At 37.2% G+C, this 62,500-nt stretch overlaps 1 protein-coding gene and 1 long non-coding RNA gene across 7 annotated transcripts in view; one reads left to right on the top strand and one right to left on the bottom strand.

The window, feature by feature from the left end:
* The window catches only part of LOC128249301 (uncharacterized), a 58,589-nt gene extending 49,102 nt beyond the window's left edge, over nucleotides 1–9,487 (bottom strand). For 4 of the 6 annotated variants that reach the window (XR_016244049.1, XR_016244052.1, XR_008265400.2 and 1 more), the window contains exons 1-2: nucleotides 9,405–9,487; nucleotides 7,481–7,742 (exon numbers count right to left, since the gene is read on the bottom strand). This is a non-coding gene — a long non-coding RNA (uncharacterized LOC128249301). Of the gene's footprint in view, nucleotides 1–7,480; nucleotides 8,360–9,404 lie in introns of those variants that run through there. The other 2 variants (XR_016244050.1, XR_016244048.1) reach the window with 2 other exon arrangements.
* Nucleotides 9,488–21,989: 12,502 nt separating this feature from the next.
* On the top strand, nucleotides 21,990–58,189 carry LOC106867547 (kinase D-interacting substrate of 220 kDa). The gene is given in 25 exon segments (XM_052972487.2): nucleotides 21,990–22,306; nucleotides 31,227–32,283; nucleotides 34,598–34,811; nucleotides 35,729–35,827; nucleotides 36,929–37,027; nucleotides 37,623–37,721; nucleotides 38,417–38,515; nucleotides 39,076–39,174; nucleotides 40,267–40,365; nucleotides 41,744–41,842; nucleotides 42,449–42,547; nucleotides 43,297–43,395; nucleotides 44,805–44,903; nucleotides 45,646–45,823; nucleotides 46,843–47,004; nucleotides 47,805–47,984; nucleotides 48,363–48,516; nucleotides 49,620–49,768; nucleotides 50,711–51,402; nucleotides 52,084–52,264; nucleotides 54,031–54,071; nucleotides 54,073–54,194; nucleotides 55,018–55,205; nucleotides 55,374–55,693; nucleotides 56,878–58,189. Coding segments are annotated over 23 exon segments (4,575 nt in total). The 5' UTR covers nucleotides 21,990–22,306; nucleotides 31,227–32,283; nucleotides 34,598–34,694; the 3' UTR covers nucleotides 57,979–58,189.
* The last annotated feature ends 4,311 nt before the right edge of the window (nucleotides 58,190–62,500 follow it).

Below are 62,500 nucleotides of genomic sequence, written 5' to 3'. Positions count from 1 at the left end.
TCACACACACTCTCTCTCTCACACATACACACACAGTTCCTCACACACACACACACACAGTCCTTCACACACACACACACACTCTCCTGTCTCCTCTCTCTCTCTCTTACACACACAGACACACTGAAAGAAATCAGCATCCCTACAATTCCATCAAGAGTTGCTGCCTCATCACCATCACAATTATTTATGTGCGTGTGCAAAGCTTATGTCAATGGACAGTATTTAGAAACCTGTTAAGTAGACTCTACAGGTGATTCAAATGTGTAGCCTTGTCACACTGATTCTGCTTGAGTATCCCGTTAAAGATGCGTGTGTCTGTGGAACCCTCGGCCAGTTTATTCGCTAATTCAATGAACAGCATGCTAAAGCGTCCCTTTTTCTCTCTCGACGGGTGAATCCATTCACGGGAAGCCTGGCCTCAAGTGATTCAGTTTTGCAGTTTCGGCATGCACTATAGAGCGTGATGTGGTACGTATTTTGGGGGTAGTCCCAAATTTTTGTATAAGTTTCACGCTATTCACTTTTGCCTCTATGTTAAACTAACTTACTTGTTTCATTGCTCGCAAGTTGGTCGTTCCGCCTGGCATCACTTCGACGTCGTTGTCGTCGTCATAGTAGTAGTAGTAGTAGATGTTGATGTTGTTGTTATTGTTAGATTTTACTCTTTCATTTCCCAATTTTCAGCAATGTTATCTTTGAAATTATTTATTTATTGGCTTTTGCTTAAAAAAAAATTACAGGGGACGTAAATCTTTAAAAACTATTATGCCGCTGTCGTTATGAGTTACTTCCCTTCCTTTCCCGTGCCTTCTGCTATACAATTAATTTTTAATGATATCTGTATCAAAAAAGGTCATTTTTCTTCACAAATCTTACGGACCCAGGGTTTAACCCTAGTTTACATCGAGTTAAAAGCTAAATATCACCCACAATAGGATGCTAAAAAGGGTCAGAAAACAATCATAAATTGTCAGTTGTGAACCTTTACGATGCAGTTCCGGTGACAGGAGACAAATCTTGATTGTTCCAGTTGTCCAGTGCTTGTTCCTATCATGTGAGAATTTACAATTTATTCCCTGAGGAAGTGTACACATGTGTTTTAATAGTAAAATATAAATTTTTAACGTTGGTACATATCTGTTGGGTTTCTTTTTCTTTCTTTTTTTTATTATTATTATTAAACGGAGAAGTATTTGGAATTAACGAGGCCCTAGCAAGATTTGAACTCAGGACGTAAAGTGACCTAACTATACGCCGAAAGACGTCTATTAGAGTATTCTATCTGCGTTGTCATTCCACTATCGTAATATATTTTATAGTATAAATTTTATAACAAAGTTCGCAATAATAACTTAGTAATAATGACTTCAATGGAATTTATTTTACCGAACCCTCGACAATGTTTTTAATGCGAGATCGATCACTGTGTGTTTTGAACTCAAAATGTAAGGAAATGAAGTTTAATACCACAAAATGTAGATAGTGGCTCTATTGTAATTTATTTCATTGTCTCATACTCTAATACGAAATAGTCAACAAGCTCATTGAAGCAATACAATATATATTGTTGCTCGATATTATTAACTTGTTAACTAAATATTTGTGATTTATAACTAAGAAAATTATGGGAAGGAAATCGAATCTGTTCGTGAAATCTTTAACGTCAGTTACGGAACAACGAGGAATAACCGTTAGAATGTGTTGCTTCGGAAAATCTTGTTGTTTGTGAAACCACGTGACACGTGGCTTAGCACCATGTTCAACGTGAAGCTGCGTTTGTCGCAGAATTAGTTTTTGTTTTGTTTTGTTTTATTATGTTCTTTGACGGTTATATTTTGTACAAGTATCATCGATAGTCGACAAGACGGGGTAGAAACAATAAAATAATGTCTCACTTGCACTTCAAATCTGGACCAACACGGTCAGATATGAGTGAAATGTACAAAATGCTTCGGAATACAAGCCAACAAATCGATAAAGGTCTCAAAGTCATGATGGCACAACTGAGAGAGGAGCTTTTCTCCAATGCAATGTTTACAGAAATTGCCGAGTTGGACGGAGATAAGATGCAGAATCTACTGATGGAAATGAAGACAATTATTGATGCAGATCAGCTGACTGAAGTAAGAGATATAATGGAGCCGAAAGCGATTCACGCCTCGAATAAAGATTTGAATATGAATAACGAGAACTATTCTGAAGAGCCGAACCAATATAATGATTACAACATCGAAGAACTGTCATTACCGGTTTTACCAGAGTTTGAAAAAGAAACGCAAGAAGATGCAGAAGACACATTGAACGAAGCTAATCAGACAAGAGAAACTACTAAAAACGATGTGGAATATATTAATAATGAAAACGAAAGCCACCAAAGTATGATATTTACTGTTTCGCCGTCGACTGGTTCACAAATATCTAGTGATGAAATGGCTGAAGAGACTGACGAAGCAGAAATGACATTTTTATTGCATCCCTCTCCTATATCTTCAGCAAATGAGGATGACATCCATTATCATGTGCAGTCTCTGAGTGATATGCTTCAAACTGAACATTTGGCAAACCTGACGAAAAGGAAATATTCATTCTGGCACGCAGTAAAAAATTTTCACTTAGCTGAACTAAATATGAATTGGAGCAATGTGAATCCACCTCTAGTGTATATGATCTCTACAACTGAAACGTCTCAAGGGAGTAAATCAGCCATTGAAGAATTAGCAGAATGTTTGACGACACTCTGTTTCAAAATGGAAACAGTGATTCTGCTGCAAAAAGTTCAAAAAAACATTTCCAAGTATAAACAAATTGACGAAATCATGCAGAATCTTTTCAAATTTTACAGTAGCGGGGAAGTTTGTAGACGCCTCATTGAGTTATGGCGTGTTGGGACAGACGCTGAGGAAATTACATCGTTTTTGACGTGGAATTCAAAAGAAGAATGGTATAGTAATAACGTCTGGTCCTGCTTCAAGAATGATCCAAGAGATTCCAGAAAGAATGTCAATTGGCAACTGAAAATAAATAGTGATCAATCAAAACGCTCCAGACTTCCTGAGCAAATTACAAATCGAACCAAACGTAGGTCTTTTCGCCAAACTGTTTATCCAAGAGAGACGAAATATCAAGGAAGGAATTATAAATTTAGGAGTGACTCAGTTATTGTCACCAAAAGAAAATCTAAAGAATCTAATGCAAAATGCAATTATATACACGTGAATTCGCTGGAGTCGAAGACTCCAAAAACTGAAAGGAACTACAGGCGAACCACACGCCACATCAGAACCGTACACTGCCAGAGGAAAAAGAATTTCTCGAATGATAATTATCCAAACCATTCCTATAGTGCCATGCGAGAGATACACTGTGCTGATATGCGTCGTGGAGCTAGGAGATTCTTAAAGTGATTCCACAACGAATTTAACCAAAATCAAAATATTACAAATTCGGTTCCCACAAGACTTGGTGAATTATTCCGAGCAAAGTGGTGAAATCAAATCGTCTGCCCAGACATTCCCGATGGACGATACATCTGATACCTGACTGACCCAGCTTTCTTCTCTTCTTACTTCAGGATTAATCTCGCCTTCTGGTTTCGGTACGAAGAATGTGTTTTTAAAAAAGAAAAGTCATTAACAAAAAAAAAAAAATTTAAAAAGAGAAAAGTAAAAATCAAAAAAGAATACATAAATATTTATTTTAAAAAAACAGGTTGAATGGAAAATAGTGGTTTTATTAGACTTTCCACAGTGGAATGTTTCTGATATTTGTGAACCACACCCTTAATCACAAGCATGTGCGTGCGGTCAATCTCCTCTATCTCTTCTATCCCCCCCTTGCAAACACACACACACGTACACATACACATATATTTTTACACAGGGCAAAAGCATACATACAAATTTGTACCAAACAAACAGAATATTTTCAGGAATTACCCCCCAGTGGTGCCCTTCTTTCCAAGAATCTCTGCGAATCAACCATATTTGGAGAGAGGTTACCCATACTCACCCATACTAGGTAGTGCATAAAACTGCAAAAGCTGTTATATATGAATATACCTTAGATAGAATGTATATACATGTATGACGACACATTACGTATGCACGTGTATATACACATTACGTAACATTTAAGCACTATATACTTTATAGTGCGTAACCTAAACATGCATATATATACACATACTAGTACATAGCATGTGATATACACATATACCTGTATATACATTAACATAGACACGTTACGAAACATAGATACATATGCATATAACAGAAATATACACATATGAACATATATGTATGTGTGTATATATATATATATATATATATGTAATCTATACATATATAATGCATGCAAATATATGCATATATATGTATTCATAAATATATGTATGTATAAATGTGTATATATATATATATATATGTGTGTGTGTGTGTTGTATATATATATATGTATGTACGTATATATATATATGTATGTGTGTGTGTAGTATATATATATATATATATATATATATATATATATATATATATATATATATATATATATATATATATATATATATATATATATATATATATATATATATATATATATATATATATATATATATATATATATATATATATATATATATATATATATATATATATATATATATATATATATATATATATATATATATATATATATATATATGTACATACATCTTATAAGATGGAGGTGGAAATGACACAAGTAAATCTAAGACATTTCAATTTAAGAAGGAATCAAATAAAAGCTATTTTTAAAAATTATATAAAGAAAATATTACCAGTTTCGATGATGAATCTCATCTTATCAAATATCAGTAAAAATTTATAAAAATTTAAAGTAAAAACAATTTAACTTCTGTCTCGGGGTCACAAACACGTTTTTACTTAAATTTTTTATAAATTTTTACTGATATTTGATAAGATGAAATTCATTATCGAAACCGGTAAAATTTTTTTTATATATATAATTTTAAAAATCCTTTTTATTAAATTCCTTCTTAAATTGAAATGTTTTAGATTTACTTCTGTGCTATTTCCACCTCCATCTTTCATTTATAAAAAAAATTATTTGTATAGACCTCTAATCTTTTCCCAACTATATATATATATAATATATATGCATATATGTACATATACAATGCGTGTGCATGTGTGTGTGAGACTATATAAATTCACTCCATGCTATTTGTATCCCTATAATTTACATTTACTGAGGATCTCTGTTAAACCCATGGTATACGATACATAGATTTATTGATATTATTACTGACACACACACGTACGCGCACGGACATAGATACACACACAGACACACACACGCATGCATATATACATTCGTACGTACATGCATACATACATACATACACACACACACACACACGTACATATCTAATCCAACATACATATACACACACACACACAGCGTTCCCAAAGAAACGGACAAATCTGACGGAAGTTTCTCTAAAACAGAGAAAATATTTGCAATTTAAATCCCTTTTATGTTTTTTTAAACAAGAATAAAAGAAAAACTTTCATCTCGCGATGAAGTTAACCTATGACGGTGCCTTAATACAAGTACCAGTGATATTCTGTGGTAGAGCCATACATAGACGATAGCCCTTCCTATGTGCCTGGTTAAAAAATAGCAATTAATTATAGTCTAGATGTATATTTACACTTTACTGGAGTCTGCCTGCTATTACAGATGGTTTCAATAAAGAGGAACTTTCTTCACTCAACACTTTTATATTTTTATTGTTGCGGCTGCTACTGTTGTTGCTTTTTGTCTTCATTTTTAAAGAAAGTATTTAAAACATTTATTATGTGTTGTCTTTATATGCATTTATGATTGTTTCTTAATTTGTATGTAAATTTCTGATGCCGTTGTATAACGTCCCGTTCATCGCCACGACATTTGTTTTTATTGGAAATATTTTTAAAAAAAACTAACGATTCATATTGCGTTTGCATGAATAAAGCTGAATATAATTTACCTATAAATATCATCAGAGGTTAAAAAGAATGAAAAATTACTATAAAAGAGGCGATTGATAGTAAAAAAATCAAAAGAGTAGGGTTAAAATACTTTATGGTCATGGTCGGGAAATTTGTAGCGAGGTTGGGGGAGGGGCAATGTAAACGCTTTGAACTTCCTCCTAAAAATCTGGGTTTGCACCCTCCAAGCAAATTTCGTTCCCGCAGTTATGTGTATGGTATATTATAAAAATCTGGAGTGTGGTTACGTTCTTAGTTCAAATCCCGACAGGGAAAAGTTTTGATATTTCGCTTTGGGCCAATAAAATTAGTTCTAGGCAAGCTTTATGATAGATTCAGTCGACTTTATACCCTTCTAAAATGTTATTGTCTGTGGGTTGACATATTCCTGTTCGTGAATCACGACATATTACTGTCCGTGCTCTGCATCCTTATTTCTGGATGAGACACCTTCCACGTATCAATCATAGCACCATGTCCTCCCATAGTATTGTATTTTCGGTTACACTCCGGTTTCACACCAAAACAAAAAAAAGTTTTACACATATTACGCTATTTAAAAAAAAATTTTGTCCGGATCTGAAACTGGAGTTGACCCTATTTTTTTTCTCTCAACAACATTCGCAGACCTTTGTTGATACCATTCTCTGTGCCTCTTTCTAACATTGCAATAGTCAAATCTAAGCCCTATCTCTCTCCCTCGGCATCCTTGCGCATTTCTTCCCCCTTCAGTTTTAAATCAGACTCCAAAATGGTTGTAATTGTTTCTGTTGTTTGGCGCCAAGTCAGACACGACCGAGTAGACATACTTACGATCGAAACGTTTCAGCCACTACTCTACCGTGATTTCTCTACAGTTTCTCTAGAACTAGATTATCAAATGTATCATTCCATCCTCTGAGAGGGTACGATATGATCTGGCTGCTATTTCTGGCTAGTTAAACGAGAAACCATATAAATGCACCCTCGATAGTCCGTTTGGTGCGAGTATTTCATTGTTTGGAGTTCAACGAAGACAAATGTTAAACATACTTAAATACGTTCAACCAAAGAGCCTCTACGTGGTCGCTTGACATGCTAGAAATAGAAAACTAATCTTCCCTAAATCATCTATTGTCTTACAACGAGTTTAACATAGCAGATATCATGTCCTATATACACTGCCTATATTCTTTTCTACTCTAGGTACAAGGCCCGAAATTTGGGGGGGGGGGAGCGGGCCAGTCGATTAGATCAACCTCAGTAAGCGACTGGTACTTAATTTATCGATGCCGAAAGGATAAAAAGGCAAAGTCGACCTCGGCGGAATTTGAACTCAGAACGTAAAGATAGACGAAATACCGCTAAGCATTTCGCCCGGCGTGCTAACGTTTCTGCCAGCTCACTGCCTCTATTAAAGATGAAATTGTCATGGCCGGAAGTATATATTCTGTTCAGAAGGAGCTCACCTTGTGTTCAAGTTCCGTTGGATCCACGCATTTTTCTTTGCACTCCTTTACAGTTTCTGACGTTTGTGAATACTTGTTATACAAGCAATTTCCTATTTTCTACCTGGCGGAGAAATAACCACAATCTTATGTGCCATATAGAAGCGCACAAGCGACAGTTAAGTCCGCATTTGGAAGTGTTTGGGTAACAGAAGAGAAAACAGTTACAAATGGTGTCCGGAACCGAGTCGAGAATATTTCCTGCAAAGAAACAATCCACAGCCTGAAAACGAGAGAGATCGCCTGGTCTTAACATAAATTATATTGCGTTAGTACAGTGATGAGTGGTGTGTGTGTGTGTTGATGTAAGGGTAACAGTAGTGTGGTGTGCTGGTATAATAGTCACGGTGGTAGTGTCTTACTACAACGATGGTGCTAATGTCTTGGCGTGTAGGTGATGGTGGTGAGAGTTGCTGCTATGGCAGTAGTGGTGGTACAATGCTGGTAAATTGTGTATTGGCGTAGTGAGTTGGTTTCGTCATGGTGGCCTAATGAAAGTCTTATGCGGTGCAGTGAAGGTAGGGTGTGTGTTCGTAAAGCATCAGGAGTAGTATGTCAGTTTGGTTATGTGATGGTGCATTTATTGGTATATTGACTGTGTGTGCAGGCGTTTGGCTTAATGGTTAGGATATTCGGCTCTCGATCGTAGTCGAATGTTCGATTCCCGGTAGCGCGATGTGTTCTTGAGCAAGACAATTTATTTCACGTTGCTCCAGTCCACTAAACCGGCAAAAATGTGTTATACTTGTAATTCAAAGGAGACAGCCTTGTCACATTCTGTGTCACGCTGAATCTCCCTGAGAACTAGGTTTAGTGTACGCGTGTCTGTGGAATTCTCAGCCAGTTGCACGATAATTTCACGAGCTGGCTGTTCCGTTGAGCGAATCAACTGGAACTCACACCGTTATAACCGGTGGAATGTCGTGTGCATCCGAGTTGCTGGGTTACAATCTGTGTGACCCATAGGTTCATGTTGTGGCCACTGTAGAGATGGGTAAGAAGGACTCAGTAAAAGGTAGAGTAATAGTCATCTTCTAGAGTCATGTCGACTCATAAGGACCGGCTTCCCTGACGTATAAATCCCCGCCGTCGCAAGATTACTCATTTTTGCCAGCTCAGTGGACTGGAGTAACATGAAATGAAGTGTTTTGCTTTAAAAAAAAAAGCACAACGCGTCGCCCGGTCCCGGAATCGAAAGCACAACTCCCTAACCACTAAGCCAAGCGCCTCTAGTGGAAGTCCTCGTTCTAAACAAAACGTGTTATTCTTCTGCCCTTATCGTAAGAAGTTTACCCCTCAGTACACGTCAGTTTTCGTATGTGTTCCTTAGGCTTGTTTAGGGTGAGTGGGCAAGCAGATGTTGTTGCGATTGTGCTCTGGGGATTTGCTTGTGTTTCTGGGTGTTTGGAAGTGATTATCCATGCAGTGACATGGAATGTAAGAAGTTGAAGCTTGCAAATTAATTTTTTTTTTTAAACAATGTTTTTCACGTGTCCATGTAGATCTTTTTCCCCACTTAGTATTTTCGTTTGCATATGTACCTCCACTGCACTGCATACGAATTTCATTAGACCATCGTATGGCCACCATTACTATACCAACTCACTACGCCAATACACAATCTACCAGCATTATACCACCACCGCCACTGCTGCCGTCCCCAATATAGCAACTCCACTACCATCACCTACACGCACACGCACACACACAAACACACACACACACACACGCACACACACACACGCACGCACACATACACACACACATATAAGGACATTAAAACATGAAACATCATGAAGAGGTGACTGTTTTCCTAGGAGAGGATAAACGACGAGGAATAAAAAGAAGGCTGAAAAAGGAAGAATAAATATCCGCTAGAACTCACAGACTGTGTTGCTGTCGTCTGCTGAGATGTTGGTATTGCATGATGAAGTGAGAGAGGAGGAGGAGTTAGTTATTAGTTTGCTTATGACGTCATACAGAAAGGAAGTGATGTAGGGAAAGGATTGAACTGCGTGTGATTTTTATCCAACGTTTATATCCCTTACATTGCGACTACTCGACAAAGATGGAGATTCCTGAGATGGAAAACCATGACAGCATGATTTTTACTGTCTCGCCATCAACGAGCTCCTCAAATTTCACCGACAGTGAAGAGAGCTGCGATATTTTCTCGGCAGCAATGAGCATGAACCACGATCGAAACTTGACAGCTGCAGTGGAGAGGTGTACTCCACTGCAGCTTCACCTCTGTCGGGACAGCAACGGTGAAGCAAATATCTTACAACAACAAGAAATGCGTTCACACGCAAGTGATGACAATGATTGTCCCTCAATGGTCGGCATAGTTCTACCTCACACCAGTTCACCAACATTCAATGACACTAATTCCATCATGAACCAGTCGCCAGTAACGTCCTCGAATTTGTCGCAGTTACCTTGTGAATCTTCAAACACCAATGAATCGTTGGAGGACAAAAATCTCAGGGTGGATGCCCGTAAGGTGTACGATATGCTGCAGGAGGAACGTATTGCTAACCTCACGAAACGAAAACACTCATTCTGGCGCGCTTTAAAAAACTTTCAACTGGCCAAAATAAATATGAACTGGAGCAACCAAGCAGCTACTGTTTTGAATATTCTTTCAGCCAGTAATGCTCCTTGTGGCGATATATCAGCACTAGCAGAACTAGGGGAGTATCTTATACCCCTCTGCTTCAAAGCAGAGACTTTGATGCTTCTTCATAAGGTGCAAAAAAGTGCAACGAAATACAAGAAAATTGATGAAAGTATGGAAAAGACGTTCCAGAAGCATGGAAATGGAGAGTTGTATCGGCGGCTCCTAGAATTATGGCGTGTTGAGACAGTTGCTGAAGAAATCACCTCCTTTATGACATGGAATTCGAAGAAAGAATGGTATACCAATGCCTGTGCTTATTTCAATGCCAATCTAAAAGAAAGAGGCAAACATAAAGATGGCTTTTCGTCCAAGCAGAACCACTCCATAGCAATGACTCAAAAGAATCGTAAAGGACGCATTCTAACTGAAAACTATGAATTAGAAAGCTCTTCAGAATCAGTACGATCAGGTAGAAATCCTCTCTGCAATTCCAGTGATTGTCAGGCAAAAGAATTTACCGATAGAGGATCTAACGATTCTCCTATAAAGTGCTACTCAAATATTTCCCTCTTATCCTTTTGATCTCCAGATAACATTTCAAACTGGTTTTTTTCTGCAACGCACGTTGTGAATACAGAATTTAACTAATTAAAGTATTCTTAACAGAAAAAAAAAAATTATAATAATAATACTAATCTAAGATTGTTGGAGTTTTTGACTCGAGTATTTTTTCTATAATGAAAATGGTTAAGCAGTGATAAGAAAGCTACTACCTTGGGGTAACGGGTTCAAGTTATGACTACAAAACTGTACCGATGAGAAAGAGTAAAAAACTTCGAGAAGAATGTTGGAGGATCCAGGTTTATTCGCGTTCCTAACCTCTAGCATAATCTTAATACAAAGGTAAAGAACAGGTGATTTTCAGAGTGCAAGCTATATTTTGGAACACTGGTTGCAGATTACTGTGTATTCGTTTGCAAATTCTAAATTTGCTTTTCACATTTATAATTATATTAGCTTACTGATTAAAGACAATAATCAATAAATAAGGAAAATATCAATATATATACATACATATATTATATACGACAAAAATACTATATTACTGAGATTTGTTTGAAATTATTGAATGTGTAACTATGGATATATCATTATGATGTAAATATGGAATTGACATTAAGGTTTTTTAGCTTCACATGGTTAAAAATAACACTGTTTCTGTAATCAGAACCAGATTTAACTGTACAAGCTGTATCGAGGAACTGAAACCTCTTATAATACCACAAATGACCACTCAAACAACAATCATTATTGATACTAAAGTATTAATATTATATCGAGATTTTCCACAAAACTTCGATACAATGGTGAGAGAACTGTTGCTGTTATTGTGATACTATCGCGATTGTTGAATGGGTTTTGTACTTTTAGAAAGTTAATTATGCTCAGCACTGCACGACTTATCAGTTAAGATATTTCTGTCACTAATAACAATGAATTGTATCACATCTCTCTGTCTTATGTTTTATATTATCAGCTATATCAATTATATTAACAAAAGACATCAGGCGACAGAAGGGAGAAGGAAGTTGCTGAAAGCAAATAAATTCAATGAATTTTACCCGATATAGTTATGTTACTCTTTTACTGATTTCGCTCATATCGCGACTCCACGGTGGAGTACTGCCTATAGGGAAGGAAGGGTCTTTGGTCGATCATATCGGTTATAAGGGCATTCTTTAGTTTCAAGTATGACAAGTGTTAAACGGATTTTTTTTATTTTTTTTAATATATATATATTTCTGTGTTCGGCAATGTCTTTCATATGCTGGAAATCGCCGAACACATACGCGCGCGCACAACTATTTCTCATTGCTATATAAATTTAGAGTAAAAATAACCCCCTTTTACCCGCACCCACTTATTGCACTTGGTATAACACTAGTGTAACAATAATTGGGTACCCTCCCAGCAGTATATTGGATAGATACTATCCCTTAGTGGATTGAATCCTCAACCCCTAACTCTCTCGCATTATATATAAATATATTAATTATATTAAGGGCTATTACTACACGTATACGCGTAAAAATGCCTCACACTTTTATAAATATACACGACACCGAAAGAGGCGGGAATGCAACTTGGAAGCTACCTTTTAAAAACAGGTTTAGTCGCAAATCATTAATGATTTCGTGGTTCGCCCGCTTTCGGTGCCGTCTATATTTATTGAAGTAGTTTGACTTCAGAGTCCCATTACAGCGTGAGGCATTTACGTGTGGTAATAGCCCCTAATATAATGAATGTATTTGTATTTAAAGGGAAAAATTATATATTTTGCATTAATTTTTTCCTGAACTGGCTTTTCACGCTGGCTACTTGATAAATTCTTATACAGATTTTATCCTTATATATATATCCGAAAAGTAAATCCTTATATATATATTTCATTCTTTTGTTGTCTTACTATTACTATTAATAAGTTACCTTCCGTACACCGCTATTTTTCCGTAAAAGCTAATACAGTTTATTTTGGAAAATCGCTATAAATTGGTTGAGGACTCTACCCCGCAGGAGAATTCAATATCGATTATTCTATGAAAAGCATACCTATACCATCCAGGGAACTATACTCTAAGAAACTTTTGGAGAAAATTACAGATCTTATTAAGCATATGAGATGGAAAGCTTTCTTTTACAACATGGAAGAGGACACTACAGAGAACATATTCTATGGAATTAAATCAAAGAAATTCCCTCCAAATATCAAAGGCTTGGAAGACTTCGAAGCGGACCTACTGAAGCTCAGGAACAAAATAAAATTTCGTAAGTCCTTTAACACTTTTCAACAACAACTGAAAAAAAGATATCAAATACATAAAGAGTTAAAAAAAAAATTTCTTCTGATAAAACGAAGAAATTATACCTTGTAGAAAACAGCACATATTCACGACTCCTACACAACAGCATCATCAAGAATTACACCAAAGCTAGGCCACAAATTTATAACGAAATTAATAAAGAAGCTAGCATTATCGCCGCCAGACTAAAATTAGATTTTAAAAATAGAGGTCCTTCCAAAAAAAGAGGCCTTTATAACTATCAAGGACTGTAAAAAGAACTTCCTATCTAATCCTAAATTTAGGCTTATTAACCTTAGTCAGAAATTGGTATTATTAGTAAAGAAATTTTAAGAAAAATCAATGCGCAAGTCAGGAATGCTACTAGGTTAGTACAATGGTCCAATAGTATAGAAGTCGTTGACTGGTTTAAAACTATTAAGAATAAGAATAAAGCGAGATTTACGCAATTCGATATTGTCGATTTTCAAGCCTCTATCTCTAAGGAACTGCTAGATAAAGCCCTCACCTTCACAAGCAAATTTATAGAAATTAGTGCGCAAGATAAGGACATAATCTTCCATGCTAGAAAGACATTACTCTCCAGTGAGAACGTAGAGTGGGTCAAGACTATTGACACAGAGGGTGCTTTCGATGTGAGCATGGGGGTCATATGATGGAGCAGGCATATGCGATCACATTGGACTATTCCTACTCGATACGTTGGGCAAGACTTTTCCTGACGTATATTTTGCCATTTACAAAGATGATGCCCTAGCTTTAACCGCAAATACCAATGGACCAGCACAAGATCGGTTTATGAAGGACATTATCCAAATGATGAAAACTTTCGGTCTTAGCATAACCACAGACACCAACGAAAGAGCGTGTGTTAGAGAAAGGGAGAGTGTGGGGAGAGAGAGAAAGGTAGGGAGAGTATATGTGTCTGTGTTTTGTTCCCCCCCCACCCCCGCCACCGCTTGGCGACCGTGTTGGTTCGTTTACGTTGCCGTAACGCAGTAGTTCGGCAAAACAGACCGATAGAATAAGTACCAAACTTTTCAAAAGAAAAACAAAGCACTGGGATTGATCTGATCAGCTAAAATTAAAATTTTCTAAAAGAATCTTCGAGCGGTGCCCCAGCCTGGCCGTAGCCCAATAACTGAAACAAGTAAACGATAACAGATATCAAAGAAAAGTCACGACGCATGGGTTTATCTCCTTGAAACTTAAGAACCATTCCAACATCAACAAGAAGTGACGTTTCTGTAGGATTCGTTATATTTTAAAGACAACACGTTTGCAGTTCAAGACACTGAAATCTATAAACTTTCAAGACGAGACCAAATTAAGCCCTGACCACCTGGACCATATTTTACCATATATCTGGCACTCCACCGGGGCACCTTTTGGTTATCGCACCCACATTAAAATATCGGGTTATCTCCCCACGTTTGCTGAGACATATTGGTACTTTTGGTTATCTCCCTCAACTAAAAAAAAAAAATTGTTAAACCCTTAATAAAACAAAACAAAAAAAGTGACACGATGAAACCTTGTATTGAATCTGATAATATTTTTATAACAAATCATACAAAACTGAAAAGATTAATAAACACGAAAACTGAAATAATTAAACATCTTGTCTCTTTATTGCCCACAAGGGGCTAAACATAAAGAGGACAAACAAAGGTAGACAACGGAATTAAGTCGATTACATCGACTCCAGTGCGTAACTGGTACTTATTTCATTCCACCTCGATAGGATGAAAAGCAAAGTCGACCTCGGCGGAATTTGAACTCAGAACGTAACGGCAGACGAAATGCCGATTTCTTTATTACCCATAAAGGGCTATACAAAGAATTTTTAAGACATCACAAAACATAAAGACAGTAGAAAACGCAAACATAAAATCGGGGTAATTAAAATAAAATGACTATATGCAAGAATGTAAAAAAAATGAGGCGCAATATCCACTCGATCCCCGAAGTCGGGTGGTTACATTTATCCAGTTTTTCACTTTTACGTTCAACGTCATGTAAACATTTTAACGGTTTTGTAACTCAAAAAATCCAAACACTCGCGTTACCTTTCTTCCATTAATCATTGTTACGTCCGTCCTTAACAACTGCAAATAATCAGTTCTAGGGGGTGGTGTCTCCACCAACCATATCCGTTTCGTTATTATATTTTCACCAAGTTCTTTTATGCACCCGAAGCATCTTTCCTCACGTATCAAAATGCATTTTTCAGCACATTTCTCTGGCATTTTCACTCTTATTATTTCTTTTAACCTCTCGACTTTTCTCTCCATCTGCTCGCAATTCTCGTACTTTATCAAAAGCCCCTTGTATTTCACATCTTTCTCCGTTCTCTCCTCCTCTTCTTGTACATTATTAGTTTCTGGCTCTTCCATCTCTCCTTTGACTTATTTTTCCTTCGCTTTTTAGGGTTAGTAGCTCCATTTTCGTTCTTTGTTTTCTGTTTCACACTTCTGTCTCTCTTTAATTTCCTCAGTGTGGTCTACAATTCTTTCCTCCTCTGTTTGTGCTTTCTCTTGCTGTGGCTGTGTGAACTCATATAGAGGGCATTTGGTCTTCATATGACCTCTCTCCCCGCATATATAACAATTTGGTTTTCTTCCCTCAACTACAACATTTAACGTTTTCTCGTCCTCCACTTCTATCTGGTAGGGAATTCTTTCTATGTTCTCGAATGTGGCAAAAAGTCCAAATCCCCACCATTTGCGCACTTTTGATTTCGCTACTGGTCCCAATTCCGGATCCTCCTTGGTTGCAGCCAGCACTGTTGCAACCAACCACTCTGGTTTAATTTCTGGTGTAACTCTGGGAATTCGTATTTTCACACTTCTTCTTCCTCTATAACTTGGTAGCAATGCTATTTTCTCACTTCTTAAAATGTTGGTCGCAGGCTTGGTTGCCTCTTCTACAGTGGCGAACCTCACCTCAACCGTACAGAACTTTCTTCCTCTATTGATGTACGTGGCTTCATTGACAATTTCACCCAGGCACTCCTCGATTTCCTCTTCCGTCACCATTTCAATTTTACCAGTTTCGACAGCCTGTGTACGATACACTACTGTCCTCAGAATTTTATTTTCTTTAGTCTCTTTTGGGGGACACAATTTGTACGAGTCTCCCTCAACTTCTATCAAATTCCTGCTTCTGGTCACCTCCTCCATATCCAACTTGATTAACTTGGTTTCTAGCAGCGCTGGCTTCCTCACCGCAGTGGCTTTGGCGTAGCTCTCCATACTGGAGACACTACCACTTGCCATAGCTGGGAAAAATGCAGCAGCTCGCGTGAAATGCAACCGTAATAATTCCACAAAAATCACAATTATTCACCGACAGTTTTCACAAAGTAACACAATAGTATTCACAATAATTCACAGAGCCGTTATACCGCGAAGCAGTTCGACTGGTGTGCTAACGTTTCTGCTAGTCCGCCGCCTTAATTAAACATCTTACTGGATCTGATAAGATCTTTATAACAAACCATACCATGCCTATTGAGGAGACCAAACGTCAACAATGTCTTGAAGTATAGAATCAAACGGATCTAACTCTTTAATCCAAATTCTTGTTGCCACACAAACTCAATTTTTTAGTGGAAGTTAATCCAGTTTTTTAATGGCAAATTTTTAATGGGGGTGAGATAGCCAAAAAGTACTCTTCATCGGTGCTACCGTATAGAGCGATGCTACGGTATAGAGAAAAATAAGCCATTCACGGATAAACCATTGTTACGGTCTCAAAGGGTTAATATCCATTAATTCATATATCTGTGGACGATAGTATGTGAAGGCGCGTGGCTTAGTGGCTAGGGTATTTGGCTCCCGATCGTAAGGTCGCGTGTTCGGTTCCCAGCGGTATGTCGTGTTCCTTGAACAAGATATTTTATTTCATGTTGCTCCAGTTCGTTCACCTCACAAAAAGGAGTTTTACCTGTATTTCAAAGAGGACAGCCTTGTCAAATTCTGTGCTACACTGAATCTCCTGGCCCTCAGTGGAGTGTTCAGCCACTTGCACGATAGCTTCACGAGCTGGCTGTTCCATTGATCGGATCGACTGGAACCTTTGTCGTTGTAACCGATCGAGTGCCACTTTTTTTTTTTATGGACGATGTAGAGTGTAATGAAATAGTCTCCCCCAAGACGTCATTAAGATATTGCCTTCCTGGGTGATATGACGTTATTGCTAAAACAATGTACAAGACCATGTACTTGTCCCAGAGCAAGAAGAACTGATCCAGGACAAAAGAATATTGGTGGAATATTCCCATCAATTTATTTTTCTTTGGTGCCTTATAATTTAACACACTCACTGGTAAAATTTCCACTTATTTCTTTTTTATTTTTTGTAAAATTTTCGTTGTGTGTGGAAATTTTATCGGTGAGTATGTTAAATTATAAGGCACCAAAAGAGAATGGCTTTCCCTAGACACAACAGAATATGCTTCAACACACGAACTCCCATCAATATTCCACTAAATGCTTATACTCAGGTTTCAAGTAGTTAAGAGAGAAAAAAGCCTCCCAACTGTTGTTAAGATCAGCTGCACAGCCGATGAACATTTGAAAAACAAATCAGTGAGAACCCCAGGGACATGCTCTGCGTGAAAATTCAATTGTAAAGTCATACATGGTATAGTGAGCCCAAAAAAATCATAATTGCAACTGATGGGAGAAACAGCGGAATGATCGACCAAGGGAGACAACCCTGGAATTTTAATTAAATACGGGCGTTTTAGTGGGGAATAAGTCCGTTCTTTCCTCTCCTCGGATTATTCATTCGTACTTGTGATTATCGGTGGACTTGCGTATATTACTAAATATTCAATAATCTTTTAAAGGTTGGGTTTCCTTGAAAAGAAAAGACCACCAAATATTGATCCTACAAAATAAGTGAAATAGGAAAGCTTTCACTAATGTTCAACATGTTGATATCTAAATTCTGATAGCTTTTACTCTCATCGTTAGACAACAGCCTTTTCTTTGGTGGAAAAATTCAAAGAATTTATTTCTAAAAAAAAAAAAAAGAAGACTGTCATACATACGTCTATAATTACGTATAGGTCAAGTCATGCGCATCGTGTCTGGTCTATTTTGTGTAGAACAATATTATGAGCAGGAACAGTAGCTTTTGGTGTGGATCATGTTATCGCGAAATCCAATACAGACTTAAAAGTACATATTACAAAAGCAACAGATATACTGTATCTCACAAACAACAGTCTCCTTTTGTCACACAGTCCAGCTCATAGTTTCATGACGTTCTCCTCGTGACGTTTTCCTCATAGCTATTTCTGGTGTTATCCCTCGCTAAAGACGTGGGGTTTAAGGTTTAGATTAAGATTAGGGTTGAAGTTAAGTGTAAAAGTTACATTGAGCATTAGGGTCGTAGATAAGGGTTGATACGGATAGATGACTGGATAAAGATGGAAGGGTGGATGGAGGGAATGAAACGTTACTGATGTCATCCTACAACTGAAAGCCGTATTGATTGGATCACTATCTATCTCTTTGTCTGACTGTTGTCTGCTACTTACATACTTACTGTAGTGGACCAATAAGTTTCGATTTAAATAATTCAAATCGCACCGTAGTGGGGAATGTTGTGGGTGCTTAAGTCGCAGTTTTGAACGACAAAAATTTCGACACCATATTACAATCAATTTTAAGTGGAGTTAGCTGTCTTTCTGTGTTTCTGAATGGTTAACTTGTGTCTTCCACGCTGCAATTGTTTTAAATTATCATTAGCTCAAAGATCAGTTATGGTCAAGAAAGGCAAACAAGACAATCCCTGAATTTTAATTAATTAATTAATCAATTAATGGGTTTCAAATTTTGGCACAAGGCTAGTAATATCTGGGGCGGGATAAGTCGATTATATTGACCCCAATGCACCTACTAGTATTCTTTTTTATCGCCCCCGAACGGATGGAAGACGGGGTCGACATCGGCAAAATTTGAACTCAGAACGTAAAGACGGACGAAATGCCGCTAGGCATTTTGCCCGGTTTTCTATCGATTCTGCCAGCTCGCCCCCTTAATCAATTAATTAAAAATAGAATATGGTCAATGCAGAGGGAAGCGAATCTGATATTGGCTATACGGTGACAACTCTGAATATGGTTTTAGTCTAATTAGATCTTCTCTGCTAAGAATAATTTCTCCATCATTTGTGCAGGCTAACAGAGATAACTTGAGAGATATAGAGAGTTGTGGGAAGGAGAATAAACACATGTAATAACTTAAAAAAGAATTAATGGAAACTACACAAAAACGGGCTCTGCATTTAAAACAATATATTAAGGTCACTGTTGATATATGAAGCGATTAGATCCTGGATTCTCGATCGGGAATTGAAGCCTCAGTCTGAATGCTTCTTTTCGTTGTTCTCTAGAAAATCAGCTGTCAACTTCCTCACCACCTTGAGTCAAGTTCAGATCAACTTAGATAACCCAAGAAATATCCGTTGTTAGTGCTGCTGTAACTTAGTTTTCGAGACCGTGATAGTTTTGTAACAGACAAAAACCACTACATATCAAATTTCTATATTTGATAGCGATAGTTCACATCGGGTGATCTCTGCCTGCATTTAGCCAATTGCTATCCTGGTGTATTTTTGTAGTGGGGTTAAGAGTAATGGGAAATCCTACAATAGAGTATCGAGCGAAATGATGGTTATAAATCGATATGCGTGGAAAATATAAAACAGAGTAGAATTAGCATTGGTTGAAGACGGTGGCAGTAGAGGGGGAGACAAATGAATGCAGAAACTTTGCAGAGAATTTTTGGTCAGCCATGGCACTCGACAGCGAGTTAAAAGACCACCTCACCTGATAATGAAGATTTACATTTTCTCCTCTCTTCCTACATAAACACTCCCCTGACATTCAGCTGAAGAGCTTTCAGCAAGTAACCTCTGTAACATCATTTTAGAAATAAATATGATTCATTGAAAACTGAATATTATAACTTGATTTTATAAAGGAAACAATATTGCAGCCTGAACAGGTATACAGCTCCCAGCTATCAAGGTCCACAGCACCATTAATGTCCAATTATATTGAGATCCGTTGCTTGTGGGAGCTAATCAAAATGGTCAACTACACTTTTGTGCTCTTCGTACTAATTTTAAATAATATTAGCCGCGTGAATTGATACATTATTATCCTGGATGATCATACTACCATCAGTGAATAACATTTATTCTGTGGGGATTCGAACCCCGACAAGCGAGCCACCACAGTTTCACGTAATTGATCTATAAATCGACCAATCAGCGCAAAGCTATGGTATAATATGGCTCCTCAGATTATTTAAAATTCATCCCCTTTTCACTTTACAAAAACCGTTTAGTTCTTAACTCAGCCAGACGGCCTTGGGTATTCGCGTAGACCATATCGGACAGATCATGCCGAGCAAGAGATAGCTTTGGACACTCACACACGATGTACGACAGCTAGCTTTTAACAAGACACATCACGGTTCTCTCTTCCTGGTTGGTAGACATATTATCAGCATCTTTCTTTTGTAAACAGCCAACGCAGTAAATTATTTCCAGCAATAAATATGTTAAAAGTTCGTCAGTTGCTTCATTTGTTATATACACAAGACAGTGGTCAACAACAACACACACACACCAACAAGCAACTATCACCACAATGGTGAATAAAGCGTCCTCACGATAATACCGTAGGATGGACATGATAATCCTTGGTGTTAATTCTGCCATGCAGAACAACTAAACAGCCAAGAGAATTCCGTAATTTGGCTGCCCAAATGATTACACAGCTACCGCCACGGTTCATGGTAGGAGCCAAACAGAATAGAAGGCTTCTTTGAACTGCCTCCAGATATAAACTCATTCTGAAGTGTGAGGAAAAGAGTAAGTTCTACTTATCAGTGTTGATGAGTGACAGGAGAGATTTAATAATTACAGCACTCTTATAGCATCCAACTTTATGGGACTCAAGACGAATGGCTTTAATAGAAATATGGTTGGTCGGCAAGATGGTCGTTTAACTCTGGAGTCACTATTGCTGCCGTAATTCAAAAGGTTTTAGACACAATACGTTTCACCATTCCGCGGTCCTTCCAAGCTTTGCCTTTCGTTCACAATTATGCTTGCCAGAGCTGATTTTATTTTGGTTTTTGGAATTTGAGTACCAATTCGAACATCATTTTAGAGATTACCTCCCAAAATCTTACACAATTTCACAATTTTTATAACTGAAGCTGTAGCCATCTTCACTCCAACAATTTGTCCTCTTCATAAATCAGATAGGTCGCACGCATTTTAACTCACTTAAATATCTGGGGAGTGAAAAGGGAGGGAAACGGGTGACAATATCAAGACATACATAATGCATATAAACATATATATATATATATATATATATATATATATATATATATATATATATATATATATACAGACAGACTGCAACAGTTTTGAATATGTCGTACTGCCAATAGAAAGCAAATAGTTAAATACAAAGTGGTGTTTTCTTTTGTTTTGTCCAACATACACACAGATACATACATACATACATACATACACAGACAGACAGACAGATAGATAGATAGATGCGTATGCGAGTTATGTCACCAATGATTAAATTTGCTGAGCAACGTTAAAAGTAGTCTACGAGACTGCAGAATATACTATTATATATATCACCTCGGCTTGCAAGGTTATTAACATCAAATTACAACTTCCCATTTGTTGTTACATAAACAAAGTTACATTAAGTATTAGTTCTGGAGACAAGCACCTGGCACATATAATCTAATACACATATTAAGTATTTATATATTTCTAACCCTCTTTTCATATAAACTACACCGATTTTTGTATAGGCTATCGTTCCCAGGAATTCATCTGACGAGAATAGAAGAAATATAAAATGAAGGTGACATATCTATTCATATGACCGGTGGACGATAAGACTAATGAAGACATACTTATTTATGACACCGGAAGAACAATATTGCGTTTTGCATGCGAAAGTTATCTAATTTTTACCAACATGTAAACAACACACAAACACACTTCTGTGTGTTTTAACTTTATATTTATAGTAAATCATCTCATTATGACATTCTCTGTCTCTGTTTCCACCTCTACGTGAGATATATACCCTACGGTTTCTATGATTTTCATTTATAACGGACACGAATAGTAATTATATGAAATCTTTTGTCAACACTCCAATGGTGGCAGTTTTAATGTCTTGCTTAATTACTCCTCTCTATAATCAAAGTGAAGACTAGATCGGACCACCTAAGTCACATGGTGAGTACTTATTTTTGCTAACACTCTTTCGGTGTATTCATATAGGAAACAGAAATAGTACTTCGATTTAATTGGTGTGCACTATTATTCCTTGGTTCATCGGAGTGTCATTGAATCGACCTCTTTTATCTAATTATTATTTTTCCAGCGCCAAAGAAAACAACTCATTTTTCGCACGCGTACGCACACACATATACACAATGCGTACACTCACGCATACACACATGCATGCACGCACGCACGCACCACCACCACTTCTACACAAAACCCGGTCTCGGACCTGGTGCACAAATTTTATGTATTTCATTTTTGAATTAAATCTTATATTCTCTCTCTTTCTCTCTCTCTCTCTCTACATTTAAATATCGTTTACATCTTAACTGGAGCACTTTCTGTCAGGTTTTGCGATAAAATATTTCTGTTTGTGTTCTATCAGTTATTGTGGAATTGATTGTAAATAAGTCAAAATATTCAAATACTCGTAACTTCTGGAGACGTGAACTCCAACGTTTCTTCGAAGAAAAAATATTTCTTGTTTTATTCCTAAATTTGTTATTAACCTGCCATCTCTCTAAACAACAGAAATCAGTTTTAATATTCAAGGAATGATTATACAAACTAATTTCCAATGTGTGTGTTTGTGTGTATCCTACTCAACTTGACTCATATTTTTAAATCGAAACTCGTGATTGGAGTAACGTGCTACTATATATTAAGGTTGTTTTATTCTGTCAGAATAATAATATAATTTCTTAAATATGAAATTACACAGTTAATTATGAACAAAAGTTTGGTAGCTAAGGATTGAAACCTAGATGCAATTTCCTATTCCCTCTTGTGTTGACTAACATCATTAATAATGATAAATTAGTGAAGGCACTGACCATTCTTTCACAATTTATTCCTGGTTCTTAGTCAATTGGTTCGACACATTTCATGACTGGAATAAGCTCTGGGTGGCTGAAAGAGGAATTCAGCTTGGTGTGGACTAAAATTCACAACATCCATTATCGAAGTATATTGTTTATAGCAACATCAGAACTCTTTAAAATGAGTGAAAGGCCCGGGAAGAGTCGAAACTACGTCCTCTTGCATTAATTGTACTACCTTTTCCAATAATGCTTACCGAAGAAGAGAAAAGACAAATGTAATGATAGTTTGTCCAGGTACATTAAAGACGTCATTACTACCACTATGATCTCTCTCTCTCTCGTTCTATTGTTCATCCTTTTGCAACTAAAATGGACCTTCTGTTGAGCTTGGAATGTCCCCTTTCAGGGTGGGGATAGGTGCACCATGTTGCCTGATTTAGCACCATCTTCTGGTCCTTGAGTGGCATTGGCAAAGTTTGTTTCCATTGCAAGCATTCAGACCAGACTTCTAGCACAAGGATCTACTTGACTATTCCCTACTACAGTTCCTTCAATGCCAAAAATAATAGATCCAGATCCCACAACCAATTCTACCCCTTCCCTCTTCTCAAACATCCAAGGTCTTCTCTCCAATCTAGATCCCATACATTTCTCTTTGATGCACAAATTTCTTGACCCTGATCTTCAACCCATTTCTACTGTCCAGGATACACACTCTACCCAGATTTCACTTCAAAAGGTGGAGTCTTACTATATATGGAGTCCACTCTTTCTGCCTTTCACCTCTCTCACCTGGATTTCTGCAATGATACTGGTGCCCCGTAAAATGCACTAGTGATGGTGTCATATAAAAAGCACTGATGATGGTGCTACATAAAAAGCACTGGTGATGGTGCCATGTTAAAAGCACCCAGTATACTCTGTAAAGTGGTTGGCATTAGGAAGGACATCTAACTATAGAAACTAAGCCAAAACAGACCATGGAACCTGGTGCAATTCCTAGTCTTACCAGCTCCTGTCAAACCATTCAACCCATGCCATGGAAAACGAACATTAAATGATGATGATACCTTCCCATTAACTTGGCTCAAAGTCTCCCATCCTCATTCCCCCGAATACATCTGCTCCCCTTGTTGCTCTCCAAACTTTTCAGACCACGGCTACTCCTTTGACCACATCTCTTGCATTGAGAACGTTTATCTCACCTCTTTCCTCTCCTCTCTGTAGTCATTGTCCTCAACAACTTCACTATTCACAACTCATGGCTCTTGCAATCATCTCATACTGATGCAGTGCGAGATGATACCCTTCTATCTAATTGTACCATCTGATCATCTGTTGACAAAACTCTTTCTCCTCCCCATTCTCAATGAGTTCTGATGTTCCTCAATGTTTTGTTTTGTCTGACACTCACTTCCTTCTATCAAAGACCTACTTGCTGCCACACCCAACAATAGCTATTCTCATGCAGGTGACATAAGCCTTTATTCCTCCTTAACTTTCCCCAATCATGCATCATCTATGTGCAGCCCAGACACCTCACACCAAACCTGCATTGACTCCATGAACAAAGATCTTAAGAGCGTCCGTCAGTGGGGCCCATGCCAGTCTTGTTTCTATTAACAGCAAAAGCACTCAAGCATTACTCATATCAAGAAAACATCACTGCACCATACCCATGACTAAACATGAGCTTACTCAGCTGCAGCCCTCGCAGTCACTCCAAATGCTGGGCTTTACTACCACTGACGATCTCTCTAGGCAAAACCATATCTTAGAGTCACTTGTATGATGATGCCACTTACATACAATTATTGTGTAATGTCAAAACAAAGGAGACATACACACACACAGGTATGTGCACATGCGTGTGCACACACACATACTCACATTCACATACATCCACACATATACATACATGCAAAATGACAAACAACTGAATCATCCTGAGCAGAATGTAAACCCAGTACAATCAGCTACAGAAATATATATTCTATCAAACAACAATTCAGAGAATATTCAGAGAAGCCAAAATTTTAGGGAAGTTTGTAACCTTTACTTGGGCATGAGTCATACAAAGGAAACAGTTGTATCTAGAAATAGAAACTAGTTTACTGATTTTTTTTACTTTGCCAAGAATTTACTTTCTCTTCTACAAAATGCAGTGAAGCATTATTAATCATCATCCTCATCGTTTTATGTCCATTTTACTGTGATTACATTTTTCCTGTATGGGTAGAATGGTTATACAAATATCTACATTTTCACATTGTTAATCTGAATAGTCTTTGTGCTTCAAACCAATAATTATTCCCCTGTGAATGAGAGGAAAATCCATTATCAATTAGAGTTGTGTCAGTTGTGCAGGTTCATGTTATTGCTTAGTCAAGGTTTCTCTTCAACATCCTGGGGCTCAGTGGTTCAACTCCTGAACTGTAAACATCTCCATTCTGTGTCGTCATCGTACATGTAAATCTTAAAATTTTCAGGTTTTATCTGCTTCTCCCTGGGACATCATTTTAGCCTACATCCACCACCACCAACAACAACTACTATGTCTTCCCAAGCGTAAATGAGGAAACCTCCATGTAGTTGCTTGACCTGCTAGAAATAGCTGCCAAATCCCACTCAAATCACATTGTATCATTTTAAAAAGGGAAAGGACACATTATATACCTTTGAAAACTACATAATCATGACTAGAATGCCTTTCATATCTTGTCAATGTAATTCTTGAATAAAGGGCCTGTGTAAGAAAGTGAGGAGAGAACTGATAAAGCTGATACTTGAGAGAGAGGGGGAGACGATATAGCTTTGACCTAATTAGAATGCTAAATATATCTAGACCTACCCCAAAGGTGAACTACAATGACATTGGAAGAGATAGAAACACTCTGCAATAGAATGGGCTTTGGTGGTAGAAGAAATAGGTTCTGTCTCAGCTAGTAGTGGGTCTTAGTTTGGAACTCTCTGCCTGAGAATTGGGCAACATTGTTTGGCAATCAAATAAGCTCTGCATGTGATCATAAACATTTCAACTGACTGTTCCTTTTTAGTTTCAGACCATGTATCAAAGAATCTATGTTATGTAATGTGTCCTTCTTTTTAAGACAATGTATGGATATGGAGGTGATTTAGCTACTATTTCAAAGAGACAGTGGCTACCTTGACTTAATTTGGGTCGGGTTTACTTGTTAGGCCGACTGCAGTGGCTTAATCCTCTAAATATAGATTAGGTGAAATACAAAAAAAGAGAAACAGAGTTTAATTAATTCATCAGAAACAACCAAGAAGTTTGGCATATTTTGAAGGAACGTGAATAGTTGGTATTTGTAACATTTATGCCTTTTCCAAAGACATCAGCAAAGCAAAGATGAAGTGAAAATATTGCATCTGAGAACTGGCAAACAAGTAGTTTTGTAGTAACTGATAATCTGAAGGTTTTAGCATGAATAGTGATAGATCTGGTTTACTAATCTTGCTTAGTATATTAATCACGTAAACAACATCCACCTAGATTCTTACTGTTGCCACTGCTACCACCATCACCACCACTACATCCATTACTACTACTATCAGCACCACCACCACTACTACTACTCCTCAGTGGCTCGGCTAATGGGAGCAAGGGGAGTGGCACCTCACCACCCCCAAACACATTTTTCAAAATTGGTCCTTCTTCAACAATTGAGATATGAGTTTAACAATTATTTAATATGTGTCACAGCGCCTTTTTTTTGTTATGAGCTTTTCCCCACTATAGAACTTGTCTATGCTTCTGCTATTACTGCCTCTCGAACATGTAGGTGTTCAATCACAACTAGTAGTCCACAGGTGTTTTTTTTTACTAATAACTGGTCACTACTTTCTCCTTTGGCTGTCCATTGTTAGTATTTAATGACCTGTAGCTGGTCACCGGTGTCCATTCACCAGTAACTGTTCATACTTTAGTTCCCAACAAACAATGGAAATATATACATTATTTTTCAGTGACGACGATGATAAAGTTAATGACTTTATATGAAATATGTCACCTTAACAGATAGGAATGACCAGACAAGATCAACAGTCTGTCTGATAAAACAGCAGCTACTTTCTTATCATGTCTGTATTTTCCAGCTTGAACAGCAAAAGTCACTGTTGACACCTTTGGTAAATGTCTTCTGTAACCTTGGGCTGACTAAAGCTGTGTAAGTGGATATAGTAGAAGGAAACTGAAAGAAGCCCATTGCACACATATGTGTGTTTGTTTGTCTCTCTCTTTGTTTTGACATCATATGATAATTGCAAGCAACTGTCACTATGCTACAAGAGGTGTCTTTTGTTTCCAATCTTCTGTGTAAACATGTCCAGCTATGGGGAAAATAGTAACCTTGCTTGAGAACATTTTTATGTCAACTTTTATGGCAGCTAGCCATAAAAAAAAATCTACTTTTGACAAATTCTGTCTGACCCATGCTAGCATGGAAAAGTTGACATAAAAATGCTGATGTGTGTGTATATACATAGATAGCTAGATAGATAGATACTGACAGACAGACAGACTGATTGATTGAACAAATAAATATAAGTCGATTAGTGTTTAAATGTTGGGTAGAGCACCGGCACTGTTTAGGCTACCTGTTGTCATCTGCAGTTGTGGTACACTTCCATTGGATCTACTTCAGGAATCTCTCCCAAATCATACATATCTTGAAAAAAAGGAACACATTATATAGCATAGTACTATTTACACCAGCCAAAATAAAGAAGGAATGGTCACATTTGGAATGCCTATGATCTCTGGTCCACTCATTTAGAACTCATTTGTTTCTAAACAAAAATAACACTGACCTAATTGCAGTGGGAAAAGTGAGCCAAGCTATCGTCCACTGTTAGCTGAGATTGAACTTGTTTCCTCTAGCCCCAAAGCTATTAATAGCTGTTCTATTTCTTCCAATGTCATTATACTTCACCTCTAAGATAAGTCTAGATATATTTAGTGTTCAAATTAGGTCATAGGTATGTCATCTCTCTCTCTCTCTCTCTCTCTCTCTCTCTCTCTCTCTCTCACCTTTCTTTTTGCTTTATCAATCCCTTCACTTTCCTACGCACACCTTAAATTCAAGAATTATATTCACAAAATAAGTGAGAAAATTTGACTTTTCAAGCAATTCCCATTTACAGTATTTTATTTCTTTCACAAAATTTTTGTCCAATAATAAATACCTGTAATCCGAGTAAACAGTTGTCCATAATATCGGTTGATATTTTAGGAACTTTTTAACAGTGGTGGATGGTTGATGGAGAGGTGGGTGGCATCTGGAGTAAAGGTAGATGGTATTGGCTGGTAACTAGAGTTCAATAGTAGTGCATGGTACCTACAGCAGAGATACATATTATTAGATGGTAACTAGAGAATAGTGTAAAATAGCTACCGTAGCAGTGAATGGTAGCTACAGTAGAGATTGTTGGTAGTGGATGGTAACTGGAGTAGAATTTGTTTAACTCCGGGTCAGCCGTGATTGAACAACTTTTGAGGAAGGACATTCTTGTTGCGACCACCCTCAACTTGTGTATTTTAGAGAAACCTGTAAGTTGCGGTGGTCATCACTTTCGGTTTTTTAAGACGGTGAGATGTGATTTTTAGAAAATATGACTGTTGTTTCTAGCAGGTTGACTGATAAGGGATGCTCTGTTGTTGACTTAATAGAATAGACATAGATAATGAGTAGCATGGACAAGAATGGTTGTTAATATAGATTTAAGTAGAGACAATGAGTTAGCAGAGTCTTTAGCATGCTGGATAAAAATGCTTGGCAGCATTTTACCCATTTTCACGTACTGAGTTCAAATTCCATCGAGATCAACTTTGTTTTTCATCCTTTCAGAATCAATGGAATAAGTACCAGTCATACACTGGGGTCAATGTAATCAACTGTCTCCCCTCCCCCAAAATCTCAAGCCTTGTGCCTATAATAGGAAAGAATATGGAGTTAAGTAGAGTTAACCCTTTCATTACCAACCCAGCTGAAACCGGTTCTGGCTCTGAGTACAAATGTCTTGTTTTCATAAGTTTTGAATTAAAATCTTCCATCAAACCTTAGTCACAATTTATGTTTCTAACACTAGCTTAATGATAACTAAGTTATTTTACTAAATTTTTTGTTATATTTAAAATTAATTGAAAGAAACACAGAGCATCTCAACAGAAATATTGTAACAAAAGGGTCAAAATATATAATAGAGAAACCATTCTTAACCCTTTTGATACCAATCCAGCTGAAACCGCTTCTGGCTCTGTTATACAAATGTCTTGTTTTCAAAGATGAGTTTGTTTTCCTAAGCATAAAAATTAGATTTTCTGCAGAACCAATTATTAATTTCATGGAATTATCTTTGAGAGTTACCAGCAATTGCCAATAAGTTTTTTCCTTTTTATCCTCCAGCCAATTTTTTCGTGTTTACCATTCAATACATTTCCACCTACATGATTTACACAGATTTTGGAACCAATGTGGAACATTTTAAATGCCCAAAAGTTAGTCTTGAAGACAGTATAAAGAAGTCATTGGTCACTCAGTCAAGTACATAGCCCAGTGGTTAGGGTGTTGCACTCCCAATTGCGAGATTTTGGTTTCAGTTCCCAGATTGGCTGTGCATTGTATTCTTCAGCAAAACATTTCATTTTATGTTGCCCCAGTCCACTCAGCTGCAAATGGGTAACCTTGTGAGAGATTAGCATACAAGGGTGAGATGGAGACTCAGGAAAATCACCCAAATGGAGGTCTCGTTAGCCATGTCTTTTATTCATCAATCAAGAGGATGAATAGTAGAACCTGTAATGTGAACCATGATTGATTAGGATTAGTTGTCCAGCCATGTCAAAGGTCATCATAATCATCAGTCCAGTGATCACTTTCTACTAATGTGAAATGTGACAAAGTGGTTTGTTGAAATCCAGATCTCAGTGGAAGAGACAATCCTTAAAATTAGAGGATGTTAGAGATGTCAGAAGTGGCTGGAACAACAGTGGGTCAAAATCAAGGTTAGCCATTTGTATCAGACACACAAGAGATACAGTCAGCTCTCTCTATCTCTCTTTCTCTCTCTCTCTCTCTCTCTCTGTAATTCATTTGAATTCATTTTATGTGATTGATACATGTTCAAACTTCATGACTCATGGACATGGCATATCTCTTTCTTTCTCTCTTCTCTGGGAAGTCTTTCAATTATCAATTATTTTCTTTTTATGTTACTTTTATTCCTACAGTTAACTCTTTGCCCTTTTATATTGCATACTCTGTGTGTGTATACCTCTAGCCACTAAAGCTTTTTTTATTCTCTCTGTTTATTTTCTCATGTTCCTTTCTGTTGAAGGGAGTAAGCTCGAAACTTTCTCACCTTCCCAAGCTTTATATATATATGTATACACATATATATATATACATGTAAGGAAAATAAGACAAGGTAGAAAATGCTAAAATAATTTTATTATGAAATATATTTTGTAACAGTTAGTACCGGTTTCAGTCTTTTCAACTTTTTTCAATTATGAGTAAAACAAAGGTGGATATTAAGAAGAAAAACAATTAAATTTCAGAAAAAATTAAATGAAATGCTTTGTAAATATTTCCATAGCCTTCAATTTGGTTCTGCATCCATAAACGCTATTCTTTCAGATCTGCTTCACAAAGGAAAAGAGAAAGAAACAGAAAAAAGGACATTGCCTTACCTATTTGAAGACTATGGAAATATTTACAAAACATTCCATTTAATTTTTTCTGAAATTTAATTGTTTTTCTTGTTTTACTCTTAGTTGAGAAAACTGAAACCAATACTAACCGTTACAAAATGTATTGCATGAAAGAATTATTTTAGCATTTTCTAACTTGTCTTATTTTCCCTATACATATCATCTCATATTTTACTTTTCAACCTTCTATGTATATATACACAGACATGCAGAAAGTAAATAGACACCTTTAATTTTCAAAATTTCTGATCTAAGCATCTTAATGTTTTCAGGGGTGTAGAATTTACAATGTAATTATTCTTTTTCATTCCAGATGCCATTATATTAAACATTTGCGAAGAGTAACCATGCCACACGCAAAAAGTTCAGCAGAACTGTCAGATTTTCAAAGAAGTCATATTGCTGGGCAATCTGAGGCTGGCCTTAGCCAGCGAAATATTGCCAAAAGTCTTCAAATTCCTCTTGCAACTGTTAATAGAATTATAGTGCAATTCAAAAACCAAGGAAAAGAATCAACAGATTCTCGTCCCAGCCAACCTGGACCCTCAGAAAGGAAGCTTCACTGTTTGAAGAGAATTGTGGAAAACAAACCCCATTCGAAGGCTTCTGACATTGCAAAAAAGCTAGCAGTTAGTCCAAGAACGTGCGTTACATATCTGCATAAGCTTGGGTATTATGGACAAACAGCTAGAAGAAAACCTCTCCTTCAACCAATTAATATCATGAAAAGAAAGAAATGGGCTAAGGAGATGTCTGAAAAATCCAGTTCATTTTGGGATAGAGTGATTTTCTCAGATGAATCCAGGTTTGCATTATTTTCAGACAGTAGACGTGTTTGGGTCTGGAGGCTTCCCAATCAAGAATTTGATTTGAAACGACTCCAACCAACTGTGAAACATGGCAGCATCTCTGTAATGGTATGAGGAGCTGTCACCAGCAATGATCGTTCTGAGCTGATCGAATGTGTTGGAACCATAAACTCTGAAAAATACATCGAAATACTTAAGCAAGGACTACTTCTGATGTATTTATATGATAAAATAACGAAAAATGAGTTTTTATTCATGGAAGATGGGGCTCCATGCCACACAGTGAAAGGAATCAACAATGGCTGACTGAAAATGGGATCAAAAAGCTTCCTTGGCTGAGCCAATCTCCTGACATGAACCCAATTGAAAGTCTTTGGAGCATACTAGATAGAGCTATGTGAAAAGCTTGACAGAAACCTAAATCTAAAGATGAATTATTTCGATTGTTGCGTGAAAAGTGGGCAGAAATTCCACAAGAGACAATCACAAAGCTCATCTGTTCAATGCCAAAAAGAGTTTCTGAATTAAAAACTGCAAAGGGAATGTCAACTAAATACAAAAGTATGTAGTCCTACCTATCGATTACATTTCAATTCTTCACTTTGTGTATTAAATAAAAGATTTTGAAAATTAAAGATGTCTGTTTACTTCCTGCATGCCTATGTATATATATATATATATATATATATGCTTCTTTTTTCTTCTTTTTGTTCATTTCTTTATTCCTTTTCTCCAGTCCTTTATTTCATCGTTTCCTTAATCTATACCCTTCACATTTTCCCTATTTGTCTCTGATGACGGAATATCCCATATTTTGGGATATCCCAGAAACAGCTGTAAGACTTTAAATTTTTCTAATAATAATAACATATATAACTTGAGATGTTTGTCTTGCCTTAGTGTTTGTTGTCCTTAGATCGCTGGTCACTACACATTCTTTATTTTCTCTCCGTGTTCCTTTCTGTGGAAGAGTGTAGGCTCGAAACGTTAAAGACTTTTTCACTTCCTGAGCATTATGCTAATACATCTGTTTGTTGTCTACACCACCTGTCTTCGTCTTTTGTTTTTTGGTGAATTCTCTCCCTATATATATATGTTCTCCGTCTCTGTTGGACGCGAGACCAATAATGACTAACCACATCAATTGTAGACTTTATCCTCCCATTCCAACAAGTACAATCTACATCCTTGAAGTACATCCTGCTCTTATCTTGACAAGTATGACGCACCCACTCTCCTTATCTTGACAAGTGTGACCTCTCTGCGCACTCTGTTTTAACAAATCATTACAGGGTGGGAGCCACTATTTTTCCAGTTATGACCCAAATCTGCCAATCATAAGAATTCATACACTCCTATTGAACCAACCATTTTTCTATAAGCTTCCTTCTTCTTGCCACCACACTGTAAATACTTTTAGAGACAAGCCATTATTGAAGGAAATAAGCCTCAAAGAAGAAAGAAGCAAGATATTCCGACTGAAAAGACAGTAACCTTTAATCTGAAGAAAGATTTGATATGCTGTGTAATCTGGTGGTCAGTAAGAAAACTATTCAGCCCCCACCTGCTATAGTTCCTCCAAGCTATAACAGAGGAGTTTAACATCAGCTGTCCATAGGAAATCTATGCCTAATCTATCAAAGATTTAGACAAGAAATTTTATACAGAGAAGCAAAACCTAGAACTGAGAAACTTCAAAGTTATTTGAATAATGGCAAAAGTTTTAGCAGGAAAGATATCAAGATATTATTGTCGTCAGGGAAGTAAACATACTTGATATGCCAAAAAACAAAGGCAGATAAGAATTCCATATGATGTACCCTATGTAAATTGAGTGCACAAGAGGTATAATGAGCTCACAGATAGAGTAACTGGAAAGGGTATCATATGTGACAGGTGCACAGGTGTGTTTAGCAGTTAGACAACACATAATATATTTGAAATACTTGGACTGCTGATATCTTCTCTTAGCTAGATGACATAATTAACAGTAAACACAGGTGCCCTGAAAGTGTAATAACCTAGCTAGGTGACATAAATTCATGGTGGATACAGGTGTTCTAAATGCATAGTAGCCTAGCTTGGTGACCTAATTAACAGTGGATACAGGTGCTCCTAAAGTAATAATCTAGCTAGGTAACCTAATTAACAGTGGATATAGGTGCTCTGAAAGTGTAGTAACCAAAGTAAGAATGGGGTTGAAAAAGTTCTGAGATCTAGCGCTACTGGCAACAAAGAGTTTCTCTCTCTCTGAAAGGCAGATTTTATAATGCTTGTCTGTGGAGTGTGATGTTGCATGGTAGGAATACATGGTCTTTGAATGGATAGGATGTGTAAAATGTCTGGGTAGAAATGTAGCAAGCATGCTTCATTGAAAGTGCAATAATAGTGTGCATGGATGATTCTAAATGAGCTGAGAGAAAAACCGGATACAAGATGAGCCTGAATGTGGACAAGAGGAAGATTTCTCTGGTACACACACATGTCATGCATGAAAATTTACAGTTGGGTGAAGAAGTACCACAGAACCTAAGTGCAAAAGATCTGCAAAAGAGACAGAAGTGGTGAAAGCTGGCTTCAGAAAGTAGAACCTCATAAAGATGACAAAAGACCACAAGAACATTGTACTTGAAAAAAAAAACTTGTCCAACCCAAGCTAACATGGAAAAAATGGATGTAATGATGATCTCCATCTTCCAAGATTGTTTACCCAATCTTCTAAGCTGTTTTTCACAGCTATTCTGCATTCAACATTTCCTTTATTTTTTTTTTTTGTAAACTGTTTAAGACATATACTCATACACATGCAATAGTTAATCATTTCACTGTACATGTCTATACCCATTCTACATCAATATTTCTATTTTCATACCAGGGAGATGAAGAAGGCAATATGGCTAAGTTGAGTTGTACCAATGTTTCAATATTTCTGCTGAATTTTCTTCAATAAGTGAGTATAAGATAAAGAAAAGATGGCAGTGACAACTTTCAAAGGTGACATGTTGCGGGAAGCAATCCATAAGGGTGACCTCAACAGTGTCAAACATTTGTTGGACATCGGAAACATTAATTTACAAGAAAGAGATCTGGTAAGATCTTTCCCTAACATACTTTCTTTCCACTACAGTTGTGTGTGTGTGTGTGTGTGTATAGGTTTGGTGATGCAAACAGGAAAAATAGAACTTAAAACATGAATGTATACGTATATATATATTAATACTTAGCAGAAGTAACAGGGTGACTCAAGGGCTGAGAGTTTTGCTTGATAAATGCTAACACATGAATCTCTCAACCCTTGAGTCACTATGTTGTTTCTGCTAAGTATTTATATATTATATATATACCATTTTGAGCGTGGCCGTTGCCAGTACCGCCTGACTGGCTCCCGTAGGATTTTCGAGCGAGATCGTTGCCAGTGCCCCTGGACTGGCTTGTGCGGGTGGCACATAAAAGACACCATTTCGAGCGTGGCCGTTTTCGTGCGGGTGACACGTAAAAGCACCCACTACACACTCTGAGTGGTTGGCGTTAGGAAGGGCATCCAGCTGTAGAAACTCTGCCAAATTAGACTGGAGCCTGGTGTTGCCAGCCGGTTTCACCAGTCCTCAGTCAAATCGTCCAACCCATGCTAGCATGGAAAGCGGACGTTAAACGATGATGATGATGATGATATATATATGTATATATATATACATACATACATTACATAGATATACACATACATACATATATATACATATATATATGTGGCACATAAAAGCACCCACTACACTCTCGGAGTGGTTGGCGTTAGGAAGGGCATCCAGCTTTAGAAACTCTGCCAAATCAGATTGGAGCCTGGTGCAGCCATCTGGTTTCACCATTCCTTAGTCAAATCGTCCAACCCATGCTAGCATGGAAAGCAGACGTTAAACGATGACGACGACGATGATGATTATACATGTATATTTATGCACACTCTCATACACAAATTTTTAATAATATTCTCTATTCTATGTAACCCTAGGATGGTCACACCTTCTTAATGTTGGCTGCAGAAAAAGGTGACTTGAGAATTGTCCATGAACTTTTGGATGCTGATATGGATGTCAATGATGTTGATAATGTAAGTATTCTGTTACTTTCCAAATTTCACCAACATATACAGCAACCAATCATAGACCTTCCAATTATATACACACACACACACACACACTGTTCATTTTATAACACTTTAAATTCCAGTTATTTACACCCACTAATCTTTCACATTTCAATTATCATGTTTCCAACACCCCCCTCACATGGCCATATGTCTTCCCACTTAGATATATATGTGTGTGTCTGTGTGTGTGTAGTGTACACCACCTGTCTTCGTCTTTTGTTTTTTTCTTTGTGAATTCTCCCTATATATATATATATATATATATATATATGTATTATGCTTTATTTAAAAGCAGCAGAAATATAACAAAAAAACCGTTACTCTGAGTTTCACGTTCCCGTTCATCGGACAGTTTTGTTAGAAAAAAAAAAAAAAAAAAAAAAAAAGTATATATATATATATATATATGCTTCAACAATATGAAATATCCAAACTTGCATGAAACGTTTCTGGTTGTGGGAAAATATTAGCTTGCTTGAAAACAAGTAAGGATTGATAACAGGAAAGGCACCCAGCTGCAGATAATGTGCTGCAATAAACTTCATCCAACCCATACAAGCATGGAAAAGAGGATGTATCATTAGCATTATTCTGCGATTGAAAATGTAAAATCACTTCTTTAACTTTCTAAGACATCTCAACACTTCTAAAGCAAACTTCTTTTTTTTTGTTTACGTTCATCGTAATTTGAATTTAATGATGATAATTCTTTAGTTACCTCAGTTTACCTTGATTTGTATGTCTCCGTCTTGACTTTACACACTTTCAGTTATTCAAAGACCACATGTGTTTCATGGAGTGTGACAAACATCATGAGTGTCATCCCATGATGACACCCTCCTACTTCAGTGAACAAATAAATAAAAAATATATATATAATTCTCCCCTCCCTCACTCCCTCCCTCCCTCCCTCTCTTCATTACTTGTTTTAAAAGTTGACCCTCCCTCCCTCTCTTCATTACTTGTTTTAAAAGTTGACCCTCCCTCCTCACTCTGCCACCACCAGTCTCAAATATCTACTTGGTCAGATATGTCTAACATATTTTATGTCTATGGTCACAGGACAACTGGACAGTTCTTATGTATGCAGCTAAAGAAGGACATCAAGAAATTGTGATAGAACTCTTGGAGAAACATGCCATTGTTGACCACAGAGATTTGGTAAGTTCTTGTATTTAGCACCAGATTAATTCTCTTTGATGAACATAAAATATGTAAAATATTTTGGCTTGATATGGCCAGTTTAAATGCTAAAGAGTTAATCATGCATTGTTTCATAGCTTCAAGATTTTGATGATGGAATTACTTATTTCTAAAATGACTTTGTAGGGTAAGTATGAGAGGTCAGATATGACCAATTTTGACATAAAACAAGTAAAATGTTTGAGCTGGATATGGCCAGTTTAAATACAGAATAATATTACATTATATAAGCAAACATCACAACGAAAACATTTTGACTAAAAGACATAATTTTAAAATGTGTTAAGGTGTATAATTTCCAATATATTAACTATTCAAAATGTTTGTGACATAACAGAAATTGAGGAGTGACAGAATATATGTCTTATAGTTTTTATATTTCACATTTCAACATTTTGAGTTCAATTTCTATAATCATTGTTGCTTTTCATTTTCACCATAATTAGTTCAACCCTCTCTTCTGTCCATTTTCACTGGTTTTTAATGAAGATTTGTCTCCTAAATCACAACAAAATGAATGTATGCTGATAACATTGTCTCTGTTCTCATTTAGTGTGGTTGGACTGCTCTGATGTGGGCCTGCTATCTTGGTCATCATAATATAGTGAAAGAACTTCTACAGAAAAATGCCAGTTGTAATATTAAAGCTGAGGTAAGATTTTATTTTAGTTTCAATGTGAACCTTTTTTTTTTTTTTGGTTTTGTTTTTTATCATCTTTTTGGTTGCTTTTCAATTAAATTAATAATTAGTTGCTACAGTTTAACTCCAGATCAGCTCTGACTGGATCCATTTGTGCTTGCTGTTATCTACTGCCATTTTTCTCTCTACGGCCAATCAATCTCTCTCTCTTTCTCTGACCATTGCCTCTAATTACCACCCAGCACTCTTCTCTCTCACCTCTAACCTCAATCACTCTTAAGAAACCAAGCCAAAGATGGAGCCTAGATGTGAGATATGGCTCTCTGTCTCACCTGTCTAAGAGGACAGTAGCCTTAAATGAGGACTGATACACATTATGACCGTCATCCAGTCTATACCTGTATGAAAGGCTAAATAATAATAATGATGATGATGCTTACAAACACACACACACACACACACACACACACTGCTGTTGTATCTTTTACCTCTTCCGGTATCCACACATGTATGTATGTGAATAGATATGTATGTGCATAAGCATAATCATGTGTTTACACACACACACACACACACGCGACAAATTACTATAACAGTAAAAAAATTAAAAAGAACAATAAATTTACTGCAGAAACTTTCATTTCTGTATTTTAACCATTGTATCCATGGTAACCGTTATATCTATTTTCGCATTATTCTAATTACAGTATAATATGACGTGCCTTGCATGGAGTTCTGGGAGAGGCTACACAGAGATCGTCTCTGATTTATTACACCATGGTGCTAAAGTTAATGCCACAGACAAGGTAATTTCTGTCTTTACTCACTTTGTTGTTGGTTTTTTTTATTATTTAGGACAGTAAGGCAATGACGATAAAATAAAGCACCTTGGATAGGTGTCTTCTACTATAGCCTCAGACTCTCCAAAGCCTTGTGAATAGATTCGGTAGGTGGAAACTGAAAGAAGCCTGTCATATATATGTATGTATGTGTGTGTCTTTATGTTTGTGTTTATGTCCCTGTAACTTAGTGGTTCAGCAAAAGTGACCACTAGAATAAGTACCAGGCTTTAAAAAAAAACAAGTACTTGATTCAATTCATTTGACGGAAACTTCTTCAAGGCAGTGCTCTAGCATGGCCACAGTATAATGACTGGAACAAGTAAAAGATAAAAGATACAAGATGCTTGTGTTTTGAGTTCTATTTTCCTGTTTGTATCCCCAAACCTATATATCTTCTGCATATCTTTTGTATATCTTCTGCATATCTTCTGCATATCTTTTGTATATCTTCTGTATATGATTGCCGTATGTTGTTTGCTTGTTGTTATTTCTCTGCTGCTTCACTGCTTTCATTGTCTTTCCAGTATGGAACAACACCATTGGTGTGGGGAGCTCGTAAAGGTTATCTGAACATTGTTGAAAAATTATTGGACCACGGAGCTGATGTGGATATCTCAGGAATGGTAAGTCAGTGTCTGGCATTTGTTGACATTGTATATATTCAGCTTAAGGATGCGTTGCTTGGTTGATTAATTTAATAGATAGATGGATAAAATGCAGGGCGAGTGTGTGTGTGTGTATATTCTGCTGGGTGGTTGGTACTAGAAGGGTATCCAGTTGTAAACATCCTGCCAAAACAGTCACAGAAATCTGGTGCAAGCTTCTGCCTAGCCGGCTCCTATCAAACTGCCCCACCCATGCCAGCATGGAAGGCAGATGCTAAACGATGATGATGATGATCTATATATATATATATATATATATATATATATATGTGTGTGTGTCTGGAGTGAAGGATGTTGTCGCAGAATACCACCACACAAAGCTATGTTAGGCCAGTTATGTCACAAGGTCCACAGATAATCAGTGGACCCATGCATTTGTTGAACTGAAGAGACCACTTGGGAGACCTCCAGTCAGGTTTGAAGATGATTTAAGAAAAATATTTGGAACTAGGCAGCCTGGCTGATCCAGGTGATGTAGGTGGTATATATATATATATATATATATATATATATATATATATATATATATATATATATATATATATATATATATGCGTTAGGAAGGGCATCCAGCTGTAGAAACTCTGCCAAATTAGATTGGAGCCTGGTGTAGCCATCCGGTTGCACCAGTCCTCAGTCAAATCGTCCAACCCATGCTAGCATGGAAAGCGGACGTTAAACGATGATGATGATGATGATGATGATATATGCATGTGTGTATGTATGTATAGGTGCAGACACGGCTGTGTGGTAAGAAATTTGCTTCCCAGCCACATGGCTCTGCGTTCAGTCCCACTACTTGGCACTTTGGGCAAGGGCCTTCTACTATAGCCTCAGACCAACCAAAGCCTTGTGAGTGACCTTGCTACAGGGAAACTGAAAGAAGCCCATCATGTGAATAAAGTACTGTATGAATATAATTCTTCATTTCTTTACTTATATATGTATGTATATATATATATATATATATATATATATATATATATATATATATATATATATATATATATATCATTATCATTTTCCTAACGTTTGTCATTTTTATTGTAGAATTCATGGACAGCCTTACTTGTTGCTACTCGTGGTGGTTACACAGAAATTGTGCACAAATTAATTGAGAGAGACCCCCATGTTAATGCAGTTGATAAAGTAAGGAAAGATTTTTTTTTTTTAAACATTTTAAAAATAATAAACTGAAACATGTCCTTGGTTGTCCCTTACCTGCATGACAAGGATCAGATTTTCTCCTTTTCATCTGATCTTTGAACAAATAAATTGAACCAATTTGTTTTCTCCTCTTCGTGTAAATTGATTGAGAAAATATTCATGTCTTAAAATTATCTCCCTTTTTCTATGAGACACAAGGGAGATAACAATCTCCACTAGGTTTTTGCTTTCTTTCTCCAACTAAGAAATTTCCATTTATTAAGAACTTTCTTTTTAATGCACAGTAACTTAACTTATTCTTCATAATTCATGCTGTTGGCCTATTTTAGTTATTTACCTGATCTGCATTAATAAGAAGTGAGGCATGTGAATCCTTGAGTTACCCTCAACACTCTGCAAAGGTTATTTAGTACTAAACTGCTTAACTAGAAAAAAGAACACAAATCTTAAGGACATTCACTTATGTTCTAACTTTGTGGTGTGATCTGCTGCAAGCTGATCAGTTGATAAATAGAACATGCACCTGAAAATTGTGATTCTCAGATAAATTGTAGTTCATGTGATAAATGCATGCCTCAGTTGTGATTCTCTCATGATAGCAAATTTAGAAAAAAAGCTGGGTTCAAATCCTAAAACTTGCTGCTCCTGAAAATATGAAGTCAATATCTACTCAATACAGTCAACATTTACACATTGTGAATGCCGATCCAATCAACGTGTGTGTACCATATCTATCCATGCAACTTCAACATACTCTCTCCACAGACACTCCTGCATCTACACACTGTGTCTTTCTATCCAATCAACTACTACACACTGTGTCTATTTGTCAAATCAACATCAGGGTAGACAGCATGTCTATCTATCCAGCCTGCATCTATACATTGTGTATAGTCAGCATCTCCACACACAGTCCAATCAACATTTAATGTTATAAAGGTAGCAAGCTGGCAGAATCATTACCGTTCCAGACGAATTGCTTTGTAGCATTTCTTCCAGCTCTGTACGTTTCTGAGTTCAAATGCCACTCTTGTCAACTTTGCCTTTCACCCTTTCGAGGCCAATAAAATAAAATAAGTACCAATCAAGTACTGCAGTCAATTACATCAACCCCAAAAGTAGAAAGAATATTTAATTGTCAGAAAAATCTTGGTTTATATCTTTAAGATGTTGTGAGGGTCAGAAATGATATATATTTTTCTTGTTTGTTTTCTATAAACAGAAATGAGTTAACAATTTTGTTCATGTTTTGAAACATGCAGTTGAGTTTTGTTGTTAAGTTTTTTGTTTTATTATTTTTCATTAATTTCCACAAATTACACGAATAACCAATGCTATTTGTCTGCTTTGTTTCCTTTAGGATGGTTTCACAGCCCTTGCTATCAGTGCCAAAGAAGGTTACACTGAAATCTCACAGGCTCTTCTAGCCAAAGGAGCTTATGTTAACATTGTTGATAAAGTTAGTCACATTTTCACTATTTTACTCTTAATATTTCTAATATTTTGTGAAGTTTTTTGTTGTTGTTTCTTGATGTCCATAACTACTAGAAAATATAATTGTAGATAACTATATATTGGTTTTAGGAAGGGCAGCCAACCATAAAAACCCTGCCAAAACAGACAGTGGAGCCTAGTGCAGTCTTCTGCCTAGCCAGCCCCTGTCTTCTACCTAGCCAGCCCCTGTCTTCTACCTAGCCAACCACTGTCTTCTACCTAGCCAGCCCCTGTCTTCTACCTAGCCAACCACTGTCTTCTACCTAGCCAGCCCCTGTCTTCTACCTAGCCAGCCCCTGTCTTCTACCTAGCCAACCACTGTCTTCTGCCTAGCCAGCCCCTGTCTTCTGCCCAACCAGAATTTAGTAAAATAACTTAGTTATCATTAAGCTGGTGTTAGGAGCATAAATTGTGACTAAGATTTGGTGAAAGATTTTAATTTAGAACTTGAAAACAAGACATTTGTACTGCAGAACCAGAGCCGGTTTCAGCCGGGTTGGTAACGAAAAGGTTAAGGAATTGTCTGATATTGTTGTTTATATTTTTTCTTTTTTTTTTTCTTTCTGTCCAGGCGAGTGATACAATATTGATTCATGCTGTGAAAGGAGGTCACGTTGATATCGTCAAGGCTTTGCTTGGTAAACATGCTGATGTAGATATTGCTGGTTCAGTGAGTATTGGACATTTCTCTATTATTGGAAGACTATAACACTGTAATTCCCCTTCACAAATTACATATGTGTGTATGTTTATATGTATGTATATGTGTCTATCACTGAATCAATCAGACTATCGAATACTGTCATTCACCACTGGTCACAATGTGCTTCCTCACATTGTTGTAGTTTTCAAATGAAGCCAACCTGCTGGTTAGGCTGACAGGCCAACATTTACCCCGAATGGAACACCAGTTCATCGCAGGGTTAACGATTTACAGCTGAGCGGACTGGAGCAATGCCCAAGAAGACAACACACCGCCAGACTAGGAACTGAAACCATGATCTTGCAATCGTGGGTGCAACACCCTAATCACTTGGCCACATGCCCTCGCATATACTTATAATACTGTAACATGGGTTGGACGGTTCGACTAGGGTCTGGGAAGCCAGGAGGCTGCACCAGGCCCCAATCTGATCTGGCAGTATTTCTACAGCTGGATGCCCTTCCTAACGCCAACCACTCTGAGAGTGTAGTGGGTGCTTGTTACATGCCACCGGCACAGGGGCCAGAGGAGCTGGCATCAACCACGATCAGATGGTGCTTTTTACGTGCTACCAGCACGGGGCTCACAACTACAATTTCCATTTGATTTGATTTTGATATTGCTGATGTTCATGTATGTGAAGAGAAATCTATAAATTTACCTTTTTTGTTCTACAATGTTGTTCATGCTGTTGATGATGGCGATAATGTATCCAGGAAGGTAAAACTGCACTCTACTGGGGCATCGATAAGGGCTACAATGATATCGTCAAACAACTTCTGGCTATGGACCCTGACTTGGAGATCTGTAACAAGGTTAGTTGGCCATATTTCTTTGTTTATCTCAGTAGTGGTGGTCATGTGGCTAATTACTGGTATTTATGTATGTGTGAGGTGAACTGGCAAGTATGTGTGACACTGTAACATACAGAATGATGTGTGTGTGAAGTTGTCACATGTGAAATGGTAGGAATCTGTGTGTGAACATGGGAGCCACTCAGGCGGCACTGGCAACGACCACGCTCAAATGGTGCTTTTATGCACCACTGGCACAGGAGCCAATCAGGCGGCACTGGTAACATCAGAAAAAAAATATATTGGTGTATTTCTTCCAGCTTTTTTCATTCTGAGTTCAAATCCTGCCAAGGTCAAATTTACCTTTTATTCTGTCAAGGTCAATACAATATCAAAATACAACTTCTGACTACAGAGATGCTCTCCTCAAAATTGCTGGCCTTGTGCCTAAATTAGAAACAATTATGTGTTGATTGATATATGTTGGTTGTCCAAAATAAACAAAGCAGACATTGGTTGAGAAAACTCTTGTAGACATCAGTTGATGTTTATTGTTTTATAGACTGAGGTCAGCTATGATGGGACAGGGATGAAGTTGACGTAGGCAGAAGAGGTAGTTGATATCATTTGGATGAAGACAGTGAAATGCTGGAGAGAGAGAGAGAGAGAGAGAGAGAGACCAAGGTAGATGCAGGAAGAAATGTGAATACTGGATTTCACAATGTTTAGACGAGTTGACAAGATAAAAAGAAGCGAGAATTATCTTGTTTTCCAGACTCTGCCAACCCATACTAACATCAGAAATTGCACCTTAAAATGGAGAGAATGATACTTTGATGTTTGAACGTTATTTGTATTGTAATAGCATCAATTATGTGTACATATTGAAGGAGGTAAACTATAAAACACATACCTGGGAACCACCCCACTTCTGTTGCTGCATAGAAGATTGCTGTATGTTGTGTATGATTTTTTTTCTTACTTGAAGTGTTTGTGTGTGGCATATAATGTTTTGTTGATGTGTACTGAGTATATAAAATGTTTTATTGTAGTATGAAAGGAATAGAAGATTATAAAAACGACCATATTTGATGGCATATAAGATGCACCCCCCCCCCAAAAAAAACTCTTGGCTCTATATATAAGGTTAGGCTTGCCATAAGCTTTAATGCACTAAAAACGTTTTCCTTAAATAAGAGCTGCCTGGAATTAGGGAGCATCAAATATGCCTTCACATCTTCAATGCCATCAAATACAATATATATATATATACATACATACATACATATATACACACACATACATACATACATTCATGTATGTATGTGTGTATATATATACACACACACTTATACATATGTATATATACATATATATAGATAGATATATGTACATATATATAATCAAATTATTATTTGCTTTACATGAAGGATGGTGACACTCCATTACTGAAGGCTGTCCGACACCGAAATGAAGGGTGTGTGTATATGTTGCTGGAAAAAGGAGCTAAAGTATCAGCTGTCGACAAGGTCAGTGTGAATTGTCCATTTCAGTGAAGGCTTGAGCAGTTCAATCTCTTTTCTCTTCAGCATTTATTATTAATCTACAGCTATGTCTAAGTAAACAGTGAAATAGTCAAGTGCATACAGTATTGGAGTACCAACTCATTGGTCTTGAGTTCAATTTCATTGCAGGTGTTCCATTGTTTATTCACATCAGATAAATCATTATATTTCAACCCTTTAGCATTCAGATTTCTCTGTCACACGTAGAGATTATTCATTCTCATTGTTTTGAATTAGTCATGCCTTATCTTGTGGCTTCAAGATTTCGATGAGGTGATCAGTAGCATAACTGGGCAGTGGGGGTGGTACATGCCCTGGCTACCAATTGAAGAGACTTTAAACAATTTTTTTGTTTTTTATTACATCTCATTTCACACGTTAGGTTTTTTAATGTTTCAATCAGAGAAGCTAGTGCATTAAATCGTTAAAATAAGGAGGTTTCGTAAAAGTAAACATTCAAAAAATATATTTTGAATTTTGATCTTCTAAAGTCATCTGATTATATTAGTTGACCTTTTTTTGGCTGTAAATTTTGGCCTGAAAATCTCAACTTGTATCTATTCCTGTACCTATAAATTCGTATATATGTAATTATTTAATTTATTACTTTATATTCTCTATAATATATGACATAAAACACTAAAATTTTTTTCTGCTGAAACTATATTCTATCTGACACAACTGTGTTCTATTGTATTGCTAACAGAAAGGGGACACCGCCCTTCATATTGCTCTGCGGGCACGGAGCAAAAGGATTACCGAGATGCTATTACGGAACCCTAAAAACAGCCAGCTGTTATACAAGGGCAACAAAGTAGGGGAGACACCCTATAGTATTGATGCCTATTACCATAAAGGAATACTAACACAGATCTTTGGCCACAGTAAGTAAGATCTCTTACAGTTATCTCATAAACATTGATATTCACACCTACACATAAACACACCTGCACAAACTCACTCATCACCATCGCCATTTAATATCCGTTTTCCATGCTGGCATGGGTTGGACAGTTCGACAGGTGCTGGCCAGCTGGGGAGCTGCACCAGGCTCCAATTGTCTGTTTTGGTATCATTTCTACAGCTGGATGCTCCTCCTGATGCAGAGTGCATTGGGTGCTGTTTACATGGCCCCAAAACTAGTGCCTTATATGCGGCACCAGCATGGGTGCTTTATAAATGGCACCAGCATGTAAAACAGTATCCCAAGATTCATAGTAACCTTGTTTACATTCATTTTGAAGTGAGGATTTTCTCTGAAGTAAGGGAGAAAAGTTCAACCCTTCTTCTATCATTCGTCTTTTATAACAATCATTACAACACTGGGCTTTGGACTTTTCAACAGGATTTCAAAAGTTAATTCTACCTTACACTTATCTAAACCATTGTTCTCTCCACATACCTGTGCATCACTGCTGCTCACCTATACATAACTGCTCTCCCACCTGCCCAACATTCAGATCTATCAATTTCTATTCTGCACTTGTATGCACCGATGCCTCCTACACCTGTACATCACTGCCAACACCACCCTCATGCACACACTTATACACCATTTCTTACCCACACCTATGTACCATTTCCCATCACTTATACCCCACCATCTCTCCATCTATCTCCCACTTATGAGGGGGTGCTGAAAAGTTCCTGACTTTGAGGGTGTCATAAAAGGCCTGGTTGGAGGCCCACCCTTCTGAGTTCTTTTACAGGGCTTAGAAAAGCTGAAGGACCACTGCAATGAGTGTGTGAATCTGAGAGGGGAATATGTTGAATAAAATCAATAATTAACTGATCCTCCTGTATTTTCTTTTACCCAAAGCCAGGAACTTTTCAGCACCCGCTCGTATATACCAATCCTCCATGTCTATTAATTATATTCTTTAAAATACTTTACTATTTCCAGGAAACTTGAATGCTAATGATGCTGAAAACCTTCTTGGTTATGAAATCTACAGTAGTGCCTTGGCAGATGTATTGAGTGAACCGTCATTAAGTATGCCAATAACAGTTGGACTCTATGCTAAGTGGGGCAGTGGAAAATCTTTTTTAATCAACAAATTACAAAGTAAGTTTGAATTGTTCAGAGGGGACCTGAATTGTCTTTGGTGATCCTAATACCTTGATCATAGTATAGAGCAGTGCTTCCTAACCATTTTTTACCTCTGGATCCCTTTGATTCCTATTTTGTTCAGGTGGACCCTCATGGACATTCAATGTTTAATAAAAATTCTGTTATATGTTTATGATTAAATATTATTAGGAATCGTATAAAAAAACTTGTTAAAACATTTTGTGCATTGCAGAAGTAATTACCAATTTATTGCGCATACATTTTAACAACAAAATCTTATGTCCATAAAACCCCAAGGGTTTTATGAACCCCAATTGAGAACCACGGCTGTACTGCGTGTCTGAACTGTTTTAAAACATTAATCATAGTATGAAGGCTAATTGATATATGGTGTAGTGGTTAAGAGCGCGGGCTACCAACCCCAAGATTCCGAGTTCAATTCCAGGTAGTGACCTGAATAATTATAACATCAAAAAATACCTTAGGAATGGAAACCCAGGTTCGAAATTTCCCCAAGACACCTGATGAAGGCTGGAGGGTATATCAGCCAAAACATTGTGCTAATAACAAACACGATAAGGACAAATATCTGTCAAATGTAAATAATTTCACATCTCTTAAATATAGAACTGTACTGCCCTCCTTTCTCTCACATGTACCAATTGAGTACTGAGGGTTGATGTAATCGACTTATCCCCTCCCCCAGATTCCGTTGTTGTTGTTGTTGTAACAAAGTTTGCTGCAATAAAATGCTGTGTTAAAATCTTTGTCACTGTTTTCCCAATATTTTACAGAGGAGATGAAATCTTTTACACAACAGAATGAGAAAATCAACTTCCATTTCACAAAAACTTTGATATTCTTCCTCTTCTTCTTAAACTTTATCATCGGGTTTGGCCTCAGTTTAGCTTTCAACTGGATTGTTGGAATCAGTGTTGGATTTGGATTGTTATTCTTACAGGCTATCGTTTTTGGTACGTATTTTACAGCACTCTTTGCAGTACAGAATGAATGTGTATACATGTAAATATGTATATATACATATATATATATTAGAAATGGGGAAGGCTGGTTATGGGATTATCTTAGGTTTCCCATCCATAAAGGGTTTATTTTTATGGTGTATCGCCAAATCCCCCAAAATTTTTAACAGGCCAATAGGTTTTGGGGATCTGACAATACACCATAAAGCTAAACTGTTTATGAACAGGAAACCTATGGTAATCCCATAAAGTAGCCTCCCCCATTTTTAATATATATTGCTCTACATCTTAGAGTGTGCTTCTTCTTTCAGATATGTGTGTGTGTGATGATGATGATATATATACATGTGTCTCTGTTTATATTTTCAGCTGTAATCAGATATTTTACTCACCGTTACTCCAACCAATTCACTTTACGCATATCACACGTTTTTCAACGACAGATGAAGAGTTTGAAAATGTTGCTGTACTTGTTGTTTTGGAACCCTCGCAAACTGAGTTCTAATGAAGTACCTCACGTTAGGTAAGGCTCAGTGCTTGCTTAAGGGCAAATTTAAATTCTTTACCTGTCAACCAAATTTCACTCACAAGACATTATTAGTCAATGCCTACAGTAGAAAGTACTGCCTCAAAATGCCACACACCTGTATGTAGTGTCTTCTATTATACCTTGAGACCACAGGATGCTACACACACCTCTGTGTGCAGTATCATCTAACAAAGGCTTCAAATTTTGGCTCAAGGCTGGCAATTTTGTGGGGTGGGGATAAATCAGTTACATCCACCCCAGTGCTCAATTGATATTTATTTAATTGACCCCCAAAAGGATGAAAGGCAAAGTTGACCTTCGCAGAGTTTGAACTCAGAATGTGAAGACAGATGAAATACCACCAAGTAATTTACCTATCGTGCTAACGAGTCTAGGTCATTTACCCCACTACCACCACCACCATGGACAATAACTCCCCCAAGACAATTACCCCTGAGGACAACAGATGATGATTTGTAACTTCTTAATATCTTGGAAAGGGGGTAATTAACCAAGTGGGATAATTGTCGTCGGGGGAATTGCCCTATGGTGGGTAATTGTCCTGATACACATGCTAACACTTCTGCCAGCTCACAGTATCATCCACTAATAACACTTTACAAAGGATGACTAAACTGTGTCTTCTTTTATACCCTATCTTCTATCCTATCTATATAAAGTCTTGTGAAGGTGTATGGCTTAGTGGTTTTGGTGTTTGGCTCACAATCGTAAGGTCATGAGTTCGATTCCTCATGGAATATTGTGTCCTTGAGCAAGACACTTTATTTCACGTTGCTCCAGTTCACTCAGTTGGCAAAAGCGAGTTATACCTGTAATTGAAAGGGGCCAGCCTTGTCACATTCTGTGTCACACTGGATCTCCCTGAGAACTACATTAAAGGTACACATGTCTGTGGAATACTCAGCCACTTGCACATTAATTTCATGAGCAGGCTGGAACATTCATCATTGTAACCAACGGAGTGCTAGTATAGTAGTAGTATAAAGTCTTGTGAGTCAACTTTGACCTAATCTTCACCATCATTTATATAGTTTGATATCTTGATGTCATACAACTCTGACATTTTTCACTTTCAGATTTCTCTTCTCTGACTGTACTCGTTTGACAAGTGTTGGAGGTGAGAAGTCCCTAGCTGCCATGATTGGGACTCTTTGTGATGAGGCAGAGCGATCTTATGGGGTCGTAGTAGCTCGACTATTCCGTATAGTCAAGACACAGTCTTACAGTAAGTATAATCAACCCATTTATTCCCCTCCTCAACTGATGTATCCACATCTCCACCCACCCTTACCCTCACCATATTTTGTCTCCTTCAAACATCATCTACACTGCAGTACATTTGAATTAATACTGTCTTGGTTGTCAGGTCACCAATGAGCACTTTGTCTTCCTATAGATTATCGGTCAGCCTGAACAACCTGCCTTTTGGTTGTTTGCAGATATGAAGTTTAACCTTTTTAATAGCTAACTGCCTGAGATTGACCCTGGTTCTTAGATAAAAACTTCCCATTTTAATCCTTTAGCTTTTAAACCAGCCATCTCCAACCCAAATATTTTGTCTGTATTATGTTCAAACTGGCTAGAACTGGTCTCTCAATATCATTCTACAACACCTTTGGCAATATGCCATACTTCAGAAGACTTGTTAAGCCAAGTGTAGTCATGGCTGATGCTGGTGCCACGTAACTGGCACCTCATGCTGGTGGCATGTAAGAGGCACCAATTACATTCTTGGAGTGGTTGGCATTAAGAAAGGCATCCAGCCATAGAAACCATGCCAAATCAAATTGGAACCTGGTACAGCTCTCCAGCTTACCAGTTTCAGTTGAACCGTCTAACCCATACCAGCATGGAAAGCAGTTGCTAAATGATGCAACCCTAGTGCTCGACTGGTACTTTTTTGTCGACCCCAAAAGAATGAAAGGCAAAGTCAACCTCAGTGGAAATTGAACTCAAAACGTGAAGATGGACGAAATGCCACAAAGTATTTTGCCCAGCATAACAATTCCACCAGCTAACTGCCTTAGAAAGAATTATTCTTATCAATTGTTAGACATTTCTATATTTCTCAATAAAATATGACCAATAAATGGAATGCAACTAAATGAAAATTCTTATTTGTATGTTTTGTTTCCTTTCTATTTATAATGTTTCTTTTTGTTTGTAGAAAAAGGCAAAGGTAAATTTAAAACTGCCTGCTGTATCCCTTACTTTGTGATAGCGATGTTGGTGTTTGTCTGTTTCTGTATTTCCTTGTATCTTCTTGTGAAGAACGGCACCAAGAACACGTCAATAAATGCAGCAACAATCACTTTGTTCAGTATAGTTGTCTTGTCTTTCATTATGAACATCCATACATGGGGACGTGCTTTGCTATCACTGACTGTATCACAGAAGAAACGGATCGTTCGAGCTGCCGACCAACTCGAATTGCTAAAGATGGACGGGTTCATGCAGAAGCTGAAACATGAAGTTGATCTTATGAGTAAAATGGTCCTTTGCTTAGATTCATTCACTGGAACTCAAACCAGACTTGTAGTTATCGTCGACGGCCTCGACAGCTGTGAGCAGGGCAAAGTACTGAGTGTGCTGGACACGGTCAAGACTTTGTTCTCCGACGACAACTCTCCATTTATCACCATTCTAGCTGTCGATCCTCATATCATCATTAAAGGAATCGAGCAGAATCTTCGAGTGTCTGTTCTGGACTCCAATGTTCATGGTTACGACTACCTAAGAAACATTGTACATTTACCATTCTTCCTACAGAGTCAGGGATTACGTGTCCAGAAAGGGGACTCACTACTTTTCAGCTCATTCAGTACAGCAGATTATACAGATTCTCCAGGAAAACTTAAGGTAATTCTTCAACTGGTTTCACAATTTTGGGTTTTCTTTGTTGGAATGAGTGTGTATGTGTCTAAGTGGGGAACTAGCAGGAGTTAATAGCTGTGTGAAGGGTCAGGCAATGCATGAGGGTAAAAGTGGCTTTAACAATACTCTCTTTACAGAAATGGTGTTATGAACAATATTATTTATTATTTCAGTTAATTTATTAACCCTTTCATTACCATATTTGTTTTGAAATACATGGCCTTTGTTTCAATTAATTTTTAGCATCTGTGCCATTAACAGGAGAATCAGTTAATTATGATTTTATTCAACATATTTCTCTCTCAGATTCACACATATTGCAGCAGTCGTTCAGTTTTTCTAAGCCCTGCAAAAGAACTCAGAAGGTTGGGCCTCCAACCAGGCCTTTCACAATACCCTTAAAACCAGGAACTTTTCAGCCCTTCCTTGTATGTGTGTGTGTATTGTTTATTTGTGAATTAAGGCTACCATTGGTTTTATGTTAAGAAGAGTGGGGAAAATACATGTGTGTGTGTGTAAATAAAAAAACCGTAAATATGTAAAATAAGTAAAAAAATCTATTTTTCCAGTAATTGATGAATAAATGTCTGAATTTATAAACCAATCATACTCACACTGGCTTTGTACAACATTATTTAAATTCTATCATTCCTGTTTTGTGTGCAGCATCAGGAACCAGCAGAATCAAAACTGAAGAAGCTCAAACAATGGCGTACAGCCAGTCTCCAACTGTCCAACACGACCACCTCGACCTTTGATCTTTCACACACTTTGGTTAAAAACGATTACTTCAGTGATATCAACCCTCGAAGCATGCGACGTTTATTAAACATTGTTGCAGTTACAGGTGAGCATCTGGTGCTGTGGTGGCTAGAATGACACTCGTCAAGGGAAGAACAAATGTGCTTTAACTTTGTATATGTATCCAGCTTAAATATTCTACCTGTTTTATATTCAACCTGGCCAGATCTGGCCCCTCATGTCTACCCTACAATATCATTCTAAAAATCAACAGTTACCTCATAAAAATCTGAAAGCTCTAAGACAATGCAAGATTAATTCAAAACAAAGTGAATAAATAAAAATTTACATTTGACAGAATAGTCTGAATGCTAAGGGGTCAATAGAAAGCTGTGTAGTTCTGTAGCTGTGTAGCCCTAGGTCTTGACTCCTCAGGTTGGTTTCCATAGTGCTTGAGTGACTAAAATCACAACATTCTCTGGAGTTACTCATTTACGGTCAAGTGGACTGGAACAATATGAAATGAAGTGTCTTGCACAAGGACACATCACACTGCCAGTCTGGGAATTGAAACCACGATCTAATGATTGTGAGTACGACACTCTAACCATTAGTGCCCCACCCCATATATATATATATATATACACACATGGGGTTGGCCAAAAGTCAGTTGACAGTAAATCAAAACCATTTAATTCCAAGATTTATTTATGATTAACAACTGAATGAATTTAATAAAAGCATCTAAATATGAAACATCATGAAAATTGGTCAAACTGAAGTCCTTGTGCGACACATTTTCCCATTCAAGTCAATACAGAATTACAGATAGTATTTATGGAAGTTTGATGTACTGTCGGGTGACTTTAGTGTGTGTGTGTGTGTGACCTATATAGTACTTTTGTAAGTAGGGCTAATTAAGCTGTTTCTCTGTAGATGGAAAAAATTATGAACAACCTTAAACGATTTTTGAATCTTATTGAACTCTCATCAGAGTCGTCCACATCAATTTCACTAATCCCAGAGAAACAAGCAGCCAATCTGTTTATATGCTCAACAATTACAGTAACTGCAGAAAACTGGGGATACTAATTTGCATATTATAAGTGTTAACACTTTATTTTAAATATCAGGGGTCTGTCAAAGGGGATCTCAGTCCAGTGTGTATAATGGGTTCTTTCAATTTCTGTCTACCAAATGCACTCACAAGGCTTTGGTCAGCACAAAGATATAGAAGACACTTCCCCAAGGTACCACACAGTGGAACTGAACCCAGAACCATGTAGATGGGAAGCAAACTTACTGCACAGCTATGCTTTGCTTAGGTCTGTATACATGTATTTATACAGATGGATAAATACGTAGTGTGTATGCGTGTCCATACATAGACATGTGTATATAATGAACTCTTTATGTCGATTTCTACATATGAATGTTCCAGTTGCTCAATCAGCTGGACAGTAACATAATCAACAACAACATAAAAATAATAATAATAAACTTATTGTGTACAGTGTTCAGGTGCACTACAACTCATTAGAAAAAGTAGCCAAAAGAGCATGGACAATAGGTAGAATGTGCACTGGAGGTAAGTAATGCATCAGTCATTTAAAAGGAAAAGGGCATCAGGTGTATTGTTGGTGAATTTCAGGAAGCATGACAACACTAGCAACAGTCTCAGAAACAATGGTGACACATTTAACAACACCTTAGTAACATTAAACAACACATTGGCAACGGCATCTGCAATGCATTAACAATGGCACATAAATAACCGTTACACCTTAACCACATTAACTACAATCATCTTCTATTGGTTTCCAACTGTTCCTAAAGAACTGAAATAATGAACTTTCTTCTCTTCCAATACAGGACGTCTTCTCCGAGCATATGGTATAGAATTTAGTTGGTACCCGCCTTGCCGCATGGATCAATTTGGTGGAACAGTGGCCTTATCATGCCTCATGGGTAATTCTAGAGTTTGAAGATACAGAAAACATGGATGACTCAACCACTTTGATTTCTATTTACAAAAAGTAAGTGATTGATGTGTAAGCTATAATTCTGTATTAACAGTATCAAGACAGGAAGAAATATTTTAAGCCGCATCATTTCCCGTTGTGAAGTGACATAGCTTAGTGGTGAGGTTATTAAGCTTACCATCATATGGTCAGGAGTTCAATTCCTAGTGATGTGTTATGTCCTTGAGCAAGGCACTTTATTTCACATTGCTCCAGTCCACTCAGCTGGTAAAAATGAGTAGTACCTGTAATTCAATGGGGCCAGCCTTGTCACATTCTGTGTCGCGCTGAATCTCCTTGAGAAGTACATTAAGGGTACACATGTCTGCAGTGCTCACCCCTTGCACATTAATTTCATGAGCAAGCTGTTCCATTGCTCTGATCAACTGGAACCCTCATCATAACTGACAGAGTACCAGTTTATGTCCCATCAAACTGCTCCTCTTTTGTCCACCGCTCACTACTTTCACTTCTGCTCCTATATCTAACTATCTGTTACTTTCCCCCTCCTGATCTACTAACTGTATCATCCAGCACTGGGTTAATCATTGAGCAAAATAAGCACATGTTTTGGGCATGAAGGCAGAGGTGGGGGGGGGGGGGGCGCATCACAGAAATGGTAAATGTTACAGCACAAAAGAAATCACTTTAAACTTGCTAAAATAATATTCAGCATGTACCAGAAGTTTGAACTGCTTCCCTTGTGAGTAATCCAGTACCTTAATCTTACAATTCCTGTGTCTCATTATCCTCTCTTCTCTCATTTACTTCCAGATCAATATTTGTAATTAGTAGCTTATATTTTTTATTAGCTTATATTGTTTTCTGTTTTCCTCAGAGTTGCAAACAAAATTCCAACATCCCGTGACATTGATCCTCTCCTTGAAATTGACAAAGATGTCCGGAAACTGGAGGTTTTTCTTGCTAATTCCAATCGAAACCAACCAATTTTGAATGTTGGGGATCTGAAGAAATTCTTGCCATGTACCATTAATTTAGATCCTTACTTAAGAAAACTTATTCGAGGTTTGTACTGATCTGTCTTTATCATATAACCTGTTGTAGTCCTTGTAGTAGTTATTTTGTCATACAGACATATAGAATATGCGGCTAATTAGCTTACAAAAAAATATTTAAATTATTCAGAGCATTAAATCACTTCACTATTCTCTTTATATTTTGTTTATATTTCAGAAACTAAAAAAAATATGGATCTTCAACGATCTGAATATTCTTATAATTCCATTTATCCTGTGATACCTTCCGGCCCTTCACCAGCACCGTCATTAATTGGTCCTCGGGGAGATGGAGACCTTGGTCTGCGAGGTTTATATCCTACTGTCTTACCTTCCTCAGCATCAAATCGTTTCATGGCGCCATGTAATCAGCCTGTTCCGATATCTCATCCTACCATGTTTACAACTTCATCTGGTTCATATCTAATATCACAGCCAGTAGGTCCGCACCCAATACCACCACCACATCAATTGACGATTCCACCAATATTGCCAAAGGTTAGAACAACATTTTTTTTCATTCATAACAAAGAATTTGTTAGTTTTAGAGGGTGGTGGTACCAGCCTAGTTACAGAGCAAAGGGTGAAACCAGACTATTTCTCTATTTCCATAGTAGAAGGTAAATCAGGATGTAGTCAGAAATATCTCATGAGTATTTGGTAAAGAATAATAATAATAATAATGACTTTGCCTTTCATCCTTTCGGGGTCGATTAAATAAGTACCAGTAAGCACTGGGGTCGATGTAATCGACTTAATCCCTTTGTTTGTCCTCTCTATGTTTAGCCCCCTATGGGCAATAAAAATTTTTAAAAAATAATGATAATAACACCAACAACATCCATCGTTGTCAACAATGACCAAGGACATTGCATGGAAGAAAACAGGTCGCAATATGTCCGGCAATGGCTGATTAATCCAATGTGTGTTCAGAAGTCTCTGCCTCAGGTCAGGCAGTGGTGATCTGTTGGGACTGAAGGCACCGAGATGGCTCTGGACTTGCATAGCTCACATTTTGTTGGTGCAACCTCACCTGACAGGGTGGTCTTCTGATTGCATTTCCCAGATGCCAAGGTTGGTCTCAAAGCTCTTCAGTGAGGCTTTAAGTGTATCCTTGAATAGAAAGGACTGCAGTGGTCCTTTATATTTTATTAATTAGTATTTTTAATAAGAATAATGAACTGAAGTCAATTAGTGTTTCTATAGAATTACAAAGCTGAGTTCCATCCAAATCAAGTGTAACAATGACAGCGTTATTTGTCATCTGTTTACTGCAAGATTGAAACCTACCATCTTAAAATTTCATTTAGACCAACCCAGAGGAAGATGTGGCTGTGTGGGTAAGAAGCTTGCTTTCCAACCATAAGGTCTTGGGTTCAGTTCCACTGTGCAGTGCTTTGGATGTCTTCTACTATAGCTCAAGGCCAACCAAAGCCATGTTAGTTGATGTAATAGAGGGAAGCTGAACAAAGCCCATCATGTGTGTGTGTGTTTGCCCCAGAAAGTGTGTGTGTGTGTGTGTGTGTGTGTGTGTGTGTTGCCCCAGAAATGTCCCACTTATGACAAATAATAAAACACCTATTTATCATATTTTACAATGAAAAGAAAGTTGAATAGACAACTGTTGATCTTTTTTATGTAAGTCTGTGTCCTAATAAATGTTTTGTATTTCTCTTTGTCAGTCACAGAAGAGGATCAGCAGTTACAGTGTGCAGGATGTTTGCAACCTTCTCTCCAAAATTCAAGGTATTAAAGAAGAAAACCTCATCGCTTACTCCAAATTGGTAGAAACTAACAACATTAGTGGCCTTGTCCTTCTCTGCTGTGATTTTGATGAACTCAAATGTGTCATGTGTATGCGATTCGGAGACTGGCAATTGTTTCGAGCTATGGTTCAGGAATTACGAGATCAGGAAGTTGCTCAACTTTTGAGCCCTAATTATCGATCAAACACTGCAGAAACTCCTTCTTCAAGCCGGAACAATCATTTTTCACAAATGAAATCCAAACCCAGTGACCCTCTCTTGTCACGTAACCAAGATTCAGATTCTATTTTAGAATGTCCGTTAGAAGAGCAATATGAGGAGGAAACTTCGAGCAGTCTCCTGTCTCCAATCCAACCGAAACGTGTAAATAGTCTTTATGCCCAGATGGACATGGAATGTGGTATGTTAAGGGAAGTGATTGAAGATTTTACAGAGACTGTAATGGATGATAGTAAAAATGAAATGGATGTTTCATCTGAGGTGTCCATCCATACTCAGCAAGATTCAAAGTATCCATTGTCACACTGTGCTCTTGATATCGATACAGAACTGGATGACTTGAAGACCGACTCTCTGGCTGTGACAAGCAGTTTCTACTTAGAAGATACTGATGAATCTCTTGATCAAACAGACTCGGCTCCTCTTCTACAGCAAGCCTCAAGTGACGACATTTTTGCTTCTGTCACATTGATCCCCACCAGTCGTTCTCTTGGACAGTTAAACACCCATACTTTTGGTGAATCAGGTTTAAAACTACCCCATTCTAAAGAAGTATCATCTGACCTTGTATGTAACCGTCCTGTGGTGATGAAGATAGCTGAGTATACAGACTCTACAGATCCTAATGCTGTCCCTACAATGATATCCATGCAAGACTTGCAACCACAATCCCATTCTGAACAATCTAGTTTTATCCAATTTGTCCAAGATTCTAAATCAAGATCTGTACAAAATACAAACGCAAAAAGACGATCCGGTTCGGGTGTTACTGATATTGAAGATCACGAAATGCTATAGATGTATCCAGTGATATCACACAGTTCAAATAATATTCACAGTATTTTATAATTCCTGTGGAACTCTTTAACTGGAGATTGTTGCTAAAGCAACAGCAATTAGGAAAAGAACTATCAGAAGTTGATTATTTTCAACTTCTAATTAAAATTGGGAAAGGGTAATGTAAAACATAGGAAATATAAATAAATGATTCCAATTGAATTTAACTACATTTCATTGTTATTGTCATTATTAATATAACGCTCAGAACTCCAGCGGCTGCTATTTCGGCCACCAGCCACAGCTACAACTAGCCCAGCAGTCACTTTATTGGCCAGTATTTTCTGCATTGGAAAACCAGATAGTAACTGCTGGTTCAGCTGGCACCACAAGCACCAGTATTGGCGATAAAGCAAAAAGAAAAACAAGTAATAAGGACAATAAAGCAAAGAGAAAAACAAATAGTAAGGACAATGTTGCCCTCTGTTTAGCATTTTATTTCAATATGAGAGACAGAAAATGCATTGTAGTGACACTGAAACAATATTATATGGAAAATCATTTTTTTGGGCTCTTTTACCCAGGGAACCTGGGGTGAGAGAAAAGGTAAACTTTTCTGTTAGTAAGTCAGACTAGATTTGGTATTTACATTGGTACCTCAAATTTGTGGGTTCAAATCCAGCTATGGTGAATTCGAAGGTCATAAAATTAAAGTACCACTAAGGTACTGGAGTTAATACACCAAATGAGACACTGTAATTCATTCTTGTGTCTAATTAAAAAGAAAATTTTTCGTTTTCTGTAGGCAGAGGCATGGTAGTGTGGTTAAGGAGTTATTTCCCTTGTCTTACATATTTCTCTCTCTTAGTTCTGTGAATTTGGCAAAAATTCAGGAGAAAATTTCAACACAAATCATCCCTTTTCAAATATTACCCCAAAGAATGAAAATTATAATATCTAAAACCTTTTCTTTCCTTCTGAATATTATACCAAGTCGAGATTTTTAGTTAAAAAAATCACTAAAATATGCCTTTCTCTCTTTCTCCCTATCATCATTTCCCATTTCTCTCTTTGTTATTTGTTTCATTTGTTCCATCTTCAATTTCTACACCCTACTTTTCGTTTTCAGCATCCATTTCTATTTCTCAACCCTACATGGCTTTCTATCTTCATCTTCACCTTCGCCCCAATTATAGACTCTCTCCTTCTTTCTACCTTTATCTTCCTCTTCACCCACTTATACCCCCTTTCTTTCACTCACCAATTGACAGTGTATTTGTCTCCCACATCCACAGCAGCTACAATCCTTGTCATTTCCTATCAAACTGCTCTATTTGCTGGCCATTACATTTACACAGTTATGTTTGCTGCAACACTGCATTCTCTCTCTCTCTCTCTCTCAACCAATGACATAATATAGTCAGAGAGAGAGAAAGTGAAAAGAACTGAGTTTACAAAAACTGATAGACACAAGGAAATATTCATAAAGGAATCTAAGCATTCAGCAGATTGGCCTAAGTGGAGGAGAAGGAAATGAAAAGATGATTAAAATGTGTATGATTGTAGAATGGAGATTTTCTCAAGGCTGTATAAGAAGTAATACAAGACAACGGTAATCTCATCTAGATTTGATACATAAGTAGGGTAGATAAATAATTAAGAACCTTTATATGGTATGCACAGAAATAAGAGAGGCAGCACCATTCATGACCTTTGTCAGTCATCCCTGGTTGGTGAGATTTCCGCAGATGATGTTCAATTTGAACTTTTGTAAGTCAACACTCATTAGAAAAGCTTTGGAAAGGGATGGATTCCAAAGGTTTGTAGCAGTGGAGAAGAATGACTGGGTAAAGTGTTTTGTGAAGGGTTGGAAGAATGAGATAGAATAGGGATAATAAAGTGGAGGGAAAACAGATGAATCACTTGAGCCTTGATAGATAGGGTAATACTCCTTAGTAGTTTAAAGGAGCAGAAAGTAACTGACACTCCATTGGTTACGACGATGAGGGTTCCAGTTGATCCAATCAATGGAACAGCCTGCTTGTGAAATTAATGTGACAGTGGCAGAATACTCCACAGACTTGTGTACCCTTAACATAGTTCTTAGGGAGATTCAGCGTGCACAAAATGGGACAAGGCTGGCCCTTTGAAATACGAGTACTATTCATTTTTGCCAGCTGAGTGGACTGAAGTAACATAAAATAAAGTGTCTTGCTCAAGGATATAATATGCCACCAAGAATCGAACTCATGATCTTACAATCCTGAGCCAAATACCCTAACTGCTAAGCCATGTGCTTTCACAAGTAGAAGTAACAATATTTGGGTGCTAATGGCTGCTATGTCTTGAAGAAGGAATTAATTGAATGTCCTTTGTCCTTTTTGGATCTCTGATGTTTCTAGTGACACCATCACAAGTTATATAATATTTGTGCATTTTAAAGTGTTAGCAACTGATTAATGTCGAATTCTTTTCTGACCTTGAATTTCCTAGCCTTTCTGATGAAGTTTTGGCAGTGTTATTCTACATGTGAGAGTTGTCACAAATATGAGCAATGAGACCCAGCATCTATAAAGGCTTTGAGAGTAGTTGATGCGTGGTGAAGGTCCAGGTGAAATGAAGTTTCCTTGATGTATGTGGGATGAGAATATTCTGATGCTGTTGATGGGAGTCTAAATTGTTATGTTTCAATTGCAGAATATGTTTTTGAGGTCTCTCTGATCGTGGAAGCAGAGAGTTTGGTATGACGTGTAACCACAAATGTGGCCGTATATTTTCTACACTGGAATATTTGTGTTTAGAAATAACAATAAGTAAATATGCAGAAAGAAAAATATAAGAGACAAGAGATATAACCAAACTTCGCAGCACACTGATATAGGTAGTATAGCTAACGCTTTTTGGAGACACTCTGTCGTAACAGTTTGGTAGGTAGTTGTAATACTAAGCAAAGAGCTGACAGACAGTGGAGCTACCTGCTGGACAAAATAAGTTATGTCTAAAGTCCTAGATGATGGTAAGGTCTTTGTGTCCTTATTGGGAATATTGGATGGCAGTTACAATTTCCTCTCAGAGAGAAGGCCACAAACAAAAGCCCTACAAAATCAATTGAACACTATTTATACAAGATTACTACGAACACTCAACACAATATAGAAGAAGCATAAAACCAATGCCGAACTCTATGACAGTCTACTTCCAATAACAACCACACTACAACAACAAAGGTTAAAGTTTCCAAATCACTATTAGAAAAGCGAGAAAAAAAAAAGCAAAAACTAGGTAGTACACCATTCGTTGCTATGAAAGCCTATTCACAGCGAAATATCAAGTGAAAGGCTTCACTTTATGTACATCGACCATCTGGTACAAAATACAAGGATAAAGTTGGGAAATCTGCCTTCTGCTAAGTACAAGAGGTCACTTGTACTTACAGGAGGAACAAGTGTCCGAGTTCACTTGTAAAAGTAACAAATTTTCTATAGTATTTATTCTAAGTCAACAAATATGTCCAGCTACACTATAGTGTCAACCTAGGTTCTCTTATGACATCTCAAATTGTTCTATAGTAGTCAATAGCAATCTGCGGTATGTGGGACTTTCTAAATGGCCTGCCGAACGAAAATTTACTCTGAATTTAGTGAAGTTTGACTAATGATAAACCATGCTAATGATGCAACCTGCTTTACAAAAAAAGGTTGCCCATACCTGTTCTTTTGTGTTACCCTAGGTTTGCCTAATAACACGTCCAAATATTTTATAGTGTTAACCAATGTTAACTAATGCTATAATACAACTGTTCTGCAGTGTTAATCTAAGTGTAATTTAATGCTACATCCATCTGTTCTCATTACACAAGAATGATCAAAGCATTTTAATATTAATGTCTATGTTCACAGGTATGACACCCACACATCTAAATAATCAAACACAGATATCTCTTAACGTAAAATATGACTTTCACATTCTCCTCTTCCTCCTCCATTCAATCAAACTGCAGTGCTGCTGGTATTATATAATACTGTCGATCTGTGAACCAGTTTCTGTCTACAGCTGCCAATTCACATATTAGCTTGAAAGACAGGTTTCTAGTACACGATGTGCCATTTTGACGTCTTTTACAGGCAACTTCCAGGGGGGAAAAAGAACTAATTGATGATCATGCTTAATAGAACGGAAGTTGTATTTTATACATGCATTTTTGTTTTTAGTTTAAATGATCACTTCTGCATTTTCTAATTGGAAATGGTATAAGGGTCTACTTATATATGTACATACTATTATGCGTGCATGCCCGCATACACACAATACATGTACATTCATATGTACACACATATAATGTGTGTGTTAGTAACTGTGTTTTTATGTGCATACATATATATATATATACACACATTTACAGCATGTATGAGTGTTTGACAGCTGAAGTTCTACTGTATGTGTATCCAAGTAATGTCTATAATATACATGTTTTTATACATAGATATGCTTGCGGATATATGTATGGATATAAATTAAAATATTCGAGAATGTTCTAGGATGA

This window comes from Octopus bimaculoides, chromosome 13 (genome assembly GCF_046866305.1).
Source record: "Octopus bimaculoides isolate indiv1 chromosome 13, ASM4686630v1, whole genome shotgun sequence".
NCBI classification, from domain to species: domain Eukaryota; kingdom Metazoa; phylum Mollusca; class Cephalopoda; order Octopoda; family Octopodidae; genus Octopus; species Octopus bimaculoides.
Note: the sequence above shows the minus strand (reverse complement) of the source record. Positions and strands in the feature narration are given on the sequence as shown.